Genomic DNA, 71421 nt, shown 5'->3' on the forward strand with positions numbered 1-71421 from the left:
TATGTCATAATTGGCCACAGAACTAGCTCTAAAGCTGTGCTCTTATCAATGTAACAATGATGTTTGAACTGACATAATGAAAACCAGAGGTCAAATCAAGTGTAGGAACCAGTCTACTGTCAACAAGCTAACGGCTACTAATTTGGTCTGAAACTTTACGCAGCACTTAGTTTACATGGTCCCCTAATTGCTCACTTTAGATATTTTTTTCGCAAGCTCATTGCTACAAATTTTTGGAGCCAATTCAGATGCAGCCATATTCCGACCACTTTCTTGAGGATGTCTGTTCTGGTAGATATGGACCATGAAACTCTTTCGCTCTCTCTCTCTCGCTCTCTCTCTCTCGCTCTCTCTGTACCTCTTTGTACTTCCTCAGAAACTCACATACAGTGCCTTGCGAAAGTATTCGGCCCCCTTGAACTTTGCGACCTTTTGTCACATTGCAGGCTTCAAACATAAAGATATAAAACTGTATTTTTTTTTGTTGTGAAGAATCAACAACAAGTGGGACACAATCATGAAGTGGAACGACATTTATTGGATATTTCAAACTTTTTTAACAAATCAAAAACTGAAAAATTGGGCGTGCAAAATTATTCAGTGTGGCAAAAGGTTGCAAAGTTCAAGGGGGCCGAATACTTTCGCAAGGCACTGTATCTGCCTCTCATTGGCCTCACCGGTTACCTGGAACACAAACACAAGAACATTATCCCTCATTCACTCCTCTGAACAGATCTGATAGGACTGGATAGGTCATTGGTGTAAACAATATGGCTGAAACCAGGTGGAGCTACTGCTTTACATCTTCACAGATGTCTCAGATCCACCAAGGCAATCAATGACAGCAGCAAGCAGGAGACAATGTTTTGTAATTACCAAATGAGTCACCTCACTTTTAAGTCGTCCTTCCCAGACCGACCGTCACAGTAGCCAGCAGCCCCAAAAACACCAGTCCACTCCTCCCCTCCTCGAAGGCCTTGGCCGCCCCTTCAGTCACCCTCTTCCTTCCAGAAACATCCAGAGACACAAGCAGTGGGAGAACCCCAGAACTCCCTCCAGAAGCAGCCTAACCGCCTCGTCTCCTTCCCTTTCTTAGTCATCCTCTGCGGTGGACATTCCAGAGGCAAAGCAGTCATCAGAGAGATCCAGGGGCCTGAAGAGCTGGTTGAGGATGGAGATCACCCTGGCAAGGGAAATGTCCAGCTGCCTCAGCTCGTGCAGTCAGGGATCTCAGTGTAACCCGGCACCACAGCAGGGTACTCAGCTCAGTGACGAGGGTGCTGGAGATGTCCAGGCCCTCTAGCTGTGTGAGAGTACAGAGGTCCTCCAGGAAGGGGTCTGTGAGGTCTGTGTATGCCAGGTTTAGTGTCCTCAGGCCCAGCAGAGAGCTAAAGCCCACCTGGGCCCCTTCTAAACCTCCAGGGACTCCCAGCCCATCTGGTGCCCACTCAGTGAGCCTCTGCAGGCTGACTCTGCACTCCGGGTTGGAGGCCAGGCCTGATAGGATGTGGGCACCAATGAGGCCCCCAGGGACCCAGGAAGCGTCCAGCTCCTGCAGCCGGTGAGGGCAGAGGACCAGGCAGAAGGCCTCCTCAAAGAGGGGGTTGGAGTGGATACACCCTCGGCGCAGACAGTTGTTCACAACTGCGGAAGTGGCAGACCATTCGGTCGTTGTAAGGTAAAGCTGAAATGTGGATGAGAACGTCGATGACCAGGATGCAGACCTAGCTTCAAGCAGCAAGGTATATTTCTAAAAATGACCTAAAAGCAACCTATTGGAATAGAAATGAGCTTTTTTAAACCCATAGAATGTTTAACTATTACATTTATTTAATTCCATTTGTGTGTCTGTTGAATGTTCTCTGGTGCCCTCCCTCCTACTCACCCTGGGCATCCATCTTGTGCAGTATCTGATCAACCATTTCCTGTGGGAGCGGTGGGGCCCAGCTGAGCCTCCGGGACACATCTGGTTGCATGCTGCAGAAGGAGTCCAGGCTGAGACACACCTGGGCCAGACAAAGCTCTGACAGGGCCACGAGACAGAACTCTTCAGCCTGCAGTCAGACACACAGCTGGCTTTGGTTCTGCAGTGCATGACATTGCAGCTGATGCAACCACATTTGACATGAATGTACACTTGGTATGTGTCATTTCATTACAGCAGGGACATGAGCATTTTATGCTCATGCAGCCTGAATTTGCCACTCTGTATTTTAAGTACTTGAAATAAACCTTTTCCTTTATTGATGATACAAAACTTGTACAACTGGTAAGCAATGTACATTAGCAGGCGGCATCGCGCGGTGACACATTGCTTCCCATTCATTTTCAATGTAAGGAAAGAGGTGAGGAGCGGAGTGGGAGGCAGTGAAAAAGCATTTTAAGCATTTACCAACTTTATGCAAATCACAAGGGACGAACGCTGGGCGATCATATCGAGTGCTCCCCATGATGAATATGATGTTCTGAGACCCAACACTGGAGACTTTCTTCAGCAAAGATGGCTGACAAAAATACTAGGATTGAAGCAAATGTAAGTAATTATAACGTCACAACGAATCATCCAAAACATTTACAGTTGAGAGGAATATGATAGTTAATGTAGAGACAAATGATTATGCATATTTCTTTTGTCATAAAGTTAATTTAGCAAGCTAGCTGACTAGCTTTATGGGCGTTTTGACATGAGAATGACATTTTAATTAGTGTGTTTAATATTTTAGGGACTCCTAGAAAACCATCAAACCAGGCTGTCATCTTGTGAAACAGTGGATTTAACGAATCTAGCTAGCTAAAGCATTTACTGCAAATTTGAATGTACAATTTTGTAAGCTTGCCGTGCCGATATTTGCCATGCAATGCAGCTGAAGTAACTTAGCTAACTAACTCTTCTTGCTTATTATGTAGTGGAGGATAAAGATCCTTGTATGCCTATGGATGTGTAGCTAGCTATGTAGCCGATCTGTGTATGTACTGTTTAAAACGTTTGGTATAAATATTAGTTCAGAGCAGTGGTTTTAAATATTTACACCAGTTAATCATGAATCCCCCAAAAATTGCAGAAAATTACTGTTACATGTTGATATTATAATGTTAATATTAGCTAGCTAGCTTTGAACCTAGCTATGAACCTCAGCTATCATAGCCAGTAGTATTGACTTCAAGACACTCTAAATGGCATCAATGAAGCCTCTGGATTAAGTAGAATATAATCTAACTTTAAATCGTGTGTGTGTGTATATGTGTTATTACCAAGCATGAGTTTCCCACATTGTAGCCTGTACATTGAATATATTCACTGATCATGTACAGTACTCTACTTTGTCAAATAAAGGTATGGTTCAGGTATGAATGACTGTTAGACATTCTTTCTCAGTCCTATCCAATTGCAGGAGTATCATACTCCAGTCTTTAAATGATGCTGTGCCTCCATGTATGTATTACAATTATACACTTCAACATTGTTTACCAATCCTGGTTTTGGGGCATCAGTAGATGAGAACACATTATTCAACTAGTTAAAGGCTGATTTGTAATTCAGGACCAGAATTATTTTTAAACTGTACACACCTCCTTTGCATCATGTAAATACTCTAAAACGGGTTCATCTCACCATCGAATTTCCTCCATCTGCACTGATCTGAGGACACAGGATATGTGTATTATTTCATCAAATGAGACTTAATTTCAACCAGTAGAGAATGTGAAAAGCTTTATTGAAAGTGAATTATCCAAGTGTTATAAATATATAATACATGCATTATAAATATTATAGTTAGAGTTTTAAACATGTATTTTTACATTTATAAACACACCCTATGTGTTCTAATAAAATCAACTACATGCATTGAGCTTGTCTGATGCTTTAAATTTATGGTTTGATGCCTCATGAGGGCGCCAGAGATCTAAACCTGAAGGAAAAAAACCTAACCCAACAATTTTCCTCCCACTCCTGCTGGCTTTCGCAGATTCTGCCATTACTCTCCTGAAGTTGATGGTAACAGGCTACACGTGGATTCGGCAACCTTTCTCATGTGGAATGCCAATTTAACTTACCATTTCTACCGATCTGTGTGCCAGTTATGGTTTTCATATGCAAATGTTTGTGAAACAATATTTAATTTATAATAACGTCTTCAGATCTCAAAATCGGTGTCATGTGGTTAATCAAAATTCTCTGCAAATCTAAATGAAAATTAAACAAACCTAAAAAGTAACTTATATTGCCATTGCCAACTATGTAAATAGCCTAAATAAAGCCAACAAATAAAAACATTGCATAAGTAAATATTATAGAAATCACATTGGCTGCACATGGCCTGTCTGCAATGAACTTGAAACACTATCAACTTGGGTCAGACCCGAAGCTTGCGCTAGTGTAGCAACTCTCATATGGCTCATTGACAAAGGACACAGTGCTCTTCTCTTTCAAGGTTTATTCAGCAAGTACATACTGTACACAACACTGTGTAAACTTCAGAACTGCAAACCCACCAAGCAATCTCCATCAAAGTTGAATAATTCTTTGGCTGGATCTGTAATCATTTTAGAAAAGTTAAAATGCATATTCATAATATACAGGACCAGTCAAAAGTTTGGACACACCTTCTCATTCAATGGTTTTTCTTTATTTTTTACTATTTTCTACATTGTAGAATAATGAAAGCATCAAAACAATGAAATAACACATATGGAATCATGTAGTAACCAAAAAGTGTTAAAGCAAAATATATTTTATATTTGAGATTCTTCAAAGTAGCCACTCTTTGCCCTGATGACAGCTTTGCACTCTTGGCATTCTCTCAACCAGCTTCATGAGGTAGTCACCTGGAATGCATTTCAATTAACATGTGTGCCAACTTAAAAGTTCATTTGTGGAATGTATTTCCTTCTTAACCTTTCTGATCTCCCCATCCCGGATCCGGGTTCGTGAATACAGACTCAAGCTCATTACCATAACGCAACGTTAACTATTCATGAAAATCGCAAATCAAATGAAATAAATATGCTAGCTCTCAAGCTTAGCCTTTTGTTAACAACACTGTCATCTCAGATTTTCAAAATATGCTTCTCAACCATTGCAAAACAATCATTTGTGTAACAGTATTGATGGCTAACGTAGCATTTAGCATTAGCATTCAGCTGGCAACATTTACACAAAAAAACAGAAAAGCATTCAAAAAAATCATTTACCTTTGAAGAACTTCAGATGTTTTCATTGAGGAGACTCTCAGATAGCAAATGTTCAGTTTTTCCTGAAAGATTATTTGTTTAGGACAAATCGCTCCGTTTTCTGCGTCACGTTTAGCTATGAAAAAAACCCTGTATCCAGGATTGTGTAAATCTATCAGCAAGCTCATTAGCATAACACAACGTTAACTATTTATGAAAATCGCAAATGAAATGAAATAAATATGCCATCTCTCAAGCTTAGCCTTTTGTAAACAACACTGTCATCTCAGATTTTCAAAATATGCTTCTCAACCATAGGAAAACAATCATTTGTGTAAAAGTAGCTAGCTAGAGTTAGCATTTCGCGTTAGCATTTAGCGTTAGCATTAGCGTTAGCATCCAGCACGCAACATTAACAAAAACATAAAAGCCTTCAAATAAAATCATTTACCTTTGAAGAACTTCTGATGTTTTCAATGAGGATACTCTCAGTTAGATAGCAGATGCTCAGTTTTTCCAAAAAGATTCCTTGTGTATTAGAAATAGCTCCGTTTTATACATCACATTTGGCTACCAAAAAAAATCCATAAATTCAGTCCTCAAAACGCAAACTTTTTTCCAAATTAACTCCATAATATCGACTGAAAACATGGCAGACGTTGTTTAGAATCAATCCTCAAGGTGTTTTTCACATATCTCTTCATTGATACATCGTTCTTGGAAACATGGTTTCTCTCCTGAATCCCAGGAGAAAATGCCTGCACCTGAAGATTACGCACAAATTTAGACAAAGGACACCGGGCGGACCTCTGGAAAATGTAGTCTCTTATGGCCAATCTTCCAATGATATGCCTACAAATACGTCACAATGCTGCTAAGACCTTGGGCGAACGACAGAAAGTGTAGGCTCATTCGTTGCGCAATCACAGCCATATAAGGAGAGAATGGAAAACAGAGCTTCAGAAATTCTGCTAATTCCTGGGTGATGCATCATCTTGGTTTCGCCTGTAGAATGAGTTCTGGGGCACTTACAGACAAAATCTTTGCAGATTCTGAAACTTCAGAGTGTTTTCTTTCCAAAACTGTCAAGAATATGCATAGTCGAGCATCTTTTCGTGACAAAATATCGCGCTTAAAACGGGAACGTTTTTTATCCAAAAATGAAATAGCGCCCCTAGAGCTCTAACTGGTTAATGCATTTGAGCCAATCAGTTGTGTTTTGACAAGGTAGGGGTGGTATACAGAAGATACTGCTATTTGGTAAAAGAAAAAGTCCATATTATGAAACTGGCTCTCAGGAATGGAAGACCCAGAGTTACCTCTGCTGCAGAGGATAAGTTCAATAGTTACCAGCCTCAGAAATTGCAGCCCAAATAAAGGCTTTGCAGAGTTCAAGTAACAGACACATCACAACATCAACTGTTCAGAGGAGACTGTGAATGAGGCCTTCATGGTCGAATTGCTGCAAAGAAACCACTACTAAAGGACACCAATAACAAGGAGACTTACTTGGGCCAAGAAACACAAGCAATGGACATTAGACCAGTGGAAATCTGTACTTCAAAACATACTTGCAGATGAGAGATTGCATGATTAAACCTTGTCTTTTTAATTCTAACCCAATGTCAGTCATCATAGTCATCAGGGGGTGAAATACAAAACTGACCTTGGATCATTAACTCTGGGACTACTACATCTCCATTTGTAATGTAAAGCATCTCTTTAATAATACTTCCTGTTGAACCGACCAAGTGACCTCTCACCTCTGATCATGCTGTGCACTCCGTTTCAGGCAGTTCAGAAGCGGTTCACTGACACAGCTGATATAACCTAGAGGATTTAGGGGGAAGGGGGAGAGGGAAGAAGTGAGGGAGGGAGACTGTTATTGTGAAAATATGGTAGTTAAAGAGACAGTGTTTAACAGGAATCTGTGTATGGCCTCACGTAGTGTCCACACTGAGTGGCTGCAGAGTACTTTATACTGAAAAACATGCAGACACACGAGGACAAACAATATAGCGTAGTTATATAAATAATGGAGTGTCTTACTATTCTCCATGGTTGGTCCTCTTGCCTATTCTTTGAAGGTGGAAGGAGCCACAGTTGTAAACCTGAACCTGCTTACTGCACAACACAATCAGATTGATACACAAGTGTGTAGGTGTGAGTTGTAGGGTGTTTCATTGTTCATGACATTTCCAATATGACTCTTAAAAGAGCCTGTTTTGTTTATGTGCTCTTACCTGAACAGCAAAAATTAAAGGGAGAGAAACTGGGAATTGAATAACTGCAGTTGACAAAGCTAAGTAAACGGAAGAATATTGCAATATGGGTGGTTTTGAAGAGCCTTTGAGCCTTTGATTGTGTATGGCACAAGGTGTTACCAGGGAACAGCACCCTCGTCGAAGAAATGCAACATCATGCAGAGCAGCAGACCTCTCCTCTGGCACACGGCAGAGAGCTGCAGGTCCCCTTCTGGTCCTTGTCAGCTGGGGATATGAACTTGCAACCTTTTGGTTACTAGTCCAACGCTCTAACCACTAGGCTACCCTGCAAGGGATCTGTAGGAACATGGAAGACAATGTCATTATTAGACTTTTGCATCACCAGGTCATTGTGGATTATTGAAGTATAATATATCTTATAACAAATCATGAGAACATTGGATAGATAGATGCATGTGACAACAGCAGGATCACGTCAAGGATGTCATCCCAAATGAATACATAAATGCCAGTTGAAGCTTGATGAGTTGATCATTTGAATCAGCTGTGCAGTGCTAAGGCAAAAACTAAAATGTGCACCTCTTTAGGACCCCAGGACTAAGAACCACTGCACTTCATTGAGACCTTTTCATCTGCAGACAGGCTTTCACAGCTCTTTGTATCTGAGGATAGAAAACATCACAAGAAACAGGCTTCATTATACTCATATTAGACAGCATTAAATATTATGTTACTATTATCTATGTCCTCACTCCTTTCTAGGGACTGGAACTACACAAAAGTACCTGCCCTATCCAGAATAGCCTGCACTCTCCCTTCTTTGACAGCTGGAGCTGCTATCCTTTCATTAAATCACTTAGCTAGCTATCTATACAGTATGTGAAGTTGGCTAGCTAGCTATGTTAGCAGCTCATTTGCATTAGCTACAGTGCAAGCTAACACTAGCTAATAATACATATTTGTTTTTACATTTTCAAAATATATTTACTTCATTGAATAGGTTCTCCAATCCAGGGGGACAGAGGTGGACTGCCGGTCACTGACAACCCAACTTGGGATGGGGGGGGGGGGGGGGGGATGCAAATGTTATGGTACAGCTACACTCCCGTTCAAAAGTTTGGATCACTTAGAAATGTTTTTTAAAGATAAGCATATTTCTTTCCCATTAAAATAACATCCAATTGATCAGAAATAAAGTGAAGAAAATTGTTAATGTTGTAAATGACTATTGTAGCTCGCAAGGCTGCAGGCCCAGACGGCATCCCCAGCCGCGCCCTCAGAGCATGCGCAGACCAGCTGGCTGGTGTGTTTACGGACATATTCAATCAATCCTTATCCCAGTCTGCTGTTCCCACATGCTTCAAGAGGGCCACCATTGTTCCTGTTCCCAAGAAAGCTACGGTGACTGAGCTAAACGACTACCACTCACTTCCGTCATCATGAAGTGCTTTGAGAGACTAGTCAAGGACCATATCACCTCCACCCTACCTGACACCCTAGACCCACTCCAATTTGCTTACCGCCCAAATAGGTCCACAGACGATGCAATCTCAACCACACTGCACACTGCCCTAACCCATCTGGACAAGAGGAATAACTATGTGAGAATGCTGTTCATCGATTACAGCTCAGCATTTAACACCATAGTACCCTCCAAACTCGTCATCAAGCTCGAGACCCTGGGTCTCGACCCCGCCCTGTGCAACTGGGTACAGTGGTAGGCTTGATTACCAACAACGACGAGACGGCCTACAGGGAGGAGGTGAGGGCCCTCGGAATGTGGTGTCAGGAAAATAACCTCACACTCAACGTCAACAAAACTAAGGAGATGATTGTGGACTTCAGGAAACAGCAGAGGGAACACCCCCCTATCCACATCGATGGGACAGTAGTGGAGAGGGTAGTACGTTTTAAGTTCCTCGGCGTACACATCACAGACAAACTGAATTGGTCCACCCACACAGACAGTATCGTGAACCTCAGGAGGCTGAAGAAATTCGGCTTGTCACCAAAAGCACTCACAAACTTCTACAGATGCACAATCGAGAGCATCCTGTCGGGCTGTATCACCGCCTGGTACGGCAACTGCTCCGCCCACAACCGTAAGGCTCTCCAGAGGGTAGTGAGGTCTGCACAACGCATCACCGGGGGCAAACTACCTGCCCTCCAGGACACCTACACCACCCAATGTCACAGGAAGGCCATAAAGATCATCAAGGACAACAACCACCCGAGCCACTGCCTGTTCACCCCGCCATCATCCAGAAGGCGAGGTCAGTACAGGTGCATCAAAGCTGGGACCGAGAGACTGAAAAACAGCTTCTATCTCAAGGCCATCAGACTGTTAAACAGCCACCACTAACATTGAGTGGCTGCTGCCAACACACTGACTCAACTCCAGCCACTTTAATAATGGGAATTGATGGGAATTGATGTAAAATATATCACTAGCCACTTTAAACAATGCTACTTAATATAATGTTTACATACCCTACATTATTCATCTCATATGTATACGTATACACTGTACTCTATATCATCTACTGCATCCTTATGTAATACATGTATCACTAGCCACTTTAAACTATGCCACTTTGTTTACATACTCATATCATATGTATATACTGTACTCGATACCATCTACTGCATCTTGCCTCTGTACCCTCACTCATTCATATATCTTTATGTACATATTCTTTATCCCTTTACACTTGTGTGTATAAGGTAGTAGTTTTGAAATTGTTAGTTAGATTACTCGTTGGTTATTACTGCATTGTCGGAACTAGAAGCACAAGCATTTCGCTACACTCGCATTAACATCTGCTAACCATGTGTATGTGACAAATACATTTGATTTGATTTGATTTAGCTGGAAACAGCTGAAATGTATTTTTTTAAAGAAATATCTACATTGGCGTACAGAGGTCCATTGTCAGCAACCATCACTCCTGTGTTCCAATGGCACGTCGTGTTAGCTAATCCAAGTTCATCATTTTAAAAGGCTAATTGATCATTAGAAAACCCTTTTGCAATTATGTTAGCACAGCTGAAAACTGTTGTTCTGATTAAAGAAGCAATACAACTGGCCTTCTTCAGACTAGTTGAGTATCTGGAGCATCAGCATTTGTGGGTTTGATTACAGGCTCAAAATGGCCAGAAACAAAGCACTTTCTTCTGAAAATCTACAGTCTATTCTTGTTCTGAGAAATTAAGGCTATTCCATGCGAGAAATTGCCAAGAAACTGAAGATCTCGTACAACGCTGTGTACTACTCCCTTCATAGAACAGCGCAAACTGTCTCTAACCAGAATAGAAAGAGGAGTGGGAGGCCCCGGTGCACAACTGAGCAAGAGGACATGTATTAGTGTCTAGTTTGAGAAACAGATGCCTCACAAGTCCTCAACTGGCAGTTTCCCTAAATAGTTCCCGCAAAACACCAGTCTCAACGTCAATAGTGAAGAGGTGACTCCGGGATGCTGGCCTTGGAGCAGTGGCTTCTTCCTTGCTGAGCGGCCTTTCAGGTTATGTCGATATAGGACTTGTTTTACTGTGGATACAGATACTTTTGTACCTGTATCCTCCAGCACATGGAAGAAGCAGTGGCTTCTTCCATGTGTAACTCTGTGTTGGTGTCTGTGTCACACTGCTTTGCTTTATCTTGGCCAGGTCACAGTTGGGTACAAATCTGTCGTTCTGCCCCTGAACAGGCAGTTAACTCACTGTTCCTAGGCCGTCATTGAAAATAAGATTTTTTTCTTAACTGACTTGCCTAGTTATTAAATAAAGGCTAAAAAATAAATTTAAAAAAATAAAAATTGAACTTGTTCTCAACTAGCCTACCTGGTTAAATAAAGGTGAAATAAAAATAATTTAAAAAAAGGTCCTTTGCTGTTCTAGGATTGAGTTGCACTTTTCGCACCAAAGTACATTAATCTCTAGGAGACAGAACGCGTCTCCTTCCTGAGCGGTATGACGGCTGCGTGGTCCCATGGTGTTTATACTTGCATACTATTGTTTGTACCAATGAATGTGGTACTTTCAGGTGTTTGGAAATTGCTCCCAGGGATGAACCAGACTTGTGGATGAACAAAACTTGTACAATATTTTTAGCTTTTAGTCTTAGCTGATTTATTTAGATTTTCCCATGATGTCAAGCAAAGAGGCACTGAGTTTGAAGGTATGTTTTGAAATACATCCACAGGTACACCTCCAATTGACTCAAATGATGTCAATTAGTCTATCAGAAGCTTTTAAAGCCATGACATCATTTTCTGGAATTTTCAAAGCTGTTTAAAGGCACAGTCAACTTAGTGTATGTAAACTTCTGACCCACTGGAATTGTGATACAATGAACTATAAGTGAAATAATCTGTTGGTAAACAATTGTTGGAAAATGACTTGTGTCATGCACAAAATAGATGTCCTAATTGACTTGCCAAAATGTGCATTCGACAATAGAATGCAGAATTATTTATTCATTGGGATCTAGTGCCATTTGCTCAGTAGCCTATCTGATTTAGGCCTATGTAATGTTTTTGAAGAAGTCAAGTAACTAGTTTTGCCACAAGGAGGGGCCACTGGCTTCAGGGAAAATATTATCGGTAGGCGACTGTTTATACATTCTTCATGACCATTACTTCAGCTGTTTGGGCTTAACTAGGCCATAAAAACAGCTGAGCAATAAGCAGGAGGGCAGTATTGGCTCTATTACCAGGGGCCAGACAGACATACAGGCATCTTGCCCCAAATATGATTCTTATTATGTCACACAGTAAGGAGTCACATTAGGGGCAAGCAGACACATAGGCCACTGCCAAGTGACAAAGCTGTCTGCCCAACTGAATCAAGATCAAACGTCTGTTTATACTATTGATGTTCTCCGGGTTTCATGGTTTGGGGAATAACATTTTGTAAAAAAATATATGAAAATGTGTTGTTTTATCTATCGTCATCTACAAATGCATGCCATGCTCTGGATGTTGAGGGAGCAAACACAATATATCTGTTTAAGTATAGGGACTGTGGAAAGCTCTTGCTGACAACTGATATGCCTTGAAGGACAGCTAATAGACGTCTAATAGACTAAATACCTTCTAAACGGCAGCTTGGCTTGAAAACTTGGCTTGAAGAGAAGAGTAACGCTCTTTTCATGGCTCAAGGCTCTCTTTTATTTGTTGTCTTTGGATATGTTTTCTGTGCTTGGATTTGCTCTTGTGTGCTGTTAAAATAAATTTAATTGAGCCTTGGCAAAGGCTCCTGTGTTTCACGTCTCACTGAAATATCATACCACGTTTTAAAGTTATTTGAGTGAGAGGCAAACTCCTCCAGGCAGCTGCCTTTAAATGAAACTTCCCAGCTTTCACTGGAAGACTATGAATCTAAAATCTGTATGTCTTAGTGGAGGAGTTGCTCAGTCCGGACTCCATACAGAAATGAGCTCTGTTAGCTAATTGGTTATATTTTTATACAGGGATATTTTCTGTCAATCGGTATGGTTTTGCATCCCAGCTCAATATCATTAGCTGTTTGTGGGTGTGCTACCTGTGACAAGTTTGAGAACCACTGGGCCGGGATGGACAAATGGATCTCTATGGAGATTCCCAACTGTCCCCGGGAACCTGTTGTTTGAAGGTTCCACAATTATTTCCCAAAAATCTTCGAGCTTAGCACTGTCATGGTGGTCAAAGACTCTGATGGCGCTGATGGTTTCACAGAAGACCACCAGTCGTCTCCAGAGCCTGGCTGTCGCCAGTCCCTGAGTGTGGTCTCTTCACAGGGCCAAGGATCTCACCTTTTCCCTTCAGGCTCCTGACAGCAGTGGCTCTCTGGCAGAGGGTGGCAGGTGTGTGGCTAACTGGCTATGTAAAGTTTGAGGGTTTATGGTGCAGACAGAGTGACGGGAAGTCTCATGGTGGATGTGTTTTACAAACGGTGGACGTGAGCACACACACACACACACACACACACACACACACACACACACACACACACACACACACACACAGAAAGAAAGTGTACAGTACAGTGTAAAGCTGTGGAATCTGAACATGTTAACAGCTGCAGAAAGAGCTCAATGTGGTCGGTCCATCTCTCTCCGCCAGCCTCATTCATACACACACACACCTTTTGGAGAGGCCCCAGCGCCATCCAATGCAAATATTAGAGAGCCTGTAAAAAAATGCACAGTACCTCAGGCCTCCAGTGGAAATCTCTTTCTCTCTTCCCCACTGAACCATACCACTGCACAAGGCACACACAGAGACTCAAGCAACCCATGCAAATCAGTTGAGGGAGAGAAGGTCTCAGAACGTAGATCACGGTAATGCTCAATCTGCTGAAATACATACAGAACTGAACTGTTCTCACATAAAGAGATGAACCTTGGATGACCTCTCTTAGTCGTCCATTCCCTTGTTGTCTTAACCTCATGAGGCATTTACAAGACATGTTCTTCAAGAATCAATGGGTATATCATTCATTTTCAAAAATGGATGTAGAATATAAGGGGCGGCGGGTAATCTAGTGGTTAAGAGTGTTGGGCCAGTAACCCAAAAGTTGCTGGTTCGAATCCCTGAGCTGACAATTCTGTCAATGTGCCCTTGAGCCAGACACTTACTCCTAATTGTTCCTGTAAGTCACTCTGGATAAGAGTGTCTAGTAAATGTAAAACATTGTTGTAATAGTTTGTGAGTAAGCATTGTTGTGGCAGAATTGGGGTGAGCTGTTTTAACTTCTCAAGGGTTATGTTCTGCTCTGTGTTGGACTGTGATATTATGCATTTCATAGACTCCTGTTATCTCTGCACCCTAACACAAGGCCATTGTGTTCTGGAACTGTTGCTTGTATAAAATAACTGTTGTTTAAACAATATGATTGTATTATCACCTCCCACTATATAAGGGACATTGAAGGGGTTAAACCAAGGCCTCATACCTTAAATGGTTACTAAATTGTTTTATGATAAACTGTAAGGTCTCCTTTTTAGGAGACCTCTGTGTGTGTGTGTGTGTGTGTGTGTGTGTGTGTAACACCTGTTTTGAGTGTTGTGCCCTTCAGACACTATCAGAAGGTGGAAACCACCTACGCTCATACTCCTCCTGCCTGGGCCCCGCCGTTGGCTATCTGAGGTTCTGAGAATACGACTGGTTTCCTGAGAACACAAGGCTGCCGCAGGCCTGATAAAAACAGCCACCTGTCAGAAGATGCTTAGACTCGTTCACCTTGTTATGACCCCATACTTGTGATGAAAGGTCAAGTTTCGGTCAAACCCACTTCTGAGCTTTTAATTGCTGACAAGATGGTTGCTGCTGTCAGGGGGAGGTTAGATGTATTAAAATGGTGTTGCCAGGGAAACTCACGCAAGTAGGACTGGGGAGGCTATATGAGTTACAGGATGTCTTAGACACTTTGCAGAACCTGGGGAGAGCTATCATATAGTACTCTATACCAACTTCTGCCTACAATTGCATTACTAAAGGCGTTTAATACTTAAACAAAGAGTATGTGTTTCCATTCTACTACCAATATACAGTTGAAGTTGGAAGTTTACATACACCTTAGCCAAATACATTTAAACTCCGTTTTTCACAATTCCTGACATTTAATCCGAGTAAAAATTCCCTGTCTTAGGTCAGTTAGGATCAACACTTTATTTTAAGAATGTGAAATGTCAGAATACTAGTAGAGAGAATCATTTATTTCAGCTTTTATTTATTTCATCACATTCCCAATGGGTCAGAAATTTACATACACTCAATTAGTATTTGGTAGCATTGACTTTAAAGTGTTTAACTTACACTTAGGTTGGAGAATTTAAGTTTATGTAAACTTCCGACTTCAACTGTATATAAGTTTGATAATTATATAGATCTGATCATCTGTTGAAGAAATTGACCAACAACATGTAACCAGTTATTCTTCAAGCTCCTTCCCTGACTGAGATCAGAGAGGGATCTACCTTCAAGCTCCTTCCCTGACTGAGATCAGAGAGGGATCTACCTTCCAGCTCCTTCCCTGACTGAGATCAGAGAGGGATCTACCTTCCAGCTGCTGCCCTGATTGAGATCAGAGAGGGATCTACCTTCAAGCTCCTTCCCTGACTGAGATCAGAGAGGGATCTACCTTCAAGCTCCTTCCCTGACTGAGATCAGAGAGGGATCTACCTTCCAGCTCCTTCCCTGACTGAGATCAGAGAGGGATCTACCTTCCAGCTCCTTCCCTGACTGAGATCAGAGAGGGATCTACCTTCCAGCTCCTTCCCTGACTGAGATCAGAGAAGGATCTACCTTCCAGCTGCTTCCCTGACTGAGATCAGAGAGGGATCTACCTTCCAGCTCCTTCCCTGACTAAGATCAGAGAGGGATCTACCTTCCAGCTCCTTCCCTGACTGAGATCAGAGAGGGATCTGCCTTCCAGCTCCTTCCCTGACTGAGATCAGAGAGGGATCTACCTTCCAGCTCCTTCCCTGACTGAGATCAGAGAGGGATCTACCTTCCAGCTCCTTCCCTGACTGAGATCAGAGAAGGATCTACCTTCCAGCTGCTTCCCTGACTGAGATCAGAGAGGGATCTACCTTCCAGCTCCTTCCCTGACTAAGATCAGAGAGGGATCTACCTTCCAGCTCCTTCCCTGACTGAGATCAGAGAGGGATCTGCCTTCCAGCTCCTTCCCTGACTGAGATCAGAGAGGGATCTACCTTCCAGCTCCTTCCCTGACTGAGATCAGAGAGGGATCTACCTTCCAGCTCCTTCCCTGACTGAGATCAGAGAGGGATCTACCTTCCAGCTGCTTGCATTAAAATATTCACTATTATAATTTAAATTATTCTCTGCCTTAATCTTTGGATTGAGTATTCCACAACAGCATGTTTAATTGGCTCTGAGTTTTTGGACGTCTGTAAACATGTCCATAAAACAGCACAAAGAGCCTGTTTGGTTCATTCTGACTGGTTTACATTCAAGTCTGGTGACTTAAACTTGAATATTACCCTTCATCTTGTGTCCATGTGTGACAAATATACAGCAAAGCTCATTATAATCATATGTTTTGTTGAAGTTTATGGGATGTCTCTTTCCCATTGACTTTAATGTGTGATACAGTATGTCTTTTTGTAGTGTGCCGTGTGCTGCAGACCCATCAGTCAGAGGAACCCGCTGGTCTCTCCTTTGGGGTCAGTTTCCCTCCAGATCTAGCCAGTTCTACCGGTGATTACGGACCACAGGGAGTCGTGACTTTTTCAATGAAAAATATATATTTTTAAACATACAGCCCAAGCAAGCACTTTTGTACGGAAAGAATGTAAATTTCTCTGTATTTAAAAGGAAGAGAAAAAGGATCACTTTAAAATGTGGACAGAATCCACCCCCCCCCCCCCCCCCCCCCCCCACCTCCCCTCTCTTCCCCTGTCTCTTTCCCTCTCCCCCTCTCTCCCTTCTTCCCTTCACTCTATCATGTGGCTTTCAGCCATGTGTTTCTCGTTGTCTGTTCCGATACTTCATACTAACTCTCTGCTTCGTGTGCATTTTTTAAGTCTCCGAAAACCACACAAAACAAACCGTAATTCCTTTCCTTTTTTTTTTCTTCTTGTTTTGCCTCTGGCTCGTATTGAGATTTAATCAACTGCAAAATGAGAAAAACATTCACACAGGCTACAGTACATAAGTCAGCTGTGAGAGCACAATAAAAGGTGCATGATCCACAAATATGGACAGTGAATCGAAAACCCAATGTTTTCTATAGGATCACTTACAGCTTCTCCCTGGTTTATTTCAAATACACGAAAAAACATCTCAAGGGATGCAAATGATAAAGCATCTCAAGATGGAGAAGTTGAAACAAAGTAGATTGAATGCTTACATAAGATGTTATTATGCCATGTAAAGATATTTACACGCCTCTAAAATAGGCAAGCTTTTACCTCTAGCAACGTACACAGATTTCAATTCCATACCATATGGTCAGTTGTTTTGCTCTCCATGGTAACTGAAAGGTCTGGCACTCCTTGGCTCTAAGTCTAGTGCTGACAGTAAGGCCCAGACATTAGTAGTATACTCTAATACTTTACCATCCCACAATGAGGTCAGACAATGTTTGTACTCAATCTCTGTGAGTGAGTAGGTCTGAGATAGGCAATAGTGTACATGTGTTGGTTGAGGGATAGGATGGTCATGTCTCTCCCTCTGTAGTCTCAGTCTATAGGTCTAATCATCATGCGGACTCCCTTCATAGAGTAGAATCCTCCGCCGTAGTCTGCCCAGAAAATTCCGTCCTGGAACTTGCTGCGGTAGACACCGCCAGTGTACCAAACACCATTCAGATTGGCCTGGCCACAGGAGTTGTACCACCAGCCTCCCTTAAGGAAGTGTGCACAGTTACCTGCATAGAGATCATGTAAATAGCCCATTTGTTTGTCTCATATGCTTTCTTTAGGGCCTACTGTATATCTTATGCATTTAGCCAACAGTATATGAATTGATTGATTGACCCACCTGAGAAGGCATCCTTGTCTCTGTCCAGTGTGGTGAACTGCTTGCCGTTGTGGCTGCTGAGTGAGTCGCCAGCGTTTCCCTGGTAGGTGCCCAACCTCAGGCGGTAGCCCTCGTTCTCATGCTCCAGGTGGAAGCTGCTGTAATCAGCATACACCTTCTTCCCCACCCAGTCCTCCAGCTCCACTAGAAGTCTGTAGTCTCCCTGCTTCCCTAAATTGTAGATCCCCAGCAGCCCCAGCCAGTACTCCCCATCTATGTTGCCGAATCCATTCTAAGAAAGATAAATGAAAAGTTAGTTGTTGGTTTTGTATAGCCTGAGTGGTTGAAAAAGAGGAGCGCTAAAAAAGGAATACTATACATCAATTTTTGTCAGAAAGTACCTTTGGAAGACAAATGCATCTAAATCACTTTTTGGTCTGTTCAGGTGAACATCTTTAATCTCTTTGGCCATGATAATATATAAGACAAACAACAATCAGAGAGTTCACTTCAGATTGAATTAGTGCACTGTAAGATATATCTAGTTTAGCTGTGGTAGTTTGGAAAGTCAACATTGGAGATGTTTTCAGGAATATACCTTCCTGTTGGGTCTTCTTACCTTTCATAATGGCCATCTCAAACTAAATCACTTCAGCAATAATACGCTGACACACACAAAATACATTATATTATAAGTGAAAACACAAGGGGTCCAGGCCTTGGAAAGGATCCTGAGACACCAGACCAGACGAGTTCCTTTTGGATAGGTCACATAACGGCACTGTTGTTGTCTCTGGCTTATTCGTTTTCAGTGTCTTTTCTCTTTTTCTTCATCACCTTGTAGGCGTCCCAGTTCCTGAAGAAGTTGACAGAGCCATCCCTCCTGCTCTGGATGACTGTCCAGCCTCCGTTGTCCAGGCCCTGCTCACACCACACCTGCATGGGCCTCTCCGCTTCGCCAGGTTTCAGCAGGTACATACCGCTGGTGCTATGGCCAGCCTCCTGGGCCTGGAGACAGTCCCTGAAAGGACCTGGGGGAGCATGGCGGGTGGGATGGTGGGGGAGAGATGGAGGGAGAGATGGAGGCATGAAGGGAGAGATGGAGGGATGAAGGGAGAGATGGGGGGATGAAGGGAGAGATGGGGGGATGAAGGGAGAGATGGGGGGATGAAGGGAGAGATGGAGGGATGAAGGGAGAGATGGGGGGATGAAGGGAGAGATGGGGGGATGAAGGGAGAGATGGAGGGATGAAGGGAGAGATGGAGGGATGAAGGTGAGAGATGGGGGGATGAAGGGAGAGATGGGGGGATGAAGGGAGAGATGGGGGGATGAAGGGAGAGATGGGGGGATGAAGGGAGAGATGGGGGGATGAAGGGAGAGATGGGGGGATGAAGGGAGAGATGGAGGGATGAAGGGAGAGATGGGGGGATGAAGGGAGAGATGGAGGGATGAAGGGAGAGATGGGGGGATGAAGGGAGAGATGGAGGGATGAAGGGAGAGATGGGGGGATGAAGGGAGAGATGGAGGGATGAAGGGAGAGATGGGGGGATGAAGGGAGAGATGGGGGGATGAAGGGAGAGATGGGGGGATGAAGGGAGAGATGGGGGGATGAAGGGAGAGATGGGGGATGAAGGGAGAGATGGGGGGATGAAGGGAGAGATGGGGGGATGAAGGGAGAGATGGGGGGATGAAGGGAGAGATGGGGGGATGAAGGGAGAGATGGAGGGATGAAGGGAGAGATGGGGGGATGAAGGGAGAGATGGAGGGATGAAGGGAGAGATGGGGGGATGAAGGGAGAGATGGAGGGATGAAGGGAGAGATGGGGGGATGAAGGGAGAGATGGAGGGATGAAGGGAGAGATGGGGGGATGAAGGGAGAGATGGGGGGATGAAGGGAGAGATGGGGGGATGAAGGGAGAGATGGGGGGATGAAGGGAGAGATGGGGGGATGAAGGGAGAGATGGGGGGATGAAGGGAGAGATGGAGGGATGAAGGGAGAGATGGGGGGATGGAGGGAGAGATGGGGGGATGAAGGGAGAGATGGGGGGATGAAGGGAGAGATGGGGGGATGAAGGGAGAGATGGAGGGATGAAGGGAGAGATGGGGGGATGAAGGGAGAGATGGAGGGATGAAGGGAGAGATGGGGGGGATGAAGGGAGAGATGGGGGGATGAAGGGAGAGATGGAGGGATGAAGGGAGAGATGGGGGGATGAAGGGAGAGATGGGGGGATGAAGGGAGAGATGGGGGGATGAAGGGAGAGATGGGGGGATGAAGGGAGAGATGGAGGGATGAAGGGAGAGATGGAGGGATGAAGGGAGAGATGGAGGGATGAAGGGAGAGATGGAGGGATGAAGGGAGAGATGGAGGGATGAAGGGAGAGATGGAGGGATGAAGGGAGAGATGGGGGGATGAAGGGAGAGATGGAGGGATGAAGGGAGAGATGGAGGGATGAAGGGAGAGATGGAGGGATGAAGGTGAGAGATGGGGGGATGAAGGGAGAGATGGGGGGATGAAGGGAGAGATGGGGGGATGAAGGGAGAGATGGGGGGATGAAGGGAGAGATGGAGGGATGAAGGGAGAGATGGAGGGATGAAGGTGAGAGATGGGGGGATGAAGGGAGAGATGGGGGATGAAGGGAGAGATGGGGGGATGAAGGGAGAGATGGGGGGATGAAGGGAGAGATGGAGGGATGAAGGGAGAGATGGGGGGATGAAGGGAGAGATGGGGGGATGAAGGGAGAGATGGGGGGATTGAAGGGAGAATTGGAGGGATGAAGGGAGAGATGGAGGGATGAAGGGAGAGATGGGGGGATGAAGGGAGAGATGGGGGGATGAAGGGAGAGATGGGGGGATGAAGGGAGAGATGGAGGGATGAAGGGAGAGATGGAGGGATGAAGGGAGAGATGGAGGGATGAAGGGAGAGATGGGGGGATGAAGGGAGAGATGGGGGGATGGGGAAAGAGATGAAGGGAGAGATGGAGGGATGAAGGGAGAGATGGGGGGATGAAGGGAGAGATGGGGGGATGAAGGGAGAGATGGGGGGATGAAGGGAGAGATGGGGGGATGAAGGGAGAGATGGAGGGATGAAGGGAGAGATGGGGGGATGAAGGGAGAGATGGAGGGATGAAGGGAGAGATGGGGGGATGAAGGGAGAGATGGGGGGATGAAGGGAGAGATGGGGGGATGAAGGGAGAGATGGGGGGATGAAGGGAGAGATGGAGGGATGAAGGGAGAGATGGAGGGATGAAGGGAGAGATGGAGGGATGAAGGGAGAGATGGGGGGATGAAGGGAGAGATGGAGGGATGAAGGGAGAGATGGGGGGATGAAGGGAGAGATGGGGGGATGAAGGGAGAGATGGGGGGATGAAGGGAGAGATGGGGGGATGAAGGGAGAGATGGGGGGATGAAGGGAGAGATGGGGGGGATGAAGGGAGAGATGGGGGGATGAAGGGAGAGATGGAGGGATGAAGGGAGAGATGGGGGGATGAAGGGAGAGATGGGGGGATGAAGGGAGAGATGGGGGGATGAAGGGAGAGATGGGGGGATGAAGGGAGAGATGGGGGGATGAAGGGAGAGATGGGGGGATGAAGGGAGAGATGGGGGGATGAAGGGAGAGATGGAGGGATGAAGGGAGAGATGGGGGGATGAAGGGAGAGATGGGGGGATGAAGGGAGAGATGGAGGGATGAAGGGAGAGATGGAGGGATGAAGGTGAGAGATGGGGGGATGAAGGGAGAGATGGGGGGATGAAGGGAGAGATGGGGGGATGAAGGGAGAGATGGGGGGATGAAGGGAGAGATGGGGGGATGAAGGGAGAGATGGAGGGATGAAGGGAGAGATGGGGGGATGAAGGGAGAGATGGAGGGATGAAGGGAGAGATGGGGGATGAAGGGAGAGATGGAGGGATGAAGGGAGAGATGGGGGGATGAAGGGAGAGATGGAGGGATGAAGGGAGAGATGGGGGGATGAAGGGAGAGATGGGGGGATGAAGGGAGAGATGGGGGGATGAAGGGAGAGATGGGGGATGAAGGGAGAGATGGGGGGATGAAGGGAGAGATGGGGGGATGAAGGGAGAGATGGGGGGATGAAGGGAGAGATGGAGGGATGAAGGGAGAGATGGGGGATGAAGGGAGAGATGGAGGGATGAAGGGAGAGATGGGGGATGAAGGGAGAGATGGAGGGATGAAGGGAGAGATGGGGGGATGAAGGGAGAGATGGAGGGATGAAGGGAGAGATGGGGGGATGAAGGGAGAGATGGGGGGATGAAGGGAGAGATGGAGGGATGAAGGGAGAGATGGGGGATGAAGGGAGAGATGGGGGGATGAAGGGAGAGATGGGGGGATGAAGGGAGAGATGGAGGGATGAAGGGAGAGATGGGGGGATGGAGGGAGAGATGGGGGGATGAAGGGAGAGATGGGGGGATGAAGGGAGAGATGGGGGGATGAAGGGAGAGATGGAGGGATGAAGGGAGAGATGGGGGGATGAAGGGAGAGATGGAGGGATGAAGGGAGAGATGGGGGGATGAAGGGAGAGATGGGGGGATGAAGGGAGAGATGGAGGGATGAAGGGAGAGATGGGGGGATGAAGGGAGAGATGGGGGGATGAAGGGAGAGATGGGGGATGAAGGGAGAGATGGGGGGATGAAGGGAGAGATGGGGGGATGAAGGGAGAGATGGAGGGATGAAGGGAGAGATGGAGGGATGAAGGGAGAGATGGGGGGATGAAGGGAGAGATGGGGGGATGAAGGGAGAGATGGGGGGATGAAGGGAGAGATGGGGGGATGAAGGGAGAGATGGAGGGATGAAGGGAGAGATGGGGGGATGAAGGGAGAGATGGGGGGATGAAGGGAGAGATGGGGGGATGAAGGGAGAGATGGGGGGATGAAGGGAGAGATGGAGGCATGAAGGGAGAGATGCAGGGATGAAGGGAGAGATGGGGGGATGAAGGGAGAGATGGGGGGATGAAGGGAGAGATGGGGGGATGAAGGGAGAGATGGAGGGATGAAGGGAGAGATGGGGGGATGAAGGGAGAGATGGGGGGATGAAGGGAGAGATGGAGGGATGAAGGGAGAGATGGAGGGATGAAGGGAGAGATGGAGGGATGAAGGGAGAGATGGGGGGATGAAGGGAGAGATGGGGGGATGAAGGGAGAGATGGGGGGATGAAGGGAGAGATGGAGGGATGAAGGGAGAGATGGAGGGATGAAGGGAGAGATGGGGGGATGAAGGGAGAGATGGGGGGATGGGGAAAGAGATGAAGGGAGAGATGGAGGGATGAAGGGAGAGATGGGGGGATGAAGGGAGAGATGGGGGGATGAAGGGAGAGATGGGGGGATGAAGGGAGAGATGGGGGGATGAAGGGAGAGATGGGGGGATGAAGGGAGAGATGGAGGGATGAAGGGAGAGATGGGGGGATGAAGGGAGAGATGGGGGGATGAAGGGAGAGATGGGGGGATGAAGGGAGAGATGGGGGGATGAAGGGAGAGATGGAGGGATGAAGGGAGAGATGGAGGGATGAAGGGAGAGATGGAGGGATGAAGGGAGAGATGGGGGGATGAAGGGAGAGATGGAGGGATGAAGGGAGAGATGGGGGGATGAAGGGAGAGATGGGGGGATGAAGGGAGAGATGGGGGGATGAAGGGAGAGATGGGGGGATGAAGGGAGAGATGGGGGGATGAAGGGAGAGATGGGGGGGATGAAGGGAGAGATGGGGGGATGAAGGGAGAGATGGAGGGATGAAGGGAGAGATGGGGGATGAAGGGAGAGATGGGGGGATGAAGGGAGAGATGGGGGGATGAAGGGAGAGATGGGGGGATGAAGGGAGAGATGGGGGGATGAAGGGAGAGATGGAGGGATGAAGGGAGAGATGGGGGGATGAAGGGAGAGATGGGGGATGAAGGGAGAGATGGGGGGATGAAGGGAGAGATGGGGGGATGAAGGGAGAGATGGGGGGATGAAGGGAGAGATGGAGGAATGAAGGGAGAGATGGGGGGATGAAGGGAGAGATGGAGGGATGAAGGGAGAGATGGGGGGATGAAGGGAGAGATGGGGCGATGAAGGGAGAGATGGAGGGATGAAGGGAGAGATGGGGGGATGAAGGGAGAGATGGAGGGATGAAGGGAGAGATGGGGGGATGAAGGGAGAGATGGAGGGATGAAGGGAGAGATGGAGGGATGAAGGGAGAGATGGAGGGATGAAGGGAGAGATGGAGGCATGAAGGGAGAGATGGGGGGATGAAGGGAGAGATGGGGGGATGAAGGGAGAGATGGGGGGATGAAGGGAGAGATGGAGGGATGAAGGGAGAGATGGGGGGATGAAGGGAGAGATGGGGGGATGAAGGGAGAGATGGAGGGATGAAGGGAGAGATGGGGGGATGAAGGGAGAGATGGAGGGATGAAGGGAGAGATGGGGGGATGAAGGGAGAGATGGAGGGATGAAGGGAGAGATGGAGGGATGAAGGGAGAGATGGAGGGATGAAGGGAGAGATGGAGGCATGAAGGGAGAGATGGGGGGATGAAGGGAGAGATGGGGGGATGAAGGGAGAGATGGGGGGATGGGGGGATGAAGGGAGAGATGGGGGGATGAAGGGAGAGATGGAGGGATGAAGGGAGAGATGGGGGGATGGGGAAAGAGATGAAGGGACAAAGGTAGCGACGGAGGGATTTATCAGTTACAAACTGTTAATCAAATCAAATTGTATTGGTCACATACACATATTTAGCAGATGTTATTGCGGGTGTAGCAAAACGCTTGTATTTTTATTTTATTATTGTCTTTTCGTTTTTTTGTGTACACAGCATTTTCTGGGCTAATAATGTAAGAAATAACACACAAAATAACAAAATATCACACACCAGATGTAGACAGTTAAAGCAGTGATTTGTTTAAAACACATTGAATATTAGGATTTATCTCTATCTACCATTAATTTGTTATACATTTGTCTTAGAGCAGATGTGAACAGTTCAACTATTGTGTTTGTTTAATGTGAGATGAATCTTTGCCTAGTTTATAGGTGAGGATCGCTATTAGTCTCAGCAAGCGGTGGTGAAGTAAGCCAGATGTGCAGATACTTTGTGGTCAGCGGAAACCATGTCATTCCAGCCTAGGTTCTGTCCATGCTTAGCATGAGAGGGAGCCATCCTGCAGAGGGTTCCCTTTCATACACAGCTGCCTTCAAATCCCACACGTTTTATTATTCTTGGGTCGGGACAATCTAAATGTGTCAGGAATTTTGGTAGATGAGTAAAATGTTTATTTTCTGTGTTTCTTTTTTTCTCTTTTCCTTCTTCTGAACTTAGAATGCTACGACCTATTTTCTTTCCATCGAGGTCTGTGTTCTTTCTGGTGAGCAGCACCAAACCTAGTTCTAGCCGAATATACAAATGTTACATCATAAAAAAAATCTGACTAAGAAGAAAATGAACACACATTGGTTTGAGGTTAATTTTGAAATAAGTCTAGGGCTTTATCCTTGCTACCAAACAAACAACAACTAACCAGCCATCCACCCCCTCACCTACCACCTCACCCACCAACCTACACTACATGACCAATAGTATGTGGACACCTTTTTGTTGAAAATCTCATTCCAAAATAATGGGCATTAATATGGAGTTTGTCCCCCTTTTGCTGCTATAACAGCCTCCACTCTTCTGGGAAGGCTTTCCACTAGGTGTTGCTGAGGGGACTTGCTTCCATTCAGCCACAAGAGCATTAGTGAGGTTGGGTACTGATGTTGGGCATTTAGGCCTGGCTGGCAGTCGGCATTCCAATTCATCCCAAAGGTGTTCGATGGGGTTGAAGTCAGGGCTCTGTGCAGGTCAATCAAGTTCTTCCACACCGATCTCGACAAACCGTTTCTGTATGGACCTCGCTTTGTGCACAGGGGCATTGTCATGCTGAAACAGGGAAGGGCCTTCCCCAAACTGTTGCCACAAAGTTGGAAGCACAGAAGCGTCTAGAATGTCATTGTATGCTGTAGCGTTAAGATGTCCTTTCAATGGAACTAAGGTGCCTAGCCCAAACCATGAAAAACAGCCCCAGACCATTATTCCTCCTCCACCACACTTTACAGTTGGCACTATGCATTGGGGCAGTTAATGTTCTCCCGGCATCTGCCAAACCCAATTTGGTTTGTCAGACTGCCAGATGTTGAAGCGTGATTTATCATTCCGGAGAACGTGTTTCTACTGCTCCAGAGACCAATGGCAGCGAGCTTTACACCACTCCAGCTGACACTTGGCATTCCGCATGGTGATCTTAGGCTTGTGTGCAGCTGTTTGGCCATGGAAACCCATTTCATGAAGCTCCCGTCAAACAGTTATTGTGCTGACGTTGCTACCGGAGGCAGTTTACAACTCGGCAATGAGTGTTGCAACCGAAGACCGCTTCAGCACTCAGCGGTCCCGTTCTGTGAGCTTGTATGGCTACCACTTCACGGCTGAGCCATTGTTGCGCCTAGACTATTCCACTTCCCAATAACATAATTTACAGTTGACCGGGGCAGCTGTAGCAGGGTAGAAATTTGACGAACTGACTTGTTGGAAAGGTGGGATCCTATGATATTGCCACGTTGAAAGTCACTGAGCTCTTCAGTTAAGACATTCCACATGACAAAGTTTTGTCTATGGAGATTACATAGCTGTGTGCTCGATTTTATATATCTGTCAGCAATGTGTGTGGCTGAAATAGGCAAATCACAAATTTGAATGGGCGTCCACATACTTTTGTATATACGGTGCATTCGGAAAGTATTCAGACCCCTTGACTTTTTCCACATTTTGTTACGTTACAGCCTTATTCTAAAATGGATTAAATAGTTTTTCCCCTCATCAATCTACACACATAATGACAAAGCAAAAACTGTTTTTTAGACATTTTTGCAAGTTTATTACAAATAAAAAACTGAAATATCACATTTACATAAGTATTCAGACCCTTTACTCAGTACGTTGTTGAAGCACCTTTGGCAGGTATTACAGCCTTGAGTCTTCTTGGGTATGATGCTACAAGCTTGGCACAGAGACTTGTCCTGAAGTGACTCCTGCGTTGCCTTGGCTGTGTGCTTAGGGGCGTTGCCCTGTTGGAAGGTGAACCATCTGATGTCCTGAGCAGGTTTTCATTAAGGATCTCTATGTACTTTACTCTGTTCATCTTTCCCTTGATCCTGACTAGTCTCCCAGTCTCTGCCGCTGAAAAACATTGCCACAGCATTATGCTGCCACCCCCATGCTTCACCATAGGGGTGGTGCCAGGGAATCTTGTTTCTCATGGTCTGAGAATACTTTAGGTGCCTTTTGGTAAACTCCAAGTTGGCTGTCATGTGCCTTTTACTGAGGAGTGGTTTCCATTTGTGGCTTTCCAAATCATGTCCAATCAATTGAATTGACCACAGGTAGACTCCAATCAATTTCAAATCTCATAGCAAAGTGTCTGAATACCTATCTAAATAAGGTATTTCTGTTTTTTATTTTGTATACAGTTGCAAAAATGTCTAAAAACCTGTTTTCACTTTGCCATTATGGGGTTTTGTGTGTAGATTGATGAGGGGAAAAAAACAATTCAATCCATTTTAGAATAAGGCTGTAACGTAACAAAATGTGGACGAAGTCAAGGGGTCTGAATACTGACCCAATGCACTATATAATGTATCTAATAATCAGTTGCCTCACCCTCTGCACTGAAGTTGCCCTGCGGAGCCTTCTGGAGCTCCAGGGTGCTTCCTGTGGGTGCTGGCCCTGCTTGGGAGCCCCTGTCTCTGGGAAATGCCCGGCCGTGGTCCCTCTGGATCTCGTTGGTAAATCTCGGGATGCTAACCGGTATGTTCTCTGGCACCACCTGCACCAGTGGTGGGCCCTGAGGAGACTGCTCCTGCCGCCGTCCATACACCTGCAGACAGCGCTCTTCCAGGGCACCAACCAGAACTGACTGGCTGTTGACCACGGCAGAGAGCGCAGCGTATCGGACCTCTAGGTCACGGTAGCGGGCGGCCAGGCGTAGGGACTCTGCTGTGGAGTTCAGAATGCGTCCCTCCAGCTGAGCCAGCTCCAGAGAGTTGTCTCTCTTCCTGATGATCTCGTGCAGAAGCTGCATGTAGAGCTGGGTCACCCTGGAGTTCATGTTCCTGCTCTCCTTCCTCAGCAACTTCATCTCGTTCACCATGTTCCCATCAATGTTCACCACCAGCTTCAGGGTATCCATCTCCCGTCTCTGTTTGGAAAGCAGGTCCCTCACCGCCGCTACGTCCAGGCGGGTCACGCGGTCCTTGTCCGTGTGTAGGCCCCGGCTGGTGCAGATTGGCCCTGTGATCTTCTGCTCAGGGACCAGGAAGGTATACGAGCACTTTTTGGGTGGTTCTCCTTTGTCCTCCAGGTACCTCCGTCTCCGGGTCAGGATGGGGGATCTGAGGCCCTCACTGCTGCCCCAGACGGACAGCCCAAGCAGGACAAACAGGCACCAAGCTCTGGGCCCCATAGCTAGTGGTTCCTTTTCTCTTCTTCTGCTCTTCTACAACAAGGCTGTCTGTGTCACTGGTGCACCTAAAACATAGGCAGGGGAGAGCGAGTCAATACGTGGTTGAATTCTTAGCAGTGGTGTGTGCACTGCAGAACAGACATGCAGAAATATGTTATCACAACTCCAATTCTGACTTAAGTTCATTCACTCTTGGATATTCCTTCACGCCACTGCCCCGGGCCAGGCTACAGTGCCTTGCGAAAGTATTTGGCCCCCTTGAACTTTGCGACCTTTTACCACATTTCAGGCTTCAAACATAAAGATATAAAACTGTATTTTTTTGTGAAGAATCAACAACAAGTGGGACACAATCATGAAGTGGAACGACATTTATTGGATATTTCAAACTTTTTTAACAAATCAAAAACTGAAAAATTGGGCGTGCAAAATTATTCAGCCCCCTTAAGTTAATACTTTGTAGTGCCACCTTTTGCTGCGATTACAGCTGTAAGTCGCTTGGGGTATGTCTCTATCAGTTTTGCACATCGAGAGACTGAAATTTTTTCCCATTCCTCCTTGCAAAACAGCTCGAGCTCAGTGAAGTTGGATGGAGAGCATTTGTGAACAGCAGTTTTCAGTTCTTTCCACAGATTCTCGATTGGATTCAGGTCTGGACTTTGACTTGGCCATTCTAACACCTGGATATGTTTATTTTTGAACCATTCCATTGTAGATTTTGCTTTATGTTTTGGATCATTGTCTTGTTGGAAGACAAATCTCCGTCCCAGTCTCAGGTCTTTTGCAGACTCCATCAGGTTTTCTTCCAGAATGGTCCTGTATTTGGCTCCATCCATCTTCCCATCAATTTTAACCATCTTCCCTGTCCCTGCTGAAGAAAAGCAGGCCCAAACCATGATGCTGCCACCACCATGTTTGACAGTGGGGATGGTGTGTTCAGCTGTGTTGCTTTTACGCCAAACATAACGTTTTGCATTGTTGCCAAAAAGTTCAATTTTGGTTTCATCTGACCAGAGCACCTTCTTCCACATGTTTGGTGTGTCTCCCAGGTGGCTTGTGGCAAACTTTAAACAACACTTTTTATGGATATCTTTAAGAAATGGCTTTCTTCTTGCCACTCTTCCATAAAGGCCAGATTTGTGCAATATACGACTGATTGTTGTCCTATGGACAGAGTCTCCCACCTCAGCTGTAGATCTCTGCAGTTCATCCAGAGTGATCATGGGCCTCTTGGCTGCATCTCTGATCAGTCTTCTCCTTGTATGAGCTGAAAGTTTAGAGGGACGGCCAGGTCTTGGTAGATTTGCAGTGGTCTGATACTCCTTCCATTTCAATATTATTGATTGCACAGTGCTCCTTGGGATGTTTAAAGCTTGGGAAATCTTTTTGTGCCCAAATCCGGCTTTAAACTTCTTCACAACAGTATCTCAGACCTGCCTGGTGTGTTCCTTGTTCTTCATGATGCTCTCTGCGCTTTTAACGGACCTCTGAGACTATCACAGTGCAGGTGCATTTATACGGAGACTTGATTACACACAGGTGGATTGTATTTATCATCATTAGTCATTTAGGTCAACATTGGATCATTCAGAGATCCTCACTGAACTTCTGGAGAGAGTTTGCTGCACTGAAAGTAAAGGGGCTGAATAATTTTGCACGCCCAATTTTTCAGTTTTTGATTTGTTAAAAAAGTTTGAAATATCCAATAAATGTCGTTCCACTTCATGATTGTGTCCCACTTGTTGTTGATTCTTCACAAAAAAATACAGTTTTATATCTTTATGTTTGAAGTCTGAAATGTGGCAAAAGGTCGCAAAGTTCAAGGGGGCCGAATACTTTCGCAAGGCACTGTATATCATATCTCTGGGTGTGTTTGGTTAGCCCTGGTTCTCATATTCCTACATCTCCCCTGCTTTCTCAAGCTTCTCCAAACGCTTCCAGATTGTGTCTTTGGGTTATAGAAAAGGGCTATATAGGACCTATGTATTATTACAATTAAGTGGAGGGATACTGTTAGAAAATCTCTACTCTTTCATAATAAAAGTCTGAAAATCAAGTAGGAAGTTTTTGTTTGGAATTAGATGAAGGCAAACATGAAGCCCCAATTCTAAATAAAAAAAGTTATCTCAAAGAAGTGTGTGCATAAATGTACCTATAATAAGATTATGCCTGTGCATCTCTTGGGCGCCAGCTGGAGGCCAATGATTGTTTCTGACTGACCCATTTTACTCGCATCCTATTTCTCCTGGCTGGCCTAAATATGGCACTGGCTGAATTTGGTATCGAATGAAAGAGCTGGATGTGTGAGACTGGCTTATAAGTAATGTTTTCTGGGAATCCATTTAAAAAAAATCAGAACTCAAGATAAGACCCAGATGCAGACAGCTAGAATCACAGATGTTTATTGACCCAAACCGGGTGCATGCAAAAGACAGGTCAAAGGCAGGCAGAGGTCCGTAATCCAGGACAGAGTCAATAAGGTGCAGAACAGCAGGCCGGCTCGGGGTCAGGGCAGGCAGGAGACAAAGGGCTGTGAGACATAGGTTTAATCCTAGACACATGAACAATTGGATGAATACGGAGGGTACGGGGCAACAGAAGACAAACAGCAGAGAGGCTAATAATCTTGGAGAAATTTGCGGTCCGCTTGTCGTCGATACCTGGTGGTGGTCTTGAGAAGAGCCAACCGGGCTCTCTTCCAGATAGGCAACAGCAGCGGACAAACATCTGGGCCGAGGGTATGCTGACCTCTTCCTCTTGCTCCGGAAAGAGCAGGGGCTAACACCCCAGGGAACACTCGAGAGGTGAGAGCCCAGTGGCAGAACAGGGGAGGGTGTTGCAGGCTTATTCAACCCACACGAGTTGCTGGCAGAGTTGTCTCCAGGTCTCTCTCCGACTGGGCATTGGACTGCTAGTGGAACCCGGAGGACAGGCTGACCAATGAGCATGCAGAACGCCTTCCAGAACCCGGGACTAGAACTGAGGGCCCCGGTCGGAGACCATGTCCACCGGGAGTCCATGGATCCGGAAGACAGTGCTGCACCATGACCTGGGATGTCTCTTTGGCAGAGGGTAGGTTGAGGAGAGGAATGAAGTGGGTGGCTTTGGAAAACTGGTCCACTACTGTCAGGATGGAGGTGTTGCCATCAGATAAGGGAAGACGCGTGATGAAGTCCAGGGATATGTTAGACCAGGGATGGTAAGGGACAGGCAGTGGTTGAAGAAGACCAGCCAGAGCTTGCCAAGGAGTCTTGTTCTGTGCACAGATCGTGCAGGCGGCGATGAACGCGGAGACTTCCGGGACCATGTTAGGCAGGCCCCCAAAAGCGTTGTCGCACAAAAGTCAGGGATCGATGAGAGCCCAGGTGGCAGGCAAGCCTGGAGGATTGGGCCCACTCCAAGACCAAGGAGTGGACAGTGTCAGGCACACGCAAACATCCTGTTATCTGCCCCCTCGGGGTTTAGCTGGGAACGATTCGCCTCACGGACCTGCTTCCCTATTCCCCAGCTGAGTTCCATCGCCAGACACGAGGTGGGAAGGATGGTCTCAGGGACTGAGAGTGTAGCCGCGGGGCTATAGCAGCGTGACAGACAGCCTTGAGCCTAGGGCTTGGGCTTCTTCTTCTTCTTCTTCTTAAACAATGAGGAAGTCCCCTTCTCCTTCATCCGCAGTCAAACATACAGTGGGGAAAACAAGTATTTGATACACTGCGGATTTTTCAGGTTTTCCTACTTACAAAGCATGTTGGGTTCTGTAATTTTTATCATAGGTACACTTCAACTGTGAGAGACAGAATCTAAAAAAAATCCAGAATATCACATTGTATGATTTTTAAGTAATTAATTTGCATTTTATTAAATGACATAAGTATTTGATCACCTACCAACCAGTAAGAATTCCGGCTCTCACAGACCTGTTAGTTTTTCTTTAAGAAGCCCTCCTGTTCTCCACTCATTACATGTGTTAACTGCACCTGTTTGAACTCGTTACCTGTATAAAAGACGCCTGTCCACACACTCAATCAAACAGACTCCAACCTCTCCACAATGGCCAAGACCAGAGAGCTGTGTAAGGACATCAGGGATAATATTGTAGACCTGCACAAGGCTGGGATGGGCTACATGACAATAGGCAAGCAGCTTGGTGAGAAGGCAACAACTGTTGGCGCAATTATTAGAAAATGGAAGAAGTTCAAGATGATGGTCAATCACCCTCGGTCTGGGGCTCCATGCAAGGTCCCACCTCGTGGGGCATCAATGAACATGAGGAAGGTGAGGGATCAGCCCAGAATTACACAGCAGTACCAGGTCAATGACCTGAAGAGAGCTGGGACCACAGTCTCAAAGAAAACCATTAGTAACACACTACGCCGTCATGGATTAAAATCCTACAGCGCACGCAAGGTCCCCCTGCTCTAGCCAGCGCATGTCCAGGCCCATCTGAAGTTTGCCAATGACCATCTGGATGATCCAGAGGAGGAATAGGAGAAGGTCATGTAGTCTGATGAGACAAAAATAGAGCTTTTTGGTCTAAACTCCACTCGCCATGTTTGGAGGAAGAAGAAGGATGATTACAACCCCAAGAACACCATCCCAACCGTGAAGCATGGAGGTGGAAACATCATTCTTTGGGGATGATTTTCTGCAAAGGGGACAAGATGACTGCACTGAGGGGAGGGTGGATGGGGCCATGTATTGTGAGGTCTTGGCCAACAACCTCCTTCCCTCAGTAAGAGCATTGAAGATGGGTCATGGCTGGGTCTTCCAGCATGACAACGACCCGAAACACACAGCCAGGGCAACTAAGGAGTGGCTCCGTAAAGAAGCATCTCAAGGTCCTGTAGTGGCCTAGCCAGTCTCCAGACCTGAACCCAATAGAAAATCTTTGGAGGGAGCTGAAAGTCCATATTGCCCAGCGACAGCCCCGAAACCTGAAGGATCTGGAGAAGGTCTGTATGGAGGAGTGGGCCAAAATCCCTGCTGCAGTGTGTGCAAACCTGGTCAACAACTACAGGAAACGTATGATCTCTGTAATTGCAAACCAAGGTTTCTGTACCAAATATTAAGTTCTGCTTTTCTGATGTATCAAATACTTATGTCATGCAATAAAATGCAAATTAATTACTTAAAAATCATACAATGTGATTTTCTGGATTTTTGTTTTAGATTCCGTCTCTCACAGTTGAAGTGTACCTATGATACAAATGACAGACCTCTACATGCTTTGTAAGTAGGGAAACCTGCAAAATCGGCAGTGTATCAAATACTTGTTCTCCCCACTGTATAGGACATAGATCCTCAGGGTAACCTGCCGCTACCTCCGCCCCAGTGGGTTGCAATTGCGGGGTCTCCTCATCGTCCTGTTTTGAGGGTGAAGGAGTAAGCACGGTGAGTGCTTTACGCAGCCTTCACATTCGGGCGGGACCCCCAGCTAGGCGGTACACAAAGAGTGTTTCCTTGTCTGAAATTGTAGCCCCACACGGATAAGGGTGTTCCGGTAGAGGGAGCAGGGGCAGGCACCCCGCTTGGTTCTCCTTGTGAGGGGTAAGCCGGCTCCATTGCTCAGAGAAATAGTACATGTAAACTAGTTAGCATTCGTCTTGAGGTTAAATAGCCTAGCTAGTAACCACACTGCTAGCCAGAGAAAAGCATATGCTTCGCTTGTCTCTCAACGAACAAATCGTGTCTCTCAACCGTCAGGGAGTGAAGCAATTCTATCCTTACAAGTGAAAAAGACGGTTTGGGGTAGCTAGCTTTGCGGAGACCCTTACAAAAATGTACCATGTAAAGGTACTGCTGTAAATACCATGGTATTTTCCTGCCACGGCAGTGACCAAAAACCATGATGATCGTATAATGGTATTTATTTTATTGTACTGCCATGGATGGAGGGAATATACCATGGTTTTACACTAACAGCATGTAAACATGAAAGCATGGTAGTTGTGTATAATGTATTATCATGATGTTCTGCGTAACAACATTTTACGGGTTAAGTGACCAAAAATGCAAAAATGTATGGTACTCACATAATGCAACATTCACTACTCGCGCTGCAATTAAAAAGCATAGGCCTAGTGGACACTCTTAAAACTTCTTAAGGCTAGGGGGCGGTATTTTCCCGTCCGGATGAAAAGTGTGCCCAAAGTAAACTGCCTGCTACTCAGGCCCAGAAGCTAGGATATGCATATTATTAGTAGATTTGGATAGAAAAGTGAAGTGAAGTTTCTAAAATCATTTGAATGATGTCTGTGAGTATAACCAAACTTATTTGGCAGGCGAAACCCAGAGGACAAACCATCCAGGGGGAAAGTAAATGGAGGTCACTCTCTTTTCAATGGGTTTGAATGGGAATCTAGAATTCTAAGGCAGTTGCTTGCAGTTCCTATCGCTTCCACTAGATGTCAACAGTCTTTAGAAATGTGTTGATGTTTTTCCTTTGAGAAATGAAGAAGCAGGGCTGTCCAGAACGAGGGTCGAGTGAAGTGTACTGTTTGTTAGAGGCGCGTGACCTGAAAAGCTTGCTCCACTTTGTTTTCCTCCGGTATTGAACACAGTTTATCCCGTCTGAAAATGTATTGATTATTTACGTTAAAATATACCTAAAGTTGTATTAGGAAAGTTGTTTGAAATGTTTGGACAAAGATTACAGGTAATTTACGAGATATTTTGTAGTCATGTTGCGCGAGTTGAAATCTGTGTTTTTCTGGATCGAACGCGCCAAATAAATTGACATTTTGGATATATAACGACGGAATTAATCGAACAAAAGGACCATTTGTGATGTTTATGGGACATATTGGAGTGCCAACAGAAGAAGCTCGTCAAAGGTAAGGAATTAATTATATCTTTATTTCTGAGTTTCGTGTCGCGCCTGGCGGGTTGAATTATGATGGTCTGTCTTTGTTTGACGGAGTGCTGTCCTCAGATAATAGCATGGTTTGCTTTTGCCGTAAAGCCTTTTTGAAATCTGACACGTTGGCTGGATTAACAACAAGTATAGCTTTAATGTGTATGGCATGTGTGATTTCATGAAAGTTTATAATTTGCAGTAATTTCATTTGAATTTGGCACTCTGCCATTTCACCGGATGCTGTCAAATCGATCCCGCTAAAGGGATTTGATCCCTAAGACGTTTTTAACCCCCTTAAGAAGATAAGGTATTAAAAAAAATGTTTCCTGGTGCTTCTCTCTTCAATACAGCTATCTCTCCTCAACGACTAGGTTCATCTTATACATAGCCAACATACTAAAAACTACTTGCAAAAGGTATTAATAATAATCTTATCTCAAAGATACATTTTCAGAATTTCATATCCCTAACAACAGCAAGATACAATGTTCCCCCTGTTTATAAAAGACAGGTGAAACAGATCAGGGTGTGACCGTGTTAACATTTGTTGGAGTCCTCTGTTCCTCTGTTGCCACTACAGGCTAGCTTGACTGGAGCTAAAATTAGACAATTCTAGCTTTTTTGCTAACATACTTTCATAAATTCATTCAACTATCAAAACGTCATAAAAAAAGAATAATTATATCATTATTCTCGCTTAACTTTGTTTTATATCCTATGCTTTATAACTCGCTCACCTTCCAGATAAGGTTTAAAATAATTAGTTTACCTAGTGCGTCTCTCTTCAATGTTCAGTTCACTCTCTCTCATTCAACTGACTGATAAGGCAGGCTTAGCGTTCACAACTGTTTTTCAGTGAGATCTGCTATTGGCTCCTTTACTTGTCGCTAGTAGTCGCTAGATGACGTTTGCAGTTGCCTTTCTCCAGCACTGCTGCAGTCCGGAAGTAGTTTCTTCACCCCTCCCCCTTCACACCCCCCCTCCCCTTGTGCTTCTCTGTCTGTGTGTGTGTGTCGTTGCACAGACAGCTTCTTCCACTCTCGTTTACATCAGAATTTAGTTGGAAAAGTTGGTACATTTCATCAAAATTCCCCAAAAGACAGCCTAAAAGTAGCTAAATTTGTCACCGGAGGGGCCTGAAAACTCACTAAATATAATCATGATAATGACAATGCAAATTATAGTTATAAATGATTCAATCTGTAATCTCAATCAGTTTGACCTCAGGATTTATCAATTTAGAAAATAATAATTACATTTCATACTTCCAGGTTTGTCTTCATATCTACATGTAATTTTGTTACATTTTAACCATATTTCAGTGGCATAATTGTCCCGTGATGATCTGTAGGGCCTTGATCATTGTCCATTGATATAACACAATAGGTTTGAAGCATGCGCTCCAAGCTGCGCTCCGTGGTAATAACTATAAACGATAACTGATGTCCCGCTCTCCCGAGAGTAACAGATAGTTCAGATGAAAGATAACAGATTCTGTGGATTTATGTTGATTTGTGGATGCACACAATGTCTGGATTAGATGGAGTTGGGGGAGAGAAAGCAGCGAGGTCAGGCAGTGGAGATTTCCTCCTTTTAATGAGTTGAGATCTGTCAGACATTTCAACCTGACCTAATTAAAACGCTCTGGTCAAGCTGGGCAAGTGGCTATGAATTAAAGGGAGATTTCACCAACTCCATGAGCCTTTTCCACAGCCACCCCAGAATTCTGTTAAATTCCACACTCCTCAAAAGGCTCATCCCTCCACGTCCTCTGTCATCTCAGGGAGAGGAATTATTTGGACAACAGGCTGGATATATGTCTGGTTCTTTACCTGGATCTCCACTGATCTAACACGACCGTTTGTAGTTCAGTATTCCTTCAACCTCTATCAGGACGGTCCGCAAGACGGTTTCAGTGACAGTTTGGTCACCCAGAACGGCTTGTAAGGCCGTCTTAACCAATTTGATCTCTTGCTCCCGTGTTCCTCAAAAATGAGCTTCTCGGGGGTTGAATTTGAAGGAGATTTGTTGGCTCCATCAGTTGATCCTGGAGGGTTGGTTACATTGCTTGGAAGGTTTCCTCCAACTTGGCCTATCCTGCCTTGAAGTTTGTGCCTCTGTCAGCCAGGATCTTGTAGCGTTTCCCCCGTCGGGAGCTAAACCGCCTTAGGGCCATGAGGAAGACTTCAGCATCCAAACTCTCCAGTAGTTTCAGGTGGATACATCTAGTTTTCAAGCACTTAAACAGAATGCCCCAGTGCTTCTCCACTCGACGATCTAGCTTGATTGTAATGGGCCCAAAACAATCTACTCCTGTTGAACAGAAGGTGGATTTGAGGAGGCGCAAGCGAGCAGTGGCAAATCTGCCATGCAGGCGTATTGGTGCTTGTGAATTGCTCCTCGTCCTCCATGGATCCAGTACTTCTGCCACATCGCCCCATAGACTCTTACTGGCCCTGGGTGGAGAAGCTTCTTATCATAACTCTTGATGAGGAGGTTGTTGAGAGGGTGTCTGGAGTCAAGGATAATTGTATGGATAGCATCGGGATCCAAGACTTCTGCTTGGTGCAGCCTCCCTCTGACTCTGATCATTCCGAATATTTGGTCATTCTCTGGGGCAGAAGAGAGAAGACAGCTGTCCTTAGCCACTTCCTTACCTGCTTTCAGAGATTTGAGCTCCTCAGGGAAGCTGACTGCTTGTGCATGCTGTAGGAGGAGTGTCTCTGCAGTGAGGGAGGTGGGTATGAAAGCCACCACATATGAGGTGTTTGGGATTGTGCTGGGTCAGGGAGAGCTGTTGTTGGCTCCCTGGAGATGTTGTAGCATGTGCTTCAGTTGGTTGTGTAGGGGCACCGGGGCTGTCGGCCAATCGTTCTCACTCGAAAATCATAGTTCACTACTATTTGACCTGGCTTGTGGCAGGAGGTGCAGGATACCTTTACTGTGTTGCTAGCCCACTGTCAGACCTCAAAAGCCCTTTGGATAGGAGATTCTGGACTTTGTCGAGGAGTGCTTTCGTTTCAGCAGTGGATGGGAGGCTCTGTAAGCAGTTATCCACATAGAAGGCATTCTCCACTGAATCCCAGACTTCTGGGTCACTGTCTGGGTGCTCCCAGGCGTGTCTCTGCAGAGCATATATGTCCCAGCAAGGACTGCATGTGGTGCCAAATGGGAGTACTTGATGGCTGAGGAGTGCATGGACACCTTGTACGGAAGGACCTAAGGTTGATCATTTGACCAGCGCCTTGGAAAGAACAGTTGAAGACAAGTCAATACTTCCCACTGTGTTACTGGATAACATGGTGAGGGAGATACCAGGATTTGCTGAGTGGGTTTCCCTCTTCATGAGCTGTCACTTTTGTGACATATCCTGCCTTCACAAGGTCATGAATTTCCCAGTTATAAACTTCTGCAAGCTCAGGGTTCCTCACCAGTCACTGCTCTGTCCCACGGAGTAGTGGGAGTACAGCCTGTGTTGTGTTTAACAGAGGACGATGGTATGGTTGGGCACCCGTAGTAGTGGGGTTGCGTACCTCTGAACACCATCCATTTCAGTGGTGGTGTGCTTCTGCAGGAGGTCTAATATATAGGAGGAGTTATATTTTGAGCGGGTGACCTCCTTTAGCTTCCGGTTGGGGAAGGTGTCTATATCTTTCAGAGCATCTACACATTCCGAAGGAGGTCAGTAGCTGCACAAGGAGATGGAGCTAGACTGCTTCTGGTTAATATGACTTGCTGTGACTCTACAGCTTGGGTGGAGAGAAGTAGATGGACAATTGTGGGTAGTCTGACCCGATCAGGATGAGTGGCACAACCCTGGCCATGTTGCGAAGAGGCAGTCCTCTGAGATGAGGATATTGCTTCTGTAGAACACTCATCTGGCAGGAAGGCCATATGCCGTGAAGGCATTTGGATATTGTAGGCCACGTCCCTATGTCCTGAAGGTGAAATGCAAAATGTCACAGCAGAGCCCTTCACTTGGATAATGTTATGTCGCACCGTTCTGAGGTTAAGGGTCTCGGGGGTCCCCTTCAGGTTCAGCTGCCATGCAGCAGCTAGGAGAATGATTGTTCGTTCAGACCCATCATCTAGAACATTGATTGTGTCCATGGTCCCCCCTTCGCTTTGCAGAGTGACCTTTACTACCTTCAACATGACCCTTGGCTGGTCGAGGTACAGTAGAGCTCCTTTGTGGCTCCTACCATGAGCATACTCTGCTCCTTCGGTGTTTGGGGAATTACTTCATGCAATACTGTGAGATGGATTTTCTGATGTGCAGCTCTCCGATTTATGGCTACGGGCACACTTGTAGCATCGCTCACCTGAAGTTATCCAGGCCTTCAATTGGGGTCGAGTGAGATTTTGTACCTTGGGTCATGAGCCCAGGAAGTTCCCCTTACTATTGCAATAGGGCAATTGTGCTGGAATTTGAGAGCGATCTTCTTCCCGGGTTCCTCCCTTCCGGGTTCCTCCCCGGCTTCACTATTTAAGTACATGGTAGTGGAATTCAGCCTTTCATGACCCTCCTTGCGTTCAAACTCCTTCCTTAACCAGAGGCTGTGGCTGAGATTGAGGCCTGGTGAGCAATGCTCTTCGCCCTCATCTTCACCTGCAATCATGCTGCCATGGAGGCACGTTCAGGATGTTGTCAATTACACTCTGGACTAACTGGCGTGGCTCACCATATCTCGCTTTCGGAGCCTGGAGAGCAGCCGTGTATGATTTTGCGGAGTGCATTTTGGATTTGGTCAGCTTGTATTCACTGGGGAACCTCAAGTGATCCATCAGTACTTGTTATTTGTAACTTTCTGACAGATGACTGTGAATACCCAGTAGGCTCTCCAATGCCATTTCCAAGAAGATGAAATAACTTTCCTTTCCACTCTCAAAGTATGGCAGTTTGGGTCTTGGAATTCCATAGGCTGAGGCTATTAGCAGTTCCATGATGTTGGCTCCCTAATCTGGTTGCGTGAAGGATACAACCATGACTGCTGATGAGCTAACTGTGGCCTCGTTGGGCTTGTCCCCTACTGTCCCAGACCCTAAATTGGTGGCAGCCTGAAATGAGTGAGAGCTGATGGTTGATGACTGGCCTGGTCCAAGCCCTGGATGAGAGGAACGATTTTACGTTGTTGTTAATTGGCAGAAAGGCGAAGGAGAGGTGCTTTGGCTAGATGGAGGGGGAATGCTAACTTGTGTCGCTGGCATAGAGGGCGTTCGCGGAGCGGCCTGTCCCCCCGTGGTCCATGCTGGCTATTGACCTCAGAGCCTCCCGGGACTATGTGCCATGCTGTACCAGAGGAGCAGATTGGCAAAGAGAGGCAGACAGGTCAGGTCCATGTGGAGTGGTGGTCAGGTCAATCCCCTGTTTGTTCCTCTCCAGGAAGGATGATTATGTATCCCACTTCCTCAAATGTATCCATCTGAAAAGTATGATTGTATAGGCTTGGATTGTCTAGGAATGGTTCCATGAACATGACAGTGAATTCACCTTACTGGTGACTGGCCTGCCCAAGACACTTTCAAAGTTCTTGAAATGTTTCAAATTCACTGACCTTCATGTCTTAAAGTAATGATGGACTGCCATGTCTCTTTGCTTATTTGATCTATTCTTGACATAATATGGACTTGTTATTTTACCAAATAAGGCTATCTTCTGTATACCACCACTACCTTTTCACAACACAACTGATTGGCTCAAACACATAAAGAAGGAAAAAAAATTCCACAAATGAACTTTTAAGAAGGCACACCTGTTAACTGAAATGCATTCCAGGTGAGTGTGTGACTACTTGTCTCCAACAGATGCTGTTTGATTGGTTACTTCGAGCTTGTGGCCACGCCCAAGCATATCCCATAGTGAGACATCGAAACAAGTATTTGAAATAGAACCCTCATCCATCCAACACTTTTGACAGATGCAAAATATGACCTACTTCACATCAATAGGCTACCCATAAAAACAAATCCTCTGGATTCAAACATACTGAGGAAGCAATGACTCAATATGTCTTGGATGGAAAAAGTAGTGGGGGCACGCAATCATTTCTGCCTGCGGTCTTCTCGGAAATGTTCTGAGGTGCATTGAAGGGTCCCATCCCAACCATACTTAATGGCATTTACCTAAACCAAAACCAATGTGGTGGCAAAATTGTTCACTGTCAAAAGAGAGAAACATTGTATTACTGCCTGACGTCAAGCAGAGGGCAACATCAGATGTTCTTTATTTATGTCTGTACTATTGATTAAGTGTTATTTATCATTACCAGTCCAGCACTGGAAATCCATGAATTTCCTTTGTGTCGGGCTTTCAGGCAAATCAAATCGAAAGCACCCCAAAACATACTTACAGATGGAGAATAGGTTTGAGGAAAATTGGAGGAGGAGAGATTAAGAAAGGGATATATTAGAACTTTAAAGCCATAATAAGTCAGAGACTTGGGACGTCTCTTTTTCTCTTTTATCAAAACCCTTTTTCATCATCACTATCAATAATTAGGCTTCAGCGATTAACCCTTCTTAAAAGTTAGTCCCAAACCCCAATTTAGATAAGTGACAGTGTTTACAGAAAAGGATCCATATGGCAGGATTATTCATCTAATAGTGTGTTATTGCTGCTGTATAGTATGTCTCTGTTGCTAACACCCTAGGCCTGCTACTCTTCATCAAGTCAGCCACATTCAGAGCATTACATTTTTCATTGACTTATAAAAAGAAAAAAAAAGTTTCCAAAGTACATTTTCCCCCTCAGGTAGAGCCAGACCGATAGCTCATTTATATTGATGGGGCGGTTTGCATTCAGACAGGTCAAACTTGCGGTGACTGTCCTACAGTAGGCTGGCAGAGGACAGTCTTTGGGGTGACTGTCCTACAGTGCCAGTGGGTCACTGGATGTTCTGCTGTGACTGAAGTGTGTCTGTTCAGTCACAGGCAGACCCAGGGGGGATGTTTACTCAGTCTTTTCTCCTTACCCAAAGTTTGTCTAATAATGGCTCACATGTGTAAGTTAATAAACCATTGATAACAGTTAATAAACCTTTAACAACAGCGAATAAAGCGTTAATAAACAGCGGGAGTGTATTAAAATAGATGAACAACTAATTGTGGTTAATGGTTTAAGTTCTGGGAGGCTTCCATTAAAATACAAACCCTTTGTAATGAAATTTCTTCGAAATAAATGAGTTGCATAATGGTAATAGAACCCATTTTCAGAACTATGATACTCTTGAGGATGACAGATACGATCTACAAACGTGTTGTTATCTCTCATCTAAACAATACCGTGACTGGAATTTGCTGTTTAACGTAGTTGAAGAAAAGACAAACAGGACAAGATAAGCTACAGGAAAGAGGAGTGTGTACACACCTGCAGCTGTGTGAAGACAGTCTATGCGTCCCAACGTCGTTTGTTTCTCCTGCTGGTCTTTGTTGCAGGCTTGTCGGAGCCGATGTCTCAGTCTCCGTTGTGGCTCCTGTATAACTGCATGCTCTTGACTCTCATGCCTTATGCCTAGTACTGGTCTCTCTGTCTCGCTCTCTCTCTCTGGCATTCAAACACACACGCATGCATACACACACTCGCAGTAGGATGGAGGCTGGTCCAAAAAGATTGAGCTAGCCTGGGGTGATGGTAATTTTTCACTGTGGAGTGGGAGGTTGTCCTGCCAACTACCTTTGATGTCATAGTGCTTCTAAAGAATAACAAAACTCCTCCTAATATAAGGTTTCAACTGCTAATGGAAGGAAGGTATTTTTGGTATTTTGTTAGGATCTCCATTAGGTGTTGCGAAAGCACCAGCTACGCTTCCTGGGGTCAACACAAAACCTGAAACATGACCTAATACAGAATGTCAATAGACATGAACAGCTCAAGGACAGAACTACATCAATTTAAAAATGGAACACGTAGCCTACATATCAATATATACGCACAAACTAAAAAAGGGGAGAGGTGTTGTGCCGTGAGGTGTGAAGGAAGGAGGGAGGGAAGGAAGGAAGGAAGGAAAGGAGGAAGGAGAGAAGGAAGTAAAGAAGGCAGGAAAGAAAAAAGAAAAGATCGAAACCCACTATGCCTGGTTGCCTGGAATTGGTGTGTGTGGTGATGACACTTACACCCACTCTGGATCACACGTACATACTCACACTTGCTGTTGTTGCAGCTTAGTGCTTGGTGTTTGTTTCACTCACGCTCTCTCAATCAATCTTAAACTTTCAATCTCGTGGTTAAGCTTTGAAACTTTCCCATATAACCCACTTATCAACAACTCACTCTCAATCACTTTCAACATTTCTCTCATACATACCTCTGTTTCTATTTCTAGAAGTCCTCTTAGAAGAACTTATGATCTTGATTATCCAGTGTTTTGGCTCTTATAAAAGAGGTTTCTGTGAGGGATGGTTGTGAGTTTATGTGTGTTTGTCCCACAAGGCAGGGTGTGTATATTGTGGCCATCTCAGAGCTATTGGCAGCTGTGTTTATTTGATTATGGACACAATATGTGGTCTCAGCAAACAAAGAGGGCTTTAGGCAAAATGTTTTGGACATAAAACCCAAATGAGGAAATACTTGTGAGTGTGGGAGAAGGGTACTACTTGGAAAATACTGGGATAGGGGACTTTCTTAAACTTTCTTGACGTGTGTGTGTGTGTGTGTGTGTGTGTGTGTGTGTGTGTGTGTGTGTGTGTGTGTGTGTGTGTGTGCTTGGGTGTTTCATTGTCTCTCAAAGGTGGTTGTATGTATGTAAAAATAGGTAACTCTTAACTTTGGAGAAAAAGTTCTTATGAGAGTGAAGAAAACACAAAGCATGTAGCATTCCTTGTCTGGAATTGATTTACATTTTAATTAATACGTTCTCTACCCCTCAACACTCTTTAAGTAACCTGTTGCACATCACACACACACATTTATTTTATCATTAAGAGTCATAGCCTTCAATAAAGACAAAGGTATTATAGCCAATAATTGTTATTCTTGCCCTATTAATAAGTATGTTGCTTTGTTGGATTTGGACACTGCAGGCCAGTGCTCCTAATGTACATTTTAATTTAATTTAGCTTTTTTATAGATTATTTTCCTCCAGTCTATACTAGTATGGATCAGCCACAAGAAAATTATTGATTACCAAAGTTGTACATCATTAGAAGTGATTTTAATTTCCATGAAACATCAAACAAGAGCCTTAGTGATCTTCGATGAGTGCAAGAATGGGTATTATCATGTCTTGTTGTCTCGAGATTTTCTTAATGTTTGTGGTGAAAAGATGGTCTCTCCCCAAGGCAACTTGTACATCTATACACTGGATTGAAAAACTGTATATTTGATAGGCATACTGTCTGTTGAATCACAAAGTGTCATATTTAAACCAATAACAACCAATCAATAGAGAGAGGAAATTGCCCCAGACACTGGGAGAGTATGCGCTGCAAGACGACAACACAACAATAGTGATGGGAGAAAAAAAATCTAATATTCTTTTTGACAATATATCGTATCGTATTGCATATATTCAATCACAGAATGTAATATTTAACCCAATAACATCCAATCAATAGAGAATGAGGAAATTGTCCCACACTAAAATAAAGTCAGATTTACTGATCCTAGATCTGTGACTAATGACAACTTGTACCTGGGCCCAGACATTTTGCACATCACCGGAGTCAAGCTTCCTGCCATCCTGGACCTATACACTAGGCGGTGTCATAGGAAGGCCCAAGTCACCCAAGTCATAGACTGTTCTCTCTGCTAACGCACTGCAAGCAGTACCGGAGTGCCAAGTCTAGGTCCAAAATAGGATCCTTAACAGCTTCTACCCCCATGCCAAAAGACTGCTGGACAATTAACAATTAATCAAATGGCCACCCGGACTACTTACATTGACCCTCCCCCCTTTGTTTTTACACTGCTGCTACTCGCTTTTTATTATCTATGCATAGTCACTTTACCCCTACCTACATGTCCAAATTACCTCAACTAACCTGTACCCCGCACATCCACTCGGTACTTGTTCCCCCTGTATATAGCCTCGTTATTATCATTTTATTGTGTTATTATTTTTCTATTTATTTTTTTACTTGAGATTATTTGGTAAATATTTTCTTAACTCTATTTCTTGAACTGCATTGTTGGTTAAGGGCTTGTAAGTAAGCATTTCACGGTAAGATCTTCAGCTGTTGTATTCGGAGCATGTGACAAATAACATTTAATTTGATTTGATTTGACCAACATCAAAGATTTCTATAACCCAGGATAGACCAGTCTGTCGTTTCCAAAGGGAGCTAATTAATCATAGTGGGCAGAACAAGCAAGGAGGTGGGCAGAGCCAAGCACGAGCTAGCGAGGTCATATTTGCGGTGTTTTAGCATGTATTTACATATTTCCGTTAGGGAACACCTACTCTGTGAAGTGCGTGGGCAATAACTCAATTCACCCTTGCACTCCTCCTAAACAAAGCCATTTTTTTTTCTTTGGCAAAGGGTTGAGTCTACCAAACTTAGTCCACTCTGTTTGTAACAAATTATAGTTTTGGGAACAGAAAACTGTATTGAGATCAAATGTTTGATGAGAAAATGTGTAGAATGTCTGGCAAAATCCATATCACTCCATCTTCTCCCACTGCCGGCCACTGGGCTTCCTCTCATCACCATAGTTGGTGGTGAGTGGAAATGCCAACCGGATGCTTTAGATTAATAGATCCGGTGAAACATCTGGCTCATTGTTTTATTTGTGCCTATATGCTATGTTTATTGGGAGTCGTGTAAAGCTAAATCAGGAATGGGCAACTTTGATGGGGATGGGGCCCACAAAAAAACAGAACTCATCATGTGGCTTGCAAGCAAAACATTTTAGCAGCCCCCCTTGTATAGAGAAAATTTTGCCATTTTAAATTAAGTTTGCTGCAATTCTACACGGTTTGCCACAGGGTAGAGAGAAGATTTAGCAATTTTATAACACATTTCATGCAATTCTGCAAATTTTGCCATGGGTGGAGAGAGAAATTTGCAGTTTTACAGTTATTTTCCTGCAGTACAACACATTTTGCCATAGAGTGGAGGCAAACGTTTATAGTTTTTTATATGATAACTGATGATCAATGGGCCCCAGCCCATTCAGTAATTCGACCATGCTTACTACAAGATTAGATAGCTGACTAAATCAAATCAAATTGTATTGTTCGCATACACATATTTAGCAGATGTTATTGCGGATGTAGCGAAATGCTTGAGTTCCTAGCTCCAACAGTGCAGTAATATCTTACAATACACAACAATACACATGAATCTGAAAGTAAAAGAATGGAATTAAGAAATATAGAAATATTAGGACTAGCATTGTCGGAGTCCACAGTATAAATATTTATACGGAACAAAAATATAAACACAACATGTAAAGTGTTGGTTCCATGTTTCATTAGCTGAAATAAAAGATCCCAGAAATGTTCCATACACACAAAAAGCTTATGCCTCTCAAATGTTGTGCACACATTTGTTTACGTCTCTGTTAGTGAGCATTTCTCAGTTTCCAAAATAATGCATCCACAGACAGGTGTGGAATATCAAGAAGCTGATTAAACAGCATTGTCATTACACAGGTGCACCTTGTGCTGGGGGCAATAAAAGGCCACTCTCAAATATGCAGTTGTCACATAACACAATGCCACAGATGTCTCAAGTTTTGAAGGAGCATGCAATTGGCATGCTGACTGCCGGAATGTCTACCAAAGCTGCTGCCAGAGAATTTAATGTTCATTTCTCTACCATAAGCTGCCTCCAACATCGTTTTAGAGAATTTGGCAATATGTTGTCGTGGAAATTTCCTCTATTTACCAAATCATGGGAGCAAACCACACACACAAGTCAGAGTTAGTTATAAAAGTCCATCTTTAATTATATCAGCTCTATAGCATTTTGACTTTCAACAGTTCAGTATCTCTAATGAAAAGTTGAGAGTCCCCATACAATGGCAAAATGGGATCCTTTATAGCAAAGATCACACATAGTCAGACAGCATAGACATAATTCATCGTTCAGCTTTGTCTCCTTTCCCAAACCCCAGAACCATAAACCAATCCTCCAAATCAACAGGCATATATCAAATTGTCATTTAGATACAACCCACTCTAAATACAAACTCACGGAGAGGAGAGTGAGGCTATAGGTTAAGATAAAAAGGAGCATGAGAATGATTCCAGACACTGCCACTCTCCTTTCCCCACTAGAAAAAGGTAGGGAGTAAAAGATATGTTTACACATGATGACACTTTGACCTCTCCCCTCTCTGTGGCCCATGCAACTTAGTTTTGACATAGAACAGATAACTGCAACCTCGCCACAGCATTATACAAAAATACCATTCTGATGAGAAGTAACTTACACTCATTTGATGAATATAAAAACATCTTACATATGTTACCAACAAATTCTGAATCTTCCACGACAATGTCTAACCGGCCTAACATCTACAGACCACGTGTAACCACGCCAGCCCAGGACCTCCTCCTCCTGCTTCTTCACCTGCGGGATTGTCTGAGACCAGGCACCCGGAGAACTGATAAAACTGAGGAGTATTTCTGTCTGTAATAAAGCCCTTTTGTGGGGAAAAACTCATTCTGATTGTCTGGGCCTAGCTCCCCAGTGGGTGGGCCTGGCTCCCAAGTGGGTGGGCCTATGTTCTCCCAGGTCCACCCATGGCTGCGCCCCTGCCCAGTCATGTGAAATCCATAGATTAGGGCCTAATGAATTTATTTCAGTTGAATGATTTTCTTATGTGAACTGTAACTCAGTAAAATTGTTGAAATTGATGCATTTATATATTTGTTCTGAATAAATACGGTATATGTGATGGGATGTATAGACATTATGGACACTGTGGATAGAATATGTAGTATATCTGTAAAGTACGTAGGATAGAATTGTATATGTACAGCAATAGTTGAAAAGGATGGTCTTGACTAGAATACAGTATTATACATAATGAGTAAAACAGTATGTAAAGTGCATTCGGAAAGTATTTAGACCCCTTGACTTTTCCACATTTTGTTACCTTACAGCCTTTTTCTAAAATGTATTCAATTGTTTTTTTCCCTCATCAATCTACACACAATACCCCACAATGACGAAGCAAAAACAGGCTTGTACAGTGCCTTGCAAAAGTATTCACCCCCTTGGCGTTGTTCCTATTTTGTTGCATGACAACCTGTAATTTAAATAGATTTTTATTTGGATTTCATGTAATGGAGATACGCAAAATAGTCCAAATTGGTGAAGTGAAATGAAAAAAATAACTTAATTTTTTTTTTTAAATAATAAAAAACAAAAAAGTGGTGTGTTTTCACCCCCTTTGCTATGAAGCCCCTAAATAAGATCTGGTGAAACCAATTACCTTCAGAAGTCACATAATTAATTAAATAAAGTCCACCTGTGTGCAATCTAAGTGTCACATGATCTGTCACATGATCTCAGTATATAACACCTGTTCTGAAAGGCCCCAAAGTCTACAACATCGCTAAGCAAGGGGCACCACCAAGCAAGCGGCACCATGAAGACCAAGGAGATTGCCAAACAGGTCAGGGACAAAGTTGTGGAGAAGTACAGATCAGGGTTGGGTTACAAAAAAACTTTGAACATCCCACGGAGCACCATTAAATCCATTATTAAAAAATTGAAAGAATAATGCACCACAACAAACCTGCCAAGAGGGGGCCGCCCACCAAAACTCACAGACCAGAGAAGGAGGGCATTAATCAGAGGCAACAAAGAGACCAAAGATAACCCTGAAGGAGCTGCAAAACTCCACAGCGGAGATTGGAGTATCTGTCCATAGGACCACTTTAAGCCATGCACTCCACAGAGTTGGGCTTTACGGAAGAGTGGCCATAAAAAAATCATTGCTGAAAGAAGAAATAAGCAAACACGTTTGGTGTTCACCAAAAGGCATATGGGAGACTCCCCAAACATATGGAAGAAGGTACTCTGGTCAGATGAGACTAAAATGTAGCTTTTTGGCCATCAAGGAAAATGCTAGGTCTAGAACAAACCCAACATATCTCATCACCCCGAGACCACCATCCCACAGTGAAGCATGGTGGTGGCAGCATCATGCTGTGAGGATGTTTTTCATAGGCAGGGACTGGGAAACTGGTCAGAATTTAAGGAATGATGGATGGTGCTAAATACAGGGAACTTCTTGAAGGAAACCTGTTTCAGTCTTCCAGAGATTTGAGACTGGGACGGAGGTTCACCTTCCAGCAGGACAATGACCCGATGCATACTGTTAAAGCAACACTTGGGTGGTTTAAGGGGAACATTTAAATGTCTTGGAATGGCCTAGTCAAAGCCCAGACTTCAATCCAATTGAGAATCTGTGGAATGACTTAAAGATTGCTGTACACCATCAGGAACCCATCCAACCTGAAGGAGCAGGAGCAGTTTTGCCTTGATGAATGGGCAAACATCCCAGTGGCTAGATGTGCCTAGCTTATAGCGACATATCCCAAGAGACTTGCAGCTGTTATGCACGCTCAGTTTTCTGTTTTTTGGGGGGTGTTATTTCTTGTTTGTTTCACAATAAAACATATTTTGCATCTTCAAAGTGGTAGGCATGTTGTGTAAATCAAATTATATAAATCCCCCAAAAGTATATTTGAATCCCAGGTTGTAAGGCCACAAAATAGGAAAAATGCCAAGTGGGGTGAATAGTTTCGCAAGGCACAGTACAAATGTTTGCTCATTTATCAAAAAAATGGACGGAAAAATCACATTTACATAAGTACTGCCTGAACAAGGCAGTTAACCCACTGTTCCTAGGCCGTTATTGTAAATAAGAATTTGATCTTAACTGACTTACCTAGTTAAATAAAGGTTAAATAAAAAATAAAAAATAGCTGTGCAGCGACGCTCCCCATCCAACCTGACAGAGCTTGAGAGGATCTGCAGAGAAGAATGGGAGAACCTTCCCAAATACAGGTGTGCCAAGCTTGTAGTGTCATACCCATGAAGAGTTGAGGCTGTAATTGCTGCCAAAGGTGTTTCTTAATACATTTGATTTTAATAACTTTGATTACTAACACATTTGCTAAAATGTCTAAAAACCTGTTTTTGCTTTGTAGGGTATTGTGTGTCGATTGATGAGGGGAAAAACTAAGGTAAGGTAACAGAATGTGGAAAAGGTCAAGGGGTCTGAATACTTTCCGAATGCACTGTTAATAATACACAGCACTGTCTCTTGAGGCATGTGTGCTCTCTGCTGGCAGGAAATGGTAATTGCAGAAGTGTGTGTGTGTGTGTGTGTGTGTGTGTCTTTATTCCAAGTTCATAGGTGGCGCTATTACACCTTTTGCTGATGCACACACTTCCGATAACAGAAAAAAGAAGATGCAGCCCAGGCGCGGGATGATTACGTCCAACACTTGTATAGACGTCGTTATGGCAGCCCATGCTACTGAGCTTGAAATAGCCAAGAAACATTTAACTGAAGCAATTGGTGATAATGTTAAACAGTAAGTAAGCAACCATTGGTTGATTTGATGTTGTCATTGCACTTTTCTTTTTAACTTTCCTATTTCGAAAGTTGTTTTAATCGGCCACAAATGGATAGCTTAAACTAGCTCTCTGCTAACGGCTATGTATTATCTAGCTAGCTAAAGCCTGTAGCTTGTTTCCCAGTCGGTATTATGGGTGCGTTCGTAAATTCGCTCTGGCTATCTGCTCGATTTTTGAGCTTCTTGCTGAGTGTGCTAGAGTGAAGTGTAACTGATGCATTTCCGAACGCGCAACACCCGTTTAATATGACCCGTGTCTGTACATTTCGGCAAAAAAAGTTATTAAAATTGTTGCCATGAAAAGCAGCTTAACCAGCTCCGTTAGGTTGAGTGAAATGGTCAGAGTGAGGTGTTCTCTTATTTGTGTCTGGAAGTAACTAGCAAACTAGCTAACTTTATTTAGCCATTTAGCTTGGGTGCTTTTAAATTATTATTTTGTACATTTAACCTTTTTAACTAGGCAAGTCATTTAAGAACAAATTCTTATTTACAATGAATGACGCTGGGCTAATTGTGCGCTGCCCTATGGGACTCCCAATCACTGCCGGATGTGATACAGCCTGGATTCGAACCAGGGACTGTAGTGACGCCTCTTGCACTGAGATGCAGTGCCTCAGACTACTGTGCCATTCGGGAGCTCAAAACGGCTTGACTGCTCGGATCAACTCTACTCCTCGGCCAGAGCGTCCAGTGGACCTCTGAATTTACTAACGGGCAATCTGACAATGCTCTCAATTTACGAACGCCCAGAACGCAGTTTGGCACTCCAGAGTGAATTTACCAACACACCCATAGGTATAACATCGCGAGCTCGCCCGCCTGTGGGTAAAACAACCGGTGGTTACCTAGGTTACCCCATTGGCTCTTTTTACAAATGCAATTTTCTTGTCTGCTTGTTTTAGCCAATTTACTGTTCAAAACTACTTTTAAAAAGTATATGTGTAATGACTTTGTTATTCTCATTGAAAGCAAGTCTAAAGTCTGGTTATCGACATGTCTGTAGACAATTGTCATAGGTACATTATGAACATTATTTTTTTCGCCCAACGTCAAACTTGTATTGTCGTTATGGAAAAAGTAGTAATATCAAACGACGGCCCGGTGCGCCAAACAGCAATTTGCGGTCGATGGGAATTCCCTTTTATTACGTGAATATCGATTCGGGAGTACACGATTCGCGCATATAAACAAACAAACAAACAAACACAACCGTTGGGCGTTCGGCAGGGTTTTTTAGGCTGTTCCGAGCACACACTTTTTCTTGAGGCAAGTCGAAGTTCGGTATTCAAAGTCTACGCCCCTTCGTCAGTGATTGGTCATCAGTAGGGATTTTTCAATTAGGTGTTTGTCATTCGACGACAGATGACTAGTTTTCATGTACATTTTTCCACTTGAGAAATACTGCACCAAACATCTTAGGTAGATGTAAAATTGTGCGACTAAAGGCGTCCGCATCCATCCGGAACAGTTCGTTTTGTGGCGTTTTTGTTCTACTGTTTACGCAATCCATTATATATCGCAATCTGGGTCAGGTGGTTATAATTTGCAACATGACTAGCTAAATTATAAAATACGATTTTACCGTGTTAATCTTTCACAAGGCAATTCAGAGAAGCAGATCGTACTTTTGGTGCGCATGGAATGGAGTCATGAGTGCATTCTGATGCGTGGTCCAGAGCAAATGCTCTTTACAATACAACAAACAGGCTCATTCTGTTCAGGACAACCTAGTGTATAATGCCATGTCATCTTTTAATTACATATAACATAGTGATCATAAACGTTGACACAGTATATTACATGAGTTTTGTGATATGGAGATGTTCAGTGCACATTTGGCCTCACGGGTGTCCTCGTTATTTACAGCATTTCCCTCACTCAGAAAACAAAACATTTGCAAAAGTCCCAATTAGCAGGACGTATAAAGGTACAAGTGTAAAAGGTAGAAAAAAGAAAAATGAATCAGATTAAAATGGAATAATTCTGAACAGTCCCAAGACCAACCAGCAGATACGTTTCTAGCCACAAGCATAAACTAGCTAGCTGGGAACGACACATCAGGACGACTGACAAAACTGAACTGAGTCCGTTCATCTCCACTCCAACTCTTGTTCCGCAACGAACGTAATAAATTTGAACACCAGGCGTGTTCGAATACTCTCCTAAATCGAAGTTCGGTATACTCCCCCTTGTAGGAGTGGGAACTAAGTGCTGTTATTCAACGAGAGATGACTAGTTTATTACTTCAGAAATGCTGCAACGAACATCTGTTGCTGATGTAATATGGCTCGACTAAGGCCTCTCCTGCAAAAACGTCAAAATGAATGACAATTTATGAATTAATCTTATATTCATTCTGACTATTTTGAGGAAGTGTATACTGGCTATGTTGCTACGTTGTCTTGAGGGACAAACCGTAATATTGCAATTTCTCAAGTGAAGGTCTTTTTAAGAGGGTATGCGAGGCACAGACGATCACTTCGCCAAGCCAAGTTCTGCCAGGAGCAAATCGAACCTAGTATGCGCACGCTTTTACGTTAACTTTACTGAATGTTTAGCTAACGTTGTCATGAATGTTAATTTCCTCAATTGCATCTCTTATAGTTACTGGGCGAACTTGAAACTGTGGTTCAAACACAAGATAAGCAAGGAAGAGTTTGACATCGAGGCTCGTCGCCTTTTGGCACAAGACAACGGTTAGTGGAGAAATTATTCAACATTCTCTGACTGTTTCTGTGGGTTGGACTAGAGGTCTTCATACAGAAATGTATGCACTGAGAAAATGTCAGATCTGCTTAAACTTGAACATTTAGAAAATGCTGTGTGACTTCCAGCGAGTGTTTACTGTGAACGATGAGGCTGTAACCGCTTTAAGTTCGTTTTAAGTGGTCAAGTAGGCTACTGTGGCTATTTGATCATAATGTAGGCCAAACATTTTAACATGGAAATAGTTGTTCTTTCATTCAGCCTACGGTATCAGCCGATGGGTGGTGTTCAATGTAGGCATACATTCCATGAGACTTTAGAAAAAACATGCAGGGCTTGACATTAACTTGTGTATCCACTTGTTCTTCAGATAAGGATGAAAATGTTATTGTGTCTGTTGCAACAAACCACTTTAAAATAAAATGCATCATTATTCCCATACCATTATTACAGGAAAGAAAAATTATGCTACCCTCTGCCTGTTGGCTACTTGGCTTATTCAAGCCTGTTGCAAAATACAACACTTCGCTTTCAAAAAAAGTCTACAAATGCACATGTTTTGTGCTTTTGTAGGAATCAATCACTCCCCCATTGCTGACTACAAATGATCTATAACTGGGCTAATAAGGCAAAGGATATGAACAAATGTGCGCATGTGGCTACATGCAGCTCTTGCTTTGGTCTCATGCTGTAATAGTTTAATTGTATATTAGTTTAATAGTTAGTTTAATATAGTTTAATTGCATATAAGCCTACTGCAGCTCTGATTGGTTATGCCTAACTCGGGTCTCAGGCCTGTCAATGCAATATAACCCTACTCTGATGCGTTCTGCCTAAAACAAAATCTCTTGCATACTTTGTTTTGTTTCGGTATGTTGCATTGAAAGTGGCTAACATTGCATTGATTCGATCGCAATTCCCATAGTAAAGGGAAATGTTCATAGTGTTAGTGAAAATTTGAGTGAAGTTCAATGTCGTGCTTCTCTATGCGGGCTGATATTTCTTCTGGGCGGCATTCCCGGGGAGCTGCGAGCCTGCAGGTTAGAGGTAACATTGCCTGAGACCCGAATTGGGACCTGAGCGGGTCTGGATCCAGAATTATAAATAGTGTCTCGGGTCTGGGTCAGATTTGATATGATTGTCTCGGGTATGTGTAATTAAGACTTTTCCGGAAGGGGCTACACACACACACACACACACAGAGAGATGCTTTTCTGGAGTGTGTAGCTTGTTGGTTCCCTCCTCCCTGTGTTACTCACAGTACTGCCCTGCCCCTCCTGCTAGACTGTCTCTTCTCGCACTTTATCACCTCCGGTTAATAAAGTAACTCAGCTCCCTCACTCGGATAGGACCAAGTCTGGATCTGACTAGGTCTATACAGGTTGTCCTCGGGTCTGTTTGAAATGGGTCTATATATACAGTTGGAAGTCAGAAGTTTACATACACTTAGGTTGGAGTCATTAAAACTTGTTTTTCAAACACTCCATAAATTTGCCTTTAAAAAATGGTTTAACTTCTGTAGGGTAGGGGGCAGCATTGGGAATTTTGGATGAAAAGCGTGCCCAAATTAAACTGCCTGCTACTCAGCCATAAAAGCTAGAATCTGCATATAATTAGTAGATTTGGATAAAAAAACGGTATGAAGTTTCTAAAACTGTTTGAATGATGTCTGAGTATAACAGAACTCATATGGCAGGCAAAAACCTGAGAAAAAATCCAGCCAGGAAGTGGGAAATCTGAGGTTTGTAGTTTTTCAACTCTTGCTCTATCGAATACAGTGTCTATGGGTTCATATTGCACTTTCTAAGGCTTCCACTAGATGTCAACAGTCTTTAGAACCTTGTTTGATGCATCTACTGTGATGTGGGGGGCAAATGACGCGTTCACGTGAGAGCGAGCTCTGTTCCATTGCTTTTCTACAGACAAAGGAATTCTCCGGTTGGAATATTATTGAAGATTTATGTTAAAAACATCCCAAAGATTTATTTCATACATCGTTTGGCATGTTTCTATGGACTGTAACGGAACTTTTTGACTTTTTGTCTGCTGCTAGTGACCGCGCGTCGTGAGTTTGGATTGTGTACTGAACACGCTAACAAAAGAGGTATTTGGACATAAATGATGGAACAAAACAAACATTTATTGTGGAACTGGGATTCCTGGGAGTGCATTCTGATGAAGATCATCAAAGGTAAGTGAATATTTATAATGTAATTTCTGACTTCTGTTGACTCCAACATGGTGGATATCTGTTTGGCTTGATTTGTCGTCTGAGCGCCGTATTCAGATTATTGCATGGTGTGCTTTTTCCGTAAAGTTTTTTTAAATCTGACACAGCGGTTAAGGAGAAGTGGATCTAAAATTCCATGTATAACACTTGTATCTTTTATCAATGTTTATTATGAGAATTTCTGTTAATTGATGTGGCTGTCTGCAAAATCACCGGATGTTTTGGAACTACTGAACATAACGTGCCAATGTAAACTCAGATTTTTGGATATAAATAGGAACTTTACCGAACAAAACATACATGTATTGTGTAACATGAAGTCCTATGAGTGTCATCTGATGAAGATCATCAAATGTTAGTGATTCATTTTATCGATATTTCTGCTTTTTGTGACTCCTCTCTTTGGCTGGAAAAATGGCTGTTTTTCTGTGACTTGGTGGTGACCTAACATAATCGTTTGTGGTGCTTTCGCTGTAAAGCCTTTTTGAAATCAGGCACTGTGGCTGGATTAATGAGAATTGTATCTTTAAAATGGTGTAAAATACTTGTATGCTTGAGGAATTTTAATTATGAGATTGTTGTTTTGAATTTGGCGCCCTGCACTTTCACTGGCTGTTGGCGGGTGGGACGCTACTGTCCCTCTCCTTAATGTAACCGCTGCGACAGATTTAAGAAAAAAACACGGAAAAAGCATACATTGCAATAATCTGAGGACAGCTCTCAGAGCCCAAACAAGCCATAAAGATATCCGCCATGTTGTGGAGTCAACATTAGTCAGAAATAGCATTATAAATATTCACTTACCTTTGATCTTCATCAGAATGCACTCCCAGGAATCCCAGTTACACAAATGTTTGATTTGTTCGATAAAGTATATAATTTATGTCCAAACACCTCCTTTTAGCGTGCTTGGTAAACAAATTCAAACTCACAACGCGCGTGCAAGTCCAGCGGAAAGGTCGGACGAAAAGTCCAAAAAGTTCCGTTATAGTCCGTAGAAACATGTCAAACGAAGTATAGAATCAATCTTTAGGATGTTTTTATCATAAATCTTCAATGTTCCAACCGGAGAATTCCTTTTGTCTGTAGAAAAGCAATGGAACGCAAGGTAACTCTCACATGAACTTGCGTCACGAGCCCATGGCACTCTGCCAGACACCTGGCTCAATCCCCTCTCATTCAGCCCCCCTTCACAGTAGAAGCCTGAAACGAGGTTCTAAAGAATGTTGACATCTTGTGGAAGCAAAAATGACCACACAGACACTGTATATTGGAATGGCAATGAGTTGAAAAACTACAAACCTCAGATTTCCCACGTCCTGGTTGGATTTTTTTCTCAGGTTTTCTCCTGCCATATGAGTTCTGTTATACTCACAGACATCATTCAAACAGTTTTAGAAACTTCAGAGTTTTTTAAATCCAAATATACAAATGTATGCATATTATAGCTTTTATGGCTGAGAAACAGGCAGTTTACTCTGGGCACCTTATTCATCCAAGCTACTCAATACTGCCCCCCCATTCACCAGGAAGTTAATGACTCCAACCTAAGTGTAAGTAAACTTCCATCTTAAACTGTATATATTGGGTCAGGGTTGGAAAGGCCAAGGTGCATTTTGGGAAAGGCCTGTTTTGAAGCTCCCCGCCTCCATCTAGGCACTCCCCCACTGTTGTAAAACATATTTTGGAAGCTTTAAAAATGCATTTATTAAGGTTATTATGCCCTTGAGTTGCGTTCCAGGATGGCAGCACAAATGTCTAAATGTATTTTTGCCTTATTTATTCTATTACAGATGCACCTTAATGCATACTTTTATATTATGTGAGCTAAAAATAAAATTGAAAAAAAAAAAAAAAAACTTAAGTATAATTTTTGGAAAGTTCTAATTACTGCCCCCAAAACCTATAATGACATGTAATTTTGTCCTTGGAACATTTTAATTGAAATACCTATGGAGGACTGCTTCTGGGGAGTGACAATATGGGTGACCTGGGGCTTCAAAGCCTCTCACTGACCAATACATAGCATCAGCAATCAAGGGCTTTTAAACCAAGCTCTGGTCCATGTCAGCGACTTGCATCTTTCCATTCATCCCCCATCAACAATTTTTTTTTTTTTGTGACTGGCTTCAATATACTTTCATTACTCACCAAAGTTAAGATGTTACTAGAGTTCTGATTTAACTTTTCACTGAGTTCTTCAGTGAGTAATGAGAGCACTTTGTTTACAGCCGCTAGCCATGCACATGCGTCCGATTTGCACTACGAGCTGACACAAGCGTATGGACCAGAGCTAGTCTGCTCAGTGTAACAACAAAAAAATGAATTTCAATCAAACTCTCTACTTATTTTTCTTTCTCTCTCTCAGTTCATGTCCACAATGACTTTCTCCTGGCCATTCTCACGCGTTGTCAGATAATCGTCTCCACACCAGGTAGGTTTTCCATCGACTATATCACTATCGATGGATACCACACATCTGTATGTTGACCACAAACCTGACTGCAACCCATTCCCTTTTCCAGAGGGTGCTGGATCTTTGCAGTGGGCAGGTAGCTCAGCCTCCAAGCCTGTGAAGCCTGCCAAAGGAAAAAAGAAGTTCTCCTTCAGACAGAAATTTGATGTGAGTTGTTGTCCTTCAATAATGCATAATGGGAGGTGGCAGTAATACATAGCTTATAAACTTCAGACCTCTCCTGTTGGTGAAGTATAATTCCGTGCGTGTGACCCGTTGTGTGTCCAGCATCGTTTCCAGCCCCAGAACCCTCTGAGTGCGGCCCAGGCCTTCAGCCCGCGGGAGGTTGGGAGTGAGGAAGAGGAGCTGAGACTTAGTGCCCACACCCTGTTGCTGCCCACCCGGGGCCAGCTGGAGGCCCGCATGATGGTCACCGCTTTTGAGCTGGGCCTGGACAACGTCACGGAGGACGCCGTCAGCACCATGGTCCACGCAGTGGAGGTATGTGTCGAGTGTGTGTTTTTATGGGATACTAGTACAAGATATGAGAAGGGTTGTAAGACTTCATGTTTCTCATGTAGCACAGGTTACTTTATGCTTTGATACAGGCTTTGTACCCCTTCCAGCAGCAAGTTGTATCAGTCCACTCAGGACCCCCCCCCCCCCCCCCCATGCACACACTTCACTCACCTGTCGTTCCCTCCACTACCACAGAACCACCTGAAGGACATGCTGACTGCTGTGGTGTCCAGGAGGAAGGCCTACCGACTGCGTGATGGACACTTCCCCTACGCCTTCAGCAGTGATGTCACCCCCCAGCCCTACTTGAAGAACAGCCTGGCAGCCTACCACATTGTCACAGATTGGTAGTGAGGTTAATTGTCTTTCTGCAGTGTTCAGCTGCCTTAAATCAACTAGAAAAATGTTCAACAAAGTATCAAATCAAGTGTTATTTATCACATGCGCCAAATACAAATGGTGTAGGTAGACCTTACAGTAAAATGCTTACTTACAAGCCCTTACATTTTTATTTCACCTTTATTTATCTAGGCAAGTCAGTTAAGAACAAATTCTTATTTACAATAATGGCCTACCGGGGAACAGTGGGTTAACTGCCTTGTTCATGGGCAGAATGATAGATTATTACCTTTTCAGTTCGTGGATTTGATCCAGCAACCTTTTGGTTACTGGCCCAACGCTCTAACCACTAGGCTACCTGCCGCCCTGCTTAACCAACAATGCTTTAAGAAGTTTTTTTAGAAAAAGGTAAAACATTGAAAATAAAAAGTAACCAATAATTAAATAGCAGCAGTAAAATAATAATAGCGAGGCGATATACATGAGGTACCGTACAGTCAATGTGCAGGGCCACCGGTTAGTCGAGGTAATATTTACATGTAGGTAGAGTTAAAGAGACTATTCATAGATAATAAACAGAGCGTAGCAGCAGTGTAAAAGAAGGGCTCTTTTTCCAGCAGTCTTATGGCTTGGGGGTAGAAGCTTTTAAGAAGCCTTTTGAACCTAGACTTGGTGCTCCGGTACAGCTTGCCGTGCAGTAGCAGAGAGAACAGTCTATGACTAGGGTGGCTGGAGTCTTTGACCATTTTTAGGACCTTTCTCTGACACCGCCTGGTATAGAGGTACTGGATGGCAGGAACCTTGGCCACAGTGATGTACTGGGCCATACGCACTACCCTCTGTAGTGCCTTGCGGTCGAAGGCCGAGCAGTTGCCATACCAGGCAGTGATGCAACCAGTACCTCTATGGTGCAGCTGTGGGACCTTTTGAGGATCTGAGGACCCATGCCAAATCTTTTCAGTCTCCTGAGGGGGACTAGGCTTTGTCGTGCCCTCTTCACGACTGTCTTTAACCTCTTGAAACTAGGTGGCACTATTTTCATTTTTGGAAAAATAATGTTCCCAAAGTAAACGGGCTATTTTGTCAGGACAAGATGCTAGAATATGCATATAATTGACAGCTTAGGATAGAAAACACTCTAAAGTTTCCAAAACTGTAAAAATATTGTCTGTGAGTATAACAGAACTGATATTGCAGGTGAAAGCCTGAGAAAAATCCAATCAGGAAGGGACTCTTATTTAGAAAGCTCTGCGTTCCTATTGAGCAGTGAATGAGATATCAACCAGATTCCCTTTTCTATGGCTTCCCTAATGTGTCTAGTGTCACAATACATAGTTTCAGGCTTTTATTTTGAAAAATGAGCCTGAACGTCAACATTGCGTCAGTGGTCAGCTGGAGGCTCTCAGTGTTTTGTACGTAAAAGACAAATGCGGCCATTGTTTCTCTCTTTCCTACTAAGAAGCCACCTGTCCCGGTTGATATATTATCGAATAGATATTTGAAAAACACCTTGAGGATTGATTATAATGGATTATTATTATGGATCTAATTTGGAATATTTTTCGGCGTTGTCGTGACCGCAGTTTCTGGTGGATTTCTCAACCAAACGTGTACAAACGGAGGTGTTTCGGCTATAAAAATAATCTGTATGGGACAAAATGAACATTTGCTGTCTAACTGGGAGTCTCGTGAGTGAAAACATCCGAAGCTCATCAAAGGTAAATTATTTAATTTGATTGCTTTTCTGATTTTCGTGACCAAGCTGCCTGCTGCTAGCTAGGCATAATGCTATGCTAGGCTATCAATAAACTTACACAAATGCTTGTCTTGCTTTGGCTGTAAAGCATCATTTCAAAATCTGAGATGACAGGGTGATTAACAAAAGGCTAAGCTGTGTTTCAATATATTTCACTTGTGATTTCATGAATATTAATATTTTCTAGTAATATTTTTTGTCTGTTGTGTTATGCTAATTAGTGTCAATTGATGACAATTATCCAGGAGAGGGAGTTCCAAGAGGTTATTAATGTGTTTGGACCATGATAGTTTTTTGGTGATGTGGACACCAAGGAACTTGAAGCTCTCAACCTGCTCCACTGCAGCCCGGTCGATGAGAATGGGGGCGTGCTCGGACATCCTTTAACTATAGTCAACAATCATCTTCTTTGTCTTGATCATGTTCAGGGAGAGGTTGTTGTCCTGGCACCACACTGCCAGGTCTCTGACCTTCTCCCTATAGGCTGTCTCATAATTGTTTGTGATCAGGCCTACTGTTGTTGTCATCTGCAAACTTGCTGTTGAAGTCGTGCCTGGCCATGCAGTCATGAGTGAATGTGGAGTGCAGGAGGGGACTGAGCACGCACCCCTGAGGGGCCCCCGTGTTGAGGATCAGTGTGGCGGGTGTGTTGTTACCTACACTTACCACCTAGGGGTGGCCCGTCAGGAATTCCAAGAGCCAGTTGCAGAGGGAGGTGTTTAGTCCCAGGGTCCTTAGCTTAGTGATGAGCTTTGAGGGCACTATGGTGTCGAACGCTGAGCTGTAGTCAATGAATAGCATTCTCACATAGGTGTTTTTGTCCAGGTGGGAAAGGGCAGTGTAGAGAGCAATAGAGGTTGCGTCATCTGTGGATCTGTTCGGGCGGTATGCAAATTGGAGTGGGTCTAGAGTTTCTGGGATGATGGTGTTGTGAGCCATGACCAGCCTTTCAAAGCACTGCATGGCTACAGATGTGAGTGCTACGGGTCAGTAGTCATTTAAGCAGGTTACCTTAGTGTTCTTGGGCACAGGGACTATGGTGGTCTGATTGAAACATGTTGGTATTACAGACTCAGTCAGGGACAGGTTGAAGATGTCAGTTAAGACACTTGCCAAGTTGTCAGTGCATGCTCGGATTACACGTCCTGGAAATCCGTCTGGCCTTGTGAATGTTGACATGTTTAAAGGTCTTACTCACATCGACTATGGAGAGCGTGATCAAACAGTTGTCCGGACCAGCTGATGTTCTCATGCATGCTTCAGTGTTACTTTCCTTGACACAAGCATAGAAGTAATTTAGCTCATCTGATTTGTCATAGACGCTTGCTAAAAAACTTTAATGAGCAAGCCTTCCTTCATGAACTGGCCTCTGTAAAAATGGTATAGAATCAGCTTGATCCTCTCTAAGATGCTTGGACCTTCCTTTTTTGATACTTTCAGTGGTATTGTTAACAAACACGCCCCCATAAAGAAAATGAGAATTTAAAACCGGTTCAGCCCCTGGTTCGACCGTGATCTTGCAGAGTTACTCCACCTCAAGAATTGCATTTGGTGACAGGCTCGGCACACGCATACTCAACTTGACTGGCTATCATTCAGGCAAATGACAATTAAGTGAACTCAGGCTATCATGAAGGCCAAAGTTAGTTACTTTTAAGGAGCAGTTCTCTCTCTCTGGGTCTAACCCCAAGAAGTTCTGGAGAATAAACCCTCCTCACAGCTGCCCATGTCCCTTAATGTTGATGGTTGTTACTGACAAGAAGCACATGGCTGAGCTCTTTATTCACCACTTCATTAAGTCAGGATTCCTATTTGTCTCAGCCATGCCTCCTTGCCCGTCCAACATTTCCTAATCTCCCACCCCTTCTAATGCGGCTATCCCCGACGCTTCTCCCTCTTTTTTTCCCCTGTCCTGCTACAAAGTTTCACCCTGCAGGCAGTCACTGAGTCTGAGGTGCTAAAGGAGCTCCTTAAACTTGACCCCAAAAAAAACATCAGGGTCAGAAGGTTTATGTCCTTTCTTCTTTTAGGTTGCTGCCCCTATCATCGCCAAGCCTATCTCCAACCTTTTTAACCTGTCTCTCCTTTCTGGGGAGGTTCCCATTGCTTGGAAGGCAGCCACAGTTTGTCCTTTATTTAAAGGGGGAGATCAAGCTGATCATAACTGTTATAGGCCCATTTCTATTTTGCCCTGTTTATCAAAAGTGTTGAAAAACTTGTCAATAATCAACTGACTGGGTTTCTTGATGTCTATAGTATTGTCTCGGGTATGCAATCTGGTTTCTGCTCCGGTTATGGATGTGTCACTGCAACCTTAAAGGTCCTCAATGATGTCACCATTGCCCTTGATTCTAAGCAATATTGTGCTATTTTTATTGACATGGCCAAAGATTTTGATACGGTAGACCATTCCATTCTTGTGGGCCGGCTAAGGAGTATTGGTGTCTATGGCCTGGTTTGCTAACTACCTCTCTGAGTGCAGTGTATAAAGTCCGAAAATCTGATGTCTCAGCCACTGCCTGTCGCCAAGGGAGTACCCCAAAGCTCAATCCTAGACCCCACGCTCTTCTCAATTTACATCAACAACATAGCTCAGGCAGTAGGAAGCGCTCTCATCCATTTATATGCAGATGATAGTCTTATACTCAGCTGGCCACTCCCCAGATGTTGTGTTAAATGCTCTACAACAAAGCTTTCTTAGTGTCCAACAAGCTTTCTCTGCCCTTAACCTTCTGAACAGCTACAATAAAGGTCATGTGATTTGGTAAGAAGAATGCTGCTCTTCCCCCAGGTGTTATTACTACCTCTGAGGGTTTAGAGCTTGAAGTAGTCACCTCATACAAGTACTTGGGAGTATGGCTAGACAGTGCACTGTCTTTGTCTCAGCACATATCAAAGCTGCAGGCTAAAGTTAAATCTAGACTTTTTTCCTTTATCATAATCGCTCCTCTTTCACCCCAGCTGCCAAACTAACCCTTATTCAGATGACCATCCTACCCATGCTAGATTACGGAGACATCATTTATAGATCGGCAGGTAAGGGTGCTCTCGAGCGGCGAGATGTTCTTTACCATTCGGCCATCAGATTTGCCACCAATGCGCTTTTTTTTTATAGGACACATCACTGCACTCTGTACTACTCTGTATTCTGTTCATCTCTGTATACCCATCGCAAGACCTGCTGTTTGATGCTTATTTATAAAACCCTCTTAGGCCTCACTCCCCCATGTCTGAGATATCTACTGCAGCCCTCATCCTCCACATTCAACTCCCGTTCTGCCAGTCGCATTCTGTTAAAGGTCCCCAAAGCACACACATCCCTGGATCGCTCCTCTTTTCAGTTTGCTGCAGCTAGCGACTGGAACGAGCTCCAACAAACACTCAAACTGGACAGTTTTATCTCAATCTCTTCATTCAAAGACTCAATCATGGACACTCTTACTGACAGTTGTGGCTGCTTTGTGTGATGTATGTTTGTCTCCACCTTCTTAACCTTTGCTGTTGACTGCCCAATAATGTTTGTACCATGTTTTGTGTTGCTACCATGCTGTGTTGTCTTAGGTCTCTCTTTATGTTGTGTTGTCTCTCTTGTTGTGATGTGTGTTTTGTCCTATATTTATGTTTTATTTATTTTAATCCCAGGCCCCCGTCCCCAGAGGAGGCCTTTTGGTAGGCCGTCATTGTAAATAAGAATTTGTTCCTTACTGATTTGCCTAGTTAAATAAAGGTTCATAATTAAAAATCCGCTCACTGGGCAGCTTCAGGCTGTGGTTCCCTTTGTAGTCTAATAGTTTGCAAGCACTGCCACCTCCGACGAGCATCGGAGCCGGTGTAGTACGATTCAATCTTAGTCCTGTATTGATGCTTTACCTGTTTTGATGGTTCATTGGAGGGCATAGTGGGATTCCTTATATTCTTCTGGGTTAGTCCCGCTCCTTGAAAGCAGCAGCTCTTCCCTTTAGCTCAGTGTGGATGTTTCCTGTAATCCATGGCTTCTGGTTGGGGTATGTATGTACGTGTGCTCCTCAATGCCATCGGAAGAATCCCGTACCATATTCCAGTCTGTGCTAGCAAAACAGTCCTGTAGCTTAGCATCTGCTTCATCTGACCACGTTCTTATTGACCAAGTCACTGGTACTTCCTGCTTTAGTTTTTGCTTGTAAGCAGGAATCAGGAGGATGTAATTATGCTCAGATTTGCCAAATGGAGGGTGAGCGAGAGCTTTGAATGTGTCTCTGTGTGTGGAGTAAAGGTGGTCTAGAGTAAAAAAATAAAAATAAAAAAATATTAGTTTTTTTCCCCCCTCTGGTTGCACATCTACTTGTATCAATGAATTGCATAGAAACCAAAATGCAAATATTAGGCTATTACCATTTTAATGAGTAACTATATGGTAAGCGGTGGACTGTAGAATAAAGTTTAACTGCTCTGTTCAAATGTAACATCAAGGGTCAACTTAGAGTAATTTTATAGACTTCAGTTTTACCTTAAATGGTTGTTAGTTCAAACAACATACTATACTTTAGGTACATGAAGCACCAGTAGTAGCAGTAAAGTGAGTTAGGAGAGCTGCCCGTACAGCACACTGCAAAAAGGATCACTTGGAGACTGGATAGAGGTCCATTCAAAATACTTATTTTTATTTTATTTACAAAGGCAGAGGCCTTTGCAGTTTTAGGGCCAGGCAGAATTTCCCCTTACTAATAAATTACTTTTAGGCTCTTGTCATGCTCGTCTGTCTGTCTGTTCTGACTCCCTCTCCTCATCCATACTCTAGCCCACCTCACAGTGCATCTCGTCTGGCCGGCCAGCCCCCTCAGCTATTACAAGACGATGCTGAGCAGCAGGCTGCTCTCCTATTGGCCTGTTCTGGTGACAGTCTCCTTGCGCCCCTCCCTCCGATCAGCATGTTTGACCTCCTGGAAGCGTTACAGGTGAGAGAATCACAGCTTCAATCTGCCTTACGTCACATGATATACCTATAACAAAAAACATTCTGACATATGAATTGATTTGCTTTTTCAACCGCATTCCACAAACATTTTTCTCTCTAATCAAAAGGAAAGCTGAAAATGTATTTTTGTCATTGTATGTGAAAGAAAAATCAACTCAAACGATTATATTGTTCATGTTTTTCCTTGACGTAGGTCCACCGAGGTGTGATGCCCTCTCACACCATGTATGCCCTGAACATGGAACGGATTCTGTCCCGGCTGTGGCATCCCAGTCACGAGGACCTGGAGCAGGACCATGTGCACCGCCAACGCCTCGCAGGGAAGGATGGTCTGCTCGTCAGCTGAGACACGCACACACACAGACAGTCTGGTGGATAGACAGGCAGATTGTGGTGAGGGTATGGCTGAGACAAATGGAGAGTTTAACACCCACAGTGTTGAGGCATCCGTATGGCCCCTAAACCCTGCCTTGAAGCAGAGCGAGAGGATGATATCGAAGACTGGATTTCCACTCCACTAGGTCTACTCCGTAGAGGCTCTGCAACCGCTTCACCACGCACCACAACTTTACATTAGTGTCAATAACGTTTTCGAACGCTTGGTAGAGTGCAAACCCAGCCTAAGATGCACACAGTAGATCTGTTTTGAAGGCTCACATAGCTGTGCTGTAATGAAAAGGAAGGAAGGAAGGAATGAAGGCCCAGTGTGGTGTGGTCACAGACAGCTTGTTATGGCACTAACATGTCTACACACGTGCGCACACAGTGATAGCTCTCCCATAGCCTCTCTGACCCTCCTTTAAATGCACCGTTAGTGATGTTAATATGTTTGAGGAGGTGTGCATTTCTGACCTTCTGGTGGGTTTATTTTGTCAGTTAATTTGTTTGATAGAATAGTGTTTACTTTTGTTGTATTTCCCAAGCCTCTTGTGTACAAATGTTGCAGCCCTATTATTGCGATATTAACATGCTCTTGTAGAGTTATGCCTGAGTAGTCCACTTGGGTCCTTGTTCACTGTACTTTGTCAGAGCAATGCATGCATTAGTATGCATACAAATATGTATATATGGTTTAGTTATTATTATTTATTTTTTTATTTTATCTGATTTCCTGATTTATCAATAACTCGGCCATCTCGTCACCAATCCCTTAGGTTTTCTCAAACTAAGTTAAGAGATGGTATAATTTGGATTTATGGTTCATGAGAAGTTTTTCAAAGATTTTCCAAAATGTCCAAGATGGAGAAAAATCTATCCTGAGGGACCGTATGGGTTCTTGAGGCAAATTTGTTCAGCATAGCTTTGCTATGAATCCCTTATAATAATAGTAAACATTATGGCAGCATCATAAGTGGTGTGCAAGTGTCCGTGTAGGCGTGATAGTCCTGTTTACATGTATATTGGCCTAAAACATGACTGGTAGCAGGGATATATAACTACTTATGGTAATATACTAATGGTATTATATACAGTGCATTTGGAAAGTATTCAGACAGCTCGACTTTTTCCACATTTTGTTACGTTAGCCTTATTCTAAAATTGTTTTTTGTTTTTAGAAAATCCTCAGTCTACACACATTACCCCATAATGACAAAGTGAAAACAGGTTTTTAGATTTTTTTTTGTGCGAATGTATTAAAAATAAATAAAAAACATACCTTTTTTATTTAAAGTATTCAGACCCTAGCTATGAGACTTGAAATTGAGCTCAGGGGCATCCTGTTTCCATTTATCATCCTTGATGTTTCTACAAATTGGAGTCCACTGGTGGTAAATTTAAATTGATTGGACATGATTTGGAAAGGCACACACCTGTCTATGTAAGGTCTCACAGTTGACAGTGCATGTCAGAGCAAAACCAAGACATGAAGTCAAAGGAATTGTCTGTAGAGCTCAGAGACTGCATTGTGTTGTGGCTCAGATCTGGGGAAGAGTACCAAGAAAAAGATCCACAAGAGCACAGTGGCCTTCATCACTTTTAAATGGAAGAAATTTGGAACCACCAAGACTCTTCCTAGAGCTGACCACCCAGCCAAACTGAGAAATCGGAGAAGGGTCTTGGTCAGAGAGGTGACCAAGAACCCGATGGTCACTCTGACAGAGCTCCAGAGTTTCTCTGTGGGGATGGTTGACCTTCTGGAATGTTCTCCCATCTCTGCAGGACTTCACCAATCAGGTCTTCATGTTCGAGTGGATATGCGGAAGCCACTCCTCAGTAAAAGGCACATGACAGCCCGCTTGGAATTTGCCAAAAGGCACCTACTGGACTCTGACCATGAGAAACAAGATTGTCTGGTCTGATGAAGCCAAGATTGAACTCTTTGGGCTAAATGTCAAGCGTCATCTGGAGGAAACCTAACACCATCCCTACGGTGAAACATTGTGGTGGCAGAATCATGCTGTGGAGATGTTTTTCAGCGGCAGGGACTGGGAAACTAGTCAGGGTCGAGGGAAAGATGAACTGAGCTAAGTATAAAGAGATCCTTGATAAAAACCTGTTCCAGAGCGCTCAGACTGGGGCAAAGGTTCACCTTCCAACAGGACAACGACCCTAAGCACACAGCCAAGACAACACAGGGGTGTCTTTGGAACAAGTCTCTGAATGTCCTTGAGTGGCCCAGGCAGAGCCGGGACTTGAACCTGATCGTACATCTCTGGCTTTGCAGCGACGCTCCCTATCCAACCCGAGAGAGCTTGAGAGGATCTGCAGAGAAGAATGGGAGAAACTCTCCAAATACAGATGTGCCAAGCTTGTAGTGTCATACCCAAGAAGACTCGAGGCTGTAATCGCTGCCAAAGGTGCTTCAACAAAGTACTGAGTAAAGGGTCTGAATACTTATGTAAATGTGATTTAGTTTTTATTTTTAATATAAATTTACGAAAAACGTATACAAACCTGTTTGTGCTTTGTCATGAGGTTGTGTGTAAATTGATTAAGGGGAAAAAAATAGTAGTTGACACTATTGAACACGTATACACATCTATTGAACATATCTATTGAACCCATTACACTATCTACACGACACTATTGAAGAATGTTTCTTCTTTCTCAGTCATGGGAACTCGTTAAAGATATTTTAATTTATTATATAGCACCTCAGCTCCTTAAAACACCAGTCGTAAGACTATTAGCACAACCAGCATTTACAACAGGAGACAGACATTATTTTAGGCACACCCTGACCCACCGTCATAGAAAACGTAACTGCTCCCAGAGCTCTCTTGCCATATTTGGCTTGCTTGCTGCTCATTTCCGAAACGGTGTCCAATCGTTGTCGAGGAGCACGGTCCCCTACCAAGCGATTACACTACACTGGAGTGACTCAATGGTCAGTCTGTCCCCATTTTACTGTTAACAAACATTAAATGTATTCACTGTTCATCTAAGAACGAACTATTCAACGTGTTTTCTGCGCCAATAAAAGCTATTTAAAACCCGATTCTTTATAATTATAACAAAGACAATATTCTCAATTCATGACTTTTTATTCCACATTGTATTTGTCGTATATTTGTATTTTCTGAAGTGCTCAAAAGACAGGCATAAAAATAGTATTATGATAAAGTATTCATTCAGGTCTAACATTTGTTTGAACCTTTTCACAAAATGGTATTAATGTAAATGTTATGAAAGTAAGGCAGTTTTGTGTCAGTCCTAGTACACAAACACCTCTGGGTCAATCCTCGCACAAGGTGTGTCAATAAAGCAAAGTCTCGTAACGTTATAGTGTTACATTGTACAACTTGTCGCTGGTGAGAAAACTCAGTGCTAGACTTGGTCTATATACATACTAGACAATGTCAGAACTCGTAATCGATCAACAGGCATTGCCACTGTTTGTTGGCCGTAGCCACCACTAGCCTATTTATTCCACCAATACGTTTATTTTTCTTGTCGCCATTCTGTCAGGGCGCAAAGACGAAGAACACGCCCCTATAGGAGCTGCGTTTGGTCCCATAATGAAAAGTCTCACTCAAACCGCAATGTCTTATGGCTGTTCAGAACGCCTGGAGCTGCTGCGTCAATATGAGTTGGCACCCGCTGTTAACATGGTCCATGACCTTCTGTTTGAGCAGTGCCAGTTCGTCCCGGAGCACGTTGGCAGAAGAGACCAAATCTGTGTGTTGCGTCTTCAGGTTTTTGACCCTGTCCTCCAGCCTCGAGATCCTCTCCAGCTTCCTTTTCCGGCATTTAGACGCGGCCACCCTGTTCCTCATGCGCTTTCTCTCGGCCTTTATCCTCTCCTGGCTCTCCATGTCGATAGGAGACATCGGAGGGGTATCGCCGCTCATCTCGGGCACCGTCTGGGGCTCCTCTTTGAATGGCTGTAGCCGTGGGTGCTGGGCTGGCAGCTGGGTCTCGATGTGGGTTTGGGACGGGACGGACGTGTAACTGGCGGAGGAGTGTCTGTCGCCGGTAGGTGCCGACGCAGAGCTGACAGTCCGATTGAAAAGGCCCAAGTTTGTGTATTCCGGTGGCTCGGGGCGCACGGTGCAGCTGTAGGGTATAGGACTGTCCAACACAGTAGATACGGATGCCATGTCGTTGGAAGCATTCGTCTGAGAGTCACAACTGCCATTAGGCATATGCTGTTGATAATGAAGCTCCGCGAGCGCCCTCACGAAACCCTCAGCAAAACCCTCTTGCTCGTCGGTGATGTTCTTGGGACAGAGGAACTGAGTTGGGGTCGGAGTCGTCAAACCATTACACGACTGGATGATGAGCCTTTCCAATTCCGGAGAGGCCAGTTTTAATAATCCCACATCAGGGGACGTCAGTATATCGATAGCTTTCGCCCGCAGATGAGGTTTAAACATTTTAGGGTCGTTGAGGTTCAGTGTCATACTCTGCTTCATACTATTCGGGTTAAACTCATGATATCCACCCACTGCGCCTTGCTGACCATTTACCGATTCGTCATAGAATGTAGCTTCCATCTTGGTGGGCATCAATTGACTGGTCTTTATCTCGAAGATAGTTGTTGGGAAAAAATAAAAGCATCAACTGTTGAAATTGCAATAAACAATTTGGAGTGATAAACTGCAATCCGATGTCCCCAATCTTTTGACAATTTTAGGACAAGTAGACTAATGTTCGAAACTCAAGTCGGAGGACAACTATTGATGTCCTACGTGGAAACTTTTCTTGAGACTTGATAAAAGAAGAATAGTATCAAACAAAAATATTCACTTCCTCAATCGATATACGTCTTTTCAATTAAGAATTGTTTTATTCGATCTGCCAACTGAAATAAGGCTTTTCTTTTCTAAGCAGATGCTGTGTCTCACTCGATACAATGTACTTTCTAGCACTTCCAACGTGGAGACGAACTTTATCCACTTCTATGCTGCTGCTATACTGAAAATAACAATGATGTAATTTCTAAGGCTTCCTATTGGTTTGAGATGATGTGATGGGCGTTACTTTTTGTAATGACATGCACGTTGCGTGGACAACCAGCCATGTTCCCGCCTCCCGCAATGGTTGATGGGATTAGGTAATGCAGTAAAAGGAGCGGTGTCCTCTGGGATTACGTATTGTTTTTGAAAATATTGTTACCCGCTCTATTTCGCAACCCAATCTTAATCAGGTTGACTAATATTGCTTTCCTTCTTTTGCTCTTTGACTTTGTAGGTGGAAGCGTGGCAATTTGGCACCACAGTCACCACACAAATTGTCACCCTTGATAAAGATTCGCAAAAAAACGATATCAAATAAATAATTCAAATACTGAG

At 44.0% G+C, this 71421-nt stretch overlaps 3 protein-coding genes and 1 long non-coding RNA gene across 7 annotated transcripts in view; 1 reads left to right on the plus strand and 3 right to left on the minus strand.

Annotated features, from left to right (window-relative positions):
* Nucleotides 1-6677: 6677 nt before the first annotated feature.
* On the minus strand, nt 6678-8064 carry LOC118944867. The gene is made up of 3 exons (XR_005040259.1): nt 7977-8064; nt 7222-7733; nt 6678-7002 (listed from the first exon to the last, which is right to left on the minus strand). It is a non-coding gene; the product is annotated as an uncharacterized LOC118944867 (long non-coding RNA).
* An 8770-nt stretch (nt 8065-16834) lies between these two features.
* LOC110508529 (angiopoietin-related protein 1) lies at nt 16835-42816 on the minus strand. 2 transcript variants are annotated; one of them, XM_036966780.1, is made up of 5 exons: nt 42555-42816; nt 27534-28400; nt 18701-18894; nt 17885-18155; nt 16835-17771 (listed from the first exon to the last, which is right to left on the minus strand). In XM_036966780.1, exons 2-5 carry the CDS (start codon nt 28333-28335, stop codon nt 17584-17586), a joined length of 1455 nt encoding a protein of 484 aa, XP_036822675.1. In that variant the 5' UTR covers nt 28336-28400; nt 42555-42816; the 3' UTR covers nt 16835-17583. The 2 variants fall into 2 exon arrangements, with proteins under 2 accessions (XP_036822675.1, XP_036822676.1); XM_036966781.1 differs by lacking the exon at nt 42555-42816 and adding an exon at nt 35958-36064.
* Nucleotides 42817-50537: 7721 nt separating this feature from the next.
* LOC110508162 (transcriptional adapter 1) lies at nt 50538-67269 on the plus strand. 3 transcript variants are annotated; one of them, XM_036966760.1, is made up of 8 exons: nt 50538-50685; nt 53332-53423; nt 58032-58097; nt 58189-58286; nt 58407-58619; nt 58833-58987; nt 65510-65666; nt 65880-67269. In XM_036966760.1, exons 1-8 carry the CDS (start codon nt 50561-50563, stop codon nt 66030-66032), a joined length of 1059 nt encoding a protein of 352 aa, XP_036822655.1. In that variant the 5' UTR covers nt 50538-50560; the 3' UTR covers nt 66033-67269. The 3 variants fall into 3 exon arrangements, with proteins under 3 accessions (XP_036822655.1, XP_036822656.1, XP_036822657.1); XM_036966761.1 differs by having other exon boundaries at nt 58833-58984; XM_036966762.1 differs by lacking the exon at nt 53332-53423 and having other exon boundaries at nt 50581-50685.
* Nucleotides 67270-69152: 1883 nt separating this feature from the next.
* The window catches only part of LOC110508530 (transcription factor AP-1), a 2310-nt gene continuing 41 nt past the window's right edge, over nt 69153-71421 (minus strand). The window contains exon 1 of the mRNA XM_021589099.2: nt 69153-71421. This exon is cut by the window's right edge and continues 41 nt beyond it. Within this exon, the coding sequence (XP_021444774.2) occupies nt 69685-70635 (951 nt within the window). The 5' untranslated portion in view covers nt 70636-71421 and the 3' untranslated portion in view covers nt 69153-69684.

This window comes from Oncorhynchus mykiss, chromosome 28 (assembly GCF_013265735.2).
Source record: "Oncorhynchus mykiss isolate Arlee chromosome 28, USDA_OmykA_1.1, whole genome shotgun sequence".
NCBI classification, from domain to species: Eukaryota; Metazoa; Chordata; class Actinopteri; order Salmoniformes; family Salmonidae; genus Oncorhynchus; species Oncorhynchus mykiss.

What these genes read in the sequence shown, in the direction of transcription:
- LOC110508162 (XM_036966760.1), top strand. Translation starts at nt 50,561, where the DNA reads ATGCAGCCCAGGCGCGGGATGATTACGTCCAACACTTGTATAGACGTC. An exon ending in CCATGGTCCACGCAGTGGAG is followed by an intron (nt 58,620 to 58,832) that starts GTATGTGTCGAG and finishes CCACTACCACAG; the next exon opens with AACCACCTGAAGGACATGCT. An exon ending in ACCTCCTGGAAGCGTTACAG is followed by an intron (nt 65,667 to 65,879) that starts GTGAGAGAATCA and finishes TCCTTGACGTAG; the next exon opens with GTCCACCGAGGTGTGATGCC.
- LOC110508529 (XM_036966780.1), bottom strand. Translation starts at nt 28,335, where the DNA reads ATGGGGCCCAGAGCTTGGTGCCTGTTTGTCCTGCTTGGGCTGTCCGTC. An exon ending in GGAACTGGGACGCCTACAAG is followed by an intron (nt 18,156 to 18,700) that starts GTGATGAAGAAA and finishes TATCTTTCTTAG; the next exon opens with AATGGATTCGGCAACATAGA. An exon ending in AGACAAGGATGCCTTCTCAG is followed by an intron (nt 17,772 to 17,884) that starts GTGGGTCAATCA and finishes ATCTCTATGCAG; the next exon opens with GTAACTGTGCACACTTCCTT.